Raw genomic sequence first — 60,948 nt, 5'->3', positions numbered from 1 at the left:
TTGGTTACTATATATACAAAAAAGATACAATGTTATAAATTAAGAACATTTTAAAAATTATTTCATAGTTACCTCTCTGTGTAATATAGTTGCTTTTACAATTATGAGTTTTTGGCATAAATTTTTTTTTTTATTTTAGTGAAATCAAAGGTGTAAAGTCCTTCTTATCCTTCTGATTTTCATCCCCTGCTCAATTGATTGGACCAAGTCGCTACCCGAACAAACCATTCTTTGACATAAAAGCTTTGAATAGAACAGGTCAAATGTACGGCTCAGGCCGGCAAGAGGATTTGAACCCCTTAGGCCATAACGTAGTGTCTTTGTCACTTGAATGCGACGACGTTGTTCTAGTCTTTCAAATTTATGCTGAAATTTCACCCTTTCTTCCAAATTTCCTAAAGAACCCAGAAGCAGAGCATACTGTTCAATAATCATGCAAAACCGCCAAGACTTAAAATCAATTATCCCATTTCTACCGCCATTAAAGCTCAAATCTTCAGGCACATTAACATGGTTAAACACCCAAGTCACTGATACCCTTGAATCAATTTCACATGGGTGTCAACTTGACTCGGGTAAAAAACTTTTTGATGCTATTTCAACCATCAGAAATTCTCTCTGTTTACCCTCTGAGGATCGTTTGGCAGAATCTACTGGGAAAGGATTTTCAATCTTCTTTGAGGAGTTGCTGCCTATGGAAGAATCCAAAAATTGGCTTAAACAAGTTATCCCTCGAATGGCTGATTTGATTTTGAGTTTGCCTTCACTTTTGGAAAATCATTATGGAAATTGTGATCATGTAATTGATGGGGTTTCAACTGGTCTTCGAATACTGGAGCCTCAACAACCTGGGGTTGTTTTTCTCAGTCAGGTATATTTGTATGAGTAAAGTTGACTTTTGTAGAAGTATAGTATCATTTTAATATTCACAAATTTTTAAATCACAAAATTATCTCTATTAAACTGATGAATGTATATTTTGTGTTTAAAAAGTCACTAATAATTTTTTAGACGGTCATATTTTTTATGGGGTAGAATTATGGTATACTCCTACATGTATTTAATACTATTTGAGAGCCTCTTGATGTTTTTTCTGATACAAAAATCCAGTCTTTTATCTGTTGCCCCATTGAGAATTGAGATTGTTATTATTTTATGTGCTTTCATGGAGAAAGTAGTTTCTCCTTCTTTTATGTGGTGTCCTGTAGTGTTAAACAACCGACTCAACTAAAAGAAAATATGTCAATTGCCACGTGTGATCCTACATCGGTCATTTGATCTGATGTTGCCTAGAATATAAGCTTGGTGGGCTAACTGCCATTTGATTTTAGGAAGAAACTAGTCAAGTTTGTGTAGTCAACTTTCCTCTCTTTTCCTGAGGGCTTGTCCACGTGAGTCCATGACGGTAGGTCATGTATATTTTCAAGTTTCTATAACGCATCCAAATAGTATTTGAAAAGAATGCATTGTTATGTAATTCACAAATTGTTGTATGAAACGGTCTCACCTAAAGACACACCTCAATAGACCATCACATACATATTATGAGAAAAATTGCCTCCTTATTTGAGGTTATCTCACTAAGAGACGGTCTCTCACAATAGTAGCTCCACGTAATTTTCCAATTCCAGAGGCTAGGACTTTGTCAATGGCTTGAGAAAGTCAGCTTAGATTCCCCTTGTCCAAGAGGGGCTAGTTTATCATACAGTAAAGCTTGAACTTCTGTAACCAGTTATGACCATGATGAATGAGTACTATGGTGATTCACTCGTACGTAGAAATTTGCTTGAAAACTTTCCTGTTGGGTTTTTGGTGTGACTTTGAGTGCACCAATGGTGTATGATGATGTGTGGATGTGTGTGTATGATGATGTGGGAGTCATTATGAGCTTCAGATGAGCCGCTCGACCAAAGTCATGGTGTGCTCGACCGAGCCTGTTGGCTCGACCAGATCAGTGAGCATTCTGATCTGCTGCTCAACTAAAAACCAAGTCGCTCGACCAAGGGGTATTTCGCTCTACCGGTCGAGCGAGGGTCCAGAACACACTCTGTTTTCTTGAGCGCGCGATAAATTTTACGGGAATGTTTTAATGTGGGCCTTTGCCCAATCATTTGTATACGGCTTCTACTATAAATAGGAGTCTCATACACTCACTCCATAGCATTAAAACCCTAGCTAAACACAAACCCATCTTCTTTTATCTTCTCCAAGTGTAATACTTCTTTGTAAGAGTTCTCTAGAACTCCATTGTTTTTTCACATAATCAAGCAAGCTAACCACCACCGAGGACGTAGCCCACGTTCGGGTGAACCTCGTAAATCTTGTGTCTTTGTTTTTGCTTTGTTTCTTATTGTTTCTCATTGCTTTTATTGAAGTGTTGTTTCATTGCATTGAACACCCTTACCATTGGTCTTGGGTGATTCTTAGGGATAAAGATTGAAACTTTAGACCCTAGTGTGATTGTTTTTTTCATTTCCATAGCAAACTTATTATGTGATTCTGTTATTAGATGTTTCACTATATATAAGTATGCTTTGAAAGTGTTTTACTAACAACAATAGTTTCTATTTCTACATAGGAGTTTATAGCTGCATTGCTGTCTTGTTCGTTCTTTTGCTTGTTTCCGACTGTCAATAGAATGGCTAACTGTATGCCATTGATCAACATGGATAGTATATTTGCGTACGTGAAATATTAATCTACTCTCCCGTCTTTTGTTAACCTAGTCTTCTTTCAACAGAAATTTACTTTGAGTGCTTTTTTGGGTGTTCTCAGGAGTATTCATGATCGGTATCATCCAAAACAGGAAAACAAAATCAAGTGCATTATTCATTATTTTGAGAGGATATGTTCATCTATGCCCTCAAATTTTGTTTCGTTCGAAAGGAAGGTTCTTTCTATGAATCATAACCCATCTGTTGTTGCTCTTCCCTCTTACGATTTCTGGACCAACTCTGTGGCTCCCGTCTGTGAGTTTAAGGTACACGTGTGCGGAATTGAATCACATTAATTTACTCCAGCAATTTGCTCTGAGATTCCGATTATGTCTAAATTTTTGTGCAATGATCTGAGCTACGAAAAAGTTCACTGATTGATCCCGTCCTGTCAAAGGTTTTCCCTACAGGCCTAATAGAAGACCATCCTGCTGGGGCACTGGAAGTCGATTTTGCAGACCCAAGTTTTGGAGGAATTGTTATGACTATGGGGTGTCTCCAGGTTTGTCAAAGAGCCAACCGTTTTCTTTAAGTTGGATACTTACCATTATGTATTCGTTTACAGTAACCGTGTGGTTGGTCTCTGATATTGTTGAAATCATGCTCAATTAGCTTTACTATATGAATTCTGCTTGTATTGTTGTCATGGGTAAATTATTTGATTTGCAGCTAACAATTTTTTTGCGTAGGAGGAAATCCGCTTCATGATGAATCCTGAACTGATTGTTGGCATGCTTTTTTTGCCTTCCATGGAAGATAATGAGGCCATAGAAATTGTTGGTGCAGAAAGGTTTTCCAATTATAAAGGGTGAGTGCTGATGGAATCGAATGTTAATGTTTCTAATAGAGTATATAACATATCTTGTGGTTACAACTCTTATCATAATTGTTTATTCGAATAAATGTTTTAGGTTGTTAATATGTTATATAATTAGCGTAGTGATCAACATCGCACTTGCTATATGATGCGTGCAGTATTATTTGCCTGTATTCACCGCACAATCTTTTTATATGGTGTAGGTACAATAGTACGTTCCAATATGATGGTGATCATGTTGATAGAAGGGGATTAGATCGTTTTCATAGGCGCATGTCTAAAATTATTGCTATAGATGCTTTGGCAATGCCTGGCACTAATCAGTATAGGAGTAAATTTCTCTTGAGGTACGTTTCGTTCTGTCTTTCTGTCTTTCTGGCACTAATCAGTATAAGTTGAATGATCGAGGGAATCAAGAACATTACTTTGTTTTAGAGACATTTGAAAAAAAAAAACTTTGTCCTGCCTTTTGTACCTTTGATTTATGACGTTTGAGTTTCTTGGAGGTTTCATGGATCAAAATAATGCAAAAAATAAAAATAAAAATAAAAATTAAGATGGTTTGCTATTACATGTTTAGCCATATGGCGTTAAGGGTTCTTACATCGTGCAATTTCGATGTTGGCAGGGAGGTTAACAAGGCATTTTGTGGCTTCCTGAATCATCCTCATTATCAGACGCAAGAATGCGATAGTAATGCCGGGGTTGCTACTGGAAACTGGGGATGTGGTGTTTTTGGCGGCGATCCTGAAATTAAGTCCATCTTACAGTGGCTTGCTGCATCTCAGGTAAGCTTTACACTACAGTTAGTCTTTAGAGTTCGAATACTAGGATCTTAATCATAGTTTTGTTATTTCGGTAATTGCTTATCGCCCTTTTGTATAAAGATTTTCTATGCGTGATTTTCGATCTTCAACTTTGCCAGGCATCCCGACCTTTTATCTCATACTATACATTTGAACTGGAGACTTTACAAACATTGGATCAGGTACATATTCTGGGTTATCGCGGAAAGTTAATCATATAAGAAACTTCCTTTGTTTCCGAAGTTTATACGCTATTTCTAATCATATAATTTGACGATCTGATGCAGGTAGTTGTGGAGATTGTATCACAGAAATGGACAGTTGGAGACCTTTGGAATAGGTTATCCAATTATTGCTCGAAGCGTCTGGATGGACAAACAAAGTCTGGTTTCTTTAAGTACCTGATTCCTTCGATTGAGCAAGATGATTCGGGCAGCAGTACCTATTACAAGTGCATTGGTGCAAATGAGTCGGAGTTCAGTGGTGTCTTGTGGTCGAGTAGGAATGCAGGTAATCGCGGTGGTGATCATTGACAACAGTTCAATTGAAATTTTCTTGTGAATACTTAACTGATAGAAGCTGTTTGATACTGATGTAAAGAGTAGTATTCTATGTAGAGTTTTCCTTTTGAGAGTACCTTTGAATTCAGATACTGGTTTGAGACTTGAGAGTGAACCTTTGTTTTATGTTTTTGAGTTTTGCTTTGAAAGTCTCTTCGATTTCAAAACTTTGTGTGTTGATAGTTTGATACTAGAGGTGTTTAACGGGGAGGGTCGATCCAGCGGGTCAAGGGTCGGGTCTAGAGATGTGCAACGGGTTGTGGGCCCATCGGGCCTCCAGGTCCGACCCTTTATTAGACGGACTTTTAACGGGTTAAGCCTTCAATGGGTCGGGCTTTTGAAGGGCCAACTTTTACTATATATGGAGTGGGCTTTTCACGGGCCCTACACGGGCTGGAGTTTTACTCTACGTGGTTAATTGAATTAATAGTTAGATGATCCATAATTACTCTTCTGGAATTTCACTTAAACTAGTCAATTATGAAGTATGCTCAACATAGTCTTTTTTTCAATGACATTTTTTCGTCTTTGTATAATTCATTTGGTTGTCCTGGAATCTGCACAATTGTTACTTCAATATTGTAGAATGAACTAAAGCAATCTCTGGACTGACCACAAATTTGTAAAGGTTTGAGGCTCCATGTAGAATCATGCTACTATAAGGCATAATAGATCTCAATCAAAATGGTGATGCAAGAAAAATTAAAGAATTAGGATAAAAGGGTCGGATCGGGTCAGGATGGGCCATTAAGTCCGACCCATTTAAAGCCCGTTCAAAGTAGAGTCCAATCCGGTCCTTATCCGACCCATTGCACAGGTCTAGTCGGGTCACAATTTAACGGATTATTAGCGGGTCAGGTCAATAGTGAGTTGGGCCATTAACGGGCCTTGGTGTCAAGGGTCTGGCCAGGCCGAGTCGAATGATTATAGGTAGGGCTGAACACGATTTGGTCTAAACCGTAAACCAAACCGGACCAAACCGTAAATTTAATATTTGGTCTGGTCTACGGTCTAAATGGTCTGGTCTGGTTTTTTTTTTTCAGACCGTAATCCAAAACGGTCTGGTCCCGGTTTTAAAATTTTCAGACCAGACCGGACCGGAAAACCGTAATAAAATCAAATTTTAGGGGATTAGGGCAACTAGTCGTGATTCCTGCTGGCTGCCTCTCCCATTCCTCGCCTCCTCTCTCATTCCTCGCCTTCTCCCATTCTCCTCTCTTCCTCGACCTCGCCTCCTGCACAGCCTCGCCTCGCTTCCTTCAACTCTTCAAGCTTCAACCCATCGACCTCCTTCAAAGACGCCTCGCTTCCTTCAACTCTTCAAGCTTCAACCCATCGACCTCTCTTCAAAGACGCCAGACGCCTCTGCTTCCTTCAAAGACGCCTCCTTCAAGCTTCAAAGTCGACAGTCCTCCAATCTTCATTCTCCAATCTCACCATTCACCACGGAATCAAGTGTAGAATCTCTTAATGTAAGTATATTGGTTGATTTTTTTGATTTTTAGGGTTTCTTTATCAGTTTTTGATTTTTAGGGTTTTTGTTTGGCATCCTCCATTTCATCCTCCATTGACAATTTGGCATTTTATGTTAATAATTGGTGGCCTGTGTTACAACTTGACTAAGCAATCTTGACTATGTTGGTATTACTGATATTAAATCTAAGCAATCTTGACAATTACTAAGCAATCATACAAGAATATAATTCACATATATTTCACAGTCAATTCCCGTGAACATGATATAGCAACTGATATTAAATCTAACCGTTTGTTGACTTCTGTTTTATGTTTAACATGTGTAATTGCTTAATTTTCAGTTTTAGGGTTTGATTGGAATTTGGAAGAATCACCATTTTGTTTGATTGTAGATTTCTAGTATTGGAAGAATCAACATTCTGAAATTCTGAATGTTAAATTGCTAATTATGTTGAATGTTGAATGTTAATATGTTGGTATTACTCGTTTGATATGTTGAATGTTAATATGTTGGTATTACTCGTTTGATATGTTGAATGTTAATATGTTGATGATGTATTTTGTTTACAGATTATCGTTTATCTTAGATTCTCACTCAATTAAAAAAATACAAAAAAAAAAAAAAAACCGTAGACCAGACCAGACCAGACCGTTCTAGAACGGTCTGGTCTGGTCTGGTCTGGTCTCTTGACTGGTCTGGTCTGGTCTGGAAAATTTCCAGACCGGAATTTCTGGTCTGGTCTGATTTTTCTGTCAAACCAGACCAGACCGGACCGTGTGCAGCCCTAATTATAGGAATCGGTTCCGAAAATATTTTACCAATTTTTTAATGTTTTTATATGATATTATTATTATATACATGGGTAGATCGACCCAACGGGCCATAAAGTAAAATAAAAAATCTATTTGACGAACTTTTTAAACATGGGTCAAAGTGGGTCGGGTTTAAACCAATTTTGACTCGACCCGCACCAACCTGGCCCATTGAACACCTTTATTTGATACTACGATTAGAGATGTCAAAGATTGATTGTAGCATTGAATTGTCTAGAGAGTGAATCTTTATAGAGAAATGAAGGGAATATTTTTTTACATAACTAGTATTCCCCAAATCCTCTCCTTAAGAGATTGTTTCATGCATTCAAAACTTTCGATAGTTTTTCGGGCATGTGAGACAACTCATGGTGAGAGATTGATTAAATACTTCTCTATGAATGAGGAAGAACCTGCTAGGCAAAGCGGTTGATCCACAGATTTAATAACACAAGCTCATTTGGTAGTTGGTATCAAATAGTTGTAATATGAATAGTTTATAGTGTAAATATCATGAAATGTACAATGTCGTTTCACTGATGATGAAACTTTGATCATGAAAAAATGTTTTTGTTCACTATTTTTCCATACCATATAATATCACTTCTCCAAATAGTAATCCATTAGAATTATTTTGTGAAGAAAAGAGATGACTAAAGTAGAACAAATATGACCGTTAAACTTGTTAACAAATTTTTTTTCTTGCTAAAATTACATTTCATAAATGATGCTAATACAATTGTACCATACCCTCAAAACTTGTGAGATGCACAACTTCAAACGAAAACACAACACAAAACAGTGTTATTGTCATAGAGTAAGTGTTCAACATTAAATTTTATAAATTTTGATATCTCTACGGATTTGTTTGGATGGAAGGTAAAGTAAAGAAATGAATTTAAAGAAAAAAAGATCCCTAATTTGGATAATAAATTTTGGGAGGGTTAAATAAATAATCTTTATTGAGGTCTCAATCTGTTCAAAGTTCGAAATATTTGGAGGAAGAACTCTAATATTCCTTCCATTCTGTTAGTGCAAGTGTCAATTTTTCTAGCTTGGTGGATAATTTTAATCGTCTCATAGCCCACTCTATGAATTGTACATTGAAGGAAGAAGTTGTGTGTGTAAGGAAGTATTGGAGGTTGAGGTTTGGATCACTACACAAGAAAAGAGGTGCATAAAAAGTGTCTTGAACAAGGAAAATGTGCCTTGAATAAGGAAAGAAGGTGCACAAGGAGAAGGAGGGTCTTAGTTCATGCCTTGAACAAGACAACCAACACCAACAGGCAGTAAACAAAATGGAGCGGTGATCTGTAACAGACTCAAAACCTTAATTTTAATCTTCCGATTAATTATTCTGAATTTTCAATTAAAATTCCTAATCCTTTGGTTATCCATTTCAAACCATCTTTAATTCCTAAACCTTTTTCCGATTTTGTAATTTCTTTCAAATATTAATTTTTTTTATAAGAACTAGAATATTATTTTATTTATTTATAGTACGAAAAATAAAATTTTATTATTATATTTACGTTTTTGTAAAACATGACGTTTTAAGTTTCCTTCCTTAAACTAACATTACTACTTATTATTTTAACCTTATAACTTTGATTAAATTATTTTATACCTAAAAATGACTTGTATTTTTATTATTAACTTTAAGTATAGTTTTAATTAAAATTTTCTAAGTAAATTATCATATTTTTGTGATCAAACTTACCCATTATTTCAATGTATATTCACTTGTATATATTAGAACAAAAATTTGATAAAATTTGATGAACCAAAATCTTTTCTACCTAACCCACGATGTTCATTACTTACACAAGCTAACCTTCTTCTACACTTCAATCTCTTAAACACCCATTTACACACTCCAACACTTACAAGTTTACTTCCACACTCCAACTCTTACAAGTTTACTTCCACACTCCAACTCTTATACACTTATATACCCTCCTTTCCCATGAGAACACTTCCACATCCATCATCAAATCTTTCTAACATTCTTTATTATATTTTCTCATCACTAAAATCTTACTAACTTAATACCTTTATTAATAGTTGAAGAAATTCATAAAGATGGAGCTTAGAGGACTCTTTATTTAGCTTAAATCATCATCATGTTGGAGCATTATTGGGTTATGACTTTGGCTACTTAATGTATCATTATTTTTGGAGTTTGGATTTATTTATTTTGGGAGCTTATAAGATCATATCGATATTTTGAAATTTTGGATTAATTATCTTTGGAGCATTATTATCTATTTTGGAGACTCTTATTTCTTATTCTTTTCCTAATTAATACTTCGTACCCTATTGTTTTTTGGAATTTTACATTATATTTACTTTATAATATGCAAAGTATGAAATATGTTGATATGTTTTAGTAGGAAATTGGGTGCAAAATTATATTCTAGTGATATTAAGTATAATTTATGTTTAAACTAGTGTTAGTATATTTAGGAGTTACTCGTTACATTAGGAACGTTACTACACTTAAGAATTTTTATGTTAAAATTTTTGTTGATATGTTTATGATAGCCTTTAAACTAGTTTATATATAAGGAAAAATTACCCTGAGTATGCAATCTCTCAACGATTTTTCTATGATAATCCCACCTATTGATTAATCATAAATAATCCCAATTATTGAGGTACTTACCCAAAAATGTTATTCATCAAAATTTTACCTGTTTTTAGAGGTAACCTTGCAAAAAAAAAAATTACAATATTAACAAAAAAGTAACAAAAAAACTCATATAATAACCACCCATCCACCCCACCCCACCCCACCCCGACCACCCAACCTCAGCCGATCCCCTACTCCAGCCGGCCACCACTTTCCCTCCCCACCCTCCCTGCCATCCACCCCTCTCCCTCCCTTATCTCTGCTGCTTCATGTTGTGCATATGTGCACTAGCTTCCATTACCTCCTCCACTTCAGCCACCTTTCCTCCTTCACTCCCCAACTGCTACCAACTCTTCCCCTCCCCCATTTTCGGCGAGTCCCTAACCCTCCCCCTCCCCCTCCCCCTCCTCCCCTTCTCCACTCCCTCTCACCACAGTCACTAATTTCCCTCTCCACCGCTGCCCAATTTCTGAAAATCTTCTCACTTCTACTTCTTCTAACCCGCAAACAACCGGCCATCACCTTCACCTAGCCGTCACTAACCCAACACCTCTCGAACCACCACCTAGCTAAGTCAAATCCTAATTTTTTGATAAAAATCTGAAAATTAGGTGGAGATGTAGATAGAGTTTTGCGATTTTGTGGGTGGGTAAAATTGTGCGGTTGTGTGCCACTAAAACAAAAGGGTTGTGGTGGTGGTGTTGGCGGCTGTGTGATGGTGTCTTCGGTGAGAGGGAGATGGTGGCAGTGGGGCTGGGTTGTTAAGGGGGTTTAATTGCGATTTTTTTGTAATATGTTTGTAATTTATCTTTTTTTATATTCAAAATGACTTGCTACAATAGGTAGCATGTTACCTGAGTGTACCCAAGGCAAAGCCCCTCCTAAGTTCGGATTATTCCTGGTTTATCGGTAGGTGGGATTATTGTAGGAAAATCGCGAAAAGATTGAATTATTTAGGGTAAATTTTCCTATATATAAGGTAGTAAGTTATTTTATGAACATATTTTTTATCAAGTATGGTTATACTAAGAATATTGTTACTATACTTTAGTTTGAGATTAAAATTTATCGTTAAAGTTATAGTAAATTTCTAAGTTATTGCGTAAAATTTTTATTTTTTTTAAGTGGTTATATTAATTATTTAAATCTAGGAATTAGTATGATAAATTATATTAAGTTGTTTTTTTTTATGTTTTATGTGAAAAGGTCCTAAAATTCTCATAGGCCATTCTACCACTATCATATAAAAAAAGAGAGTTTGATTACTATTTTAAATTATTACAAGCTATTTTTGTGATAATAATAAAATAACAATTTAAAAAGATATTTTTGAGGAATTTTTATAAGTTATTAAATATTGAAGTGTTTTTCTTGAATATATGAGATTTCATAATAAAAGTAACTTTTAATCACCATTTAGTACAAAATACTTTATTTGCTAACTATTTAACCTAAAATAATGTTAAAGTATTTTTATTATACTTACCGTTCAAACTATGTGTGAAATATTGACTTTGTGAGATTACAAGTTTTACTTGTTTTATAATTCGAAATATTAACTTTTGTGAAAATTATAAATTTGACTTGTTTCAAAACTAGAAATATTGATTTTTGTGAAATTATAAGTTTTATTTGTTTTATAATCGAAATGTTGATTTTTGTAAACCTAATAAGTTTACTTATTTTTCTAAACATGAAATATTGATTTTTGGTAAACATGTAGAATTTTGGAAACTTATCCAAATGATGAAATTTTAACTTGAATTTTAATTAGAATATTTGATTTTTTTGAAGAGAATAAAGTTTTATTTATTGTAAAGTTAGAAATGATGATTTTGGAAACTTATTTAAAGAGAAATAGATTTTATTAGCTACTTGTGAAAAATATTAATTTGGAGACTATTAATAGAATATTAAGTTATTAGTGTGAATTTAGAAAACTATTAAAAATAAAGTTATGAATAAAATTTAATGTGTAAAAATTTAATAATAAACGTGTATAAAGACATAAAAGTAAATTTTACGTTATAATTAAGAATTTTATTAAATAAAAGAGGTTATCACCTAAGTTGATCAAAGTCAAAGTCAAAGTCAAATTTTAGTAATAAAAATGCATGAATGAATATTGATTGAATGACCCTGATAGTAAGGTGATGTTGAACCATAGACTAGCATGTAAAATTCCGCGCGCCCGTATTGGCCGGCACGTAAAATGTGGTGTAAGACAGGGGATTAGCTACCTATCCTGTAGAGCTCGAGCATAATTGTATTGGAGGGATGATGACTCTCACCACAGTTAGGGTTTAGAACTACGGTCCTCACCTAACCAGACCCTTATATATATCTGGTGTCATATTGTTGTGCTTGTTGATCAGCGATGAACTTGATTAGTGCTGATCCTATGAATCATTGCATGGTTATGAGTATTAACCAAGTGAACTTACTTAATTGTTAAAATTACCGAATTGTATAAGTGACAGTAACGTACTTCTGTCAGGATTGAGAATGGTATTTTAATGACTTAAGTATGGAACAGTAGAAGATTATAGTAAAAGTATACAACGGTGTCAATTAATTATAAGTTCGTACTTAAATTATTATTTTGTAAATGTTGCGTATAATTTTTGTATTTTGAGTTGGATAGGAAATTGTGCTTGGCGTTTAGTGCCAACCGATTCAATCGGCTGTCATCTGTATCATAAATGACAACATTTTGCAGGATTTAGTTTCGATCCAGGCTGCCAACAATTACTATTTATCGAAAACTTAGCTGCTTTTATTGATGACTTGATGATGATGAATTTTTTTTCATTTTGACCAAACCATAATTTTTATCAGATGTAATATTTTACTTTTATTTTAAACAGTTTTAATTTTTATGATTTAAAGTTTTTAACAGTTCGAAATTTTGAGACTTCCGCAATTTTTTTGTATTAAACATTATTATTAAATGTACGTTAATTATATATCGAAATTGTCACACTTCTGTTACATGATCGTTGTGGGCCTTATATAAAGGCCTACATCAACACAGACAATGTTGTATGGAGGATAATACAAGGGAAAAGGAGTTTGGAAAATCTAGAGTGATTTGTATCAGATAGTGTGTAATTTTCATTAAAGGGGAGATCTTTAAGGTTAAGAGGTTGTTCTCAAAACTTGTGAAAATTGTTTCATTAATGTAATATTAATTACACTTCATTAATCATCTTTGTTATCTTGCTATTGTTTTTGTTGCTCCTTTGTTTATGCTCCATTTTTCTCTTATATTTTCTTCTTGCTCATTATCATTGAAAGTTCCTAGGCCTTTCATTTTACACTCTTCTCTTCCATCCTAAATAAACTAGAGCTATTTTCCTTTTATTTTTCTTTCCTTCATTTCTCTTTTTCCATTATTTTCCCTTCTTTTCTTTTCTTTTCTTTTCAAAATTATTATCTAAATAATAAAACTTGCTAATAAGTACATGTTATACCGTGACTAATGCAGCACTTCATAAGTGGGGAGAAAAGGCGTTGCAGTCGTGGAAGAAGGCATAGCATAAGAAATTAAAATTAAATCATTTACAAACTACAGCCTTCAAATTTAGGGCTTTATGAATTACAACATCAAAGTTTTATCTTTGAGAATTAGTAATTACTATCTTCAACTTACTAAAGTGAGCACCATTGCAGCAAAGTGTGGATTTTCCTAAGATACCCTTGACTGGCTTCGTAGTCTCCTTATCTTTGAAGGCTGTAGTTTGCAAATGATTCAATTGAAATTAGACTAGAAGTCAATAATGGGTTCTCCAATGGTGAGGTTTCTCTGTACATTCCATGGTAAGTTAAAGAGTTTGGCCATGATGAACTTGAATATCTTGTTAACATTTATGTTATGTGTAGCACTTGAGAAGAATAGTGTTGCTTCCATTGCCTTTGCATATGCTCTCGCCTGCAAATTTAACATCACATTCGACCATTATTATTTTAGATTCAATCGTAATAATATTAATATCTTAATCTCAGCAATATCGGGACAACTTCTCTTTATATATGTATATATAACAAAAATAATGGCTAGTGAAATTGTGTTGTTATATGTATATATTTGATCCTCCAACTAGCTAGCAACTTTTTTTATGTCAATTTCATATGATCAATTGATCATGTTAATTGGTTTAGAACTTTTTTGAGAGAATCAAGTCTAAAAATCGTAAAGGGTAATCCAAATAAGTGTGTGAATTTTGGATTGATCAATCTCGAGCTCAAAAATTATTTTTTTTAAAAAAAAATTGATAGAGTAAACAATATTAGAGTCTTAATCCCGATATATTGAGGTTGGCTATTTTAGTTCAGGATCATTAGATATGACTAAGCCAATTACCGAGCTAGTTGTCACTAACCTATCGCTCTCTCTCCACCTTTATTCAGGCTTAAGACCGAGAATAAGCAACCTAAATGATTTAAACAAATTTGATATCTCATCCTAAAGGTTGGTTCTGATCTACAGTATTTGAAACATCTTGTTGTATCACGACTTTTTTTAAAGAAACCTATATAAAAGAATTGTATGAGTTGGGTGTACTACGAATATTAGAATATTAGTTAATTTAATTAGTTGAAATATTGATTAATTTGCTAACTTTAGTTAAGTTTGCTCTTTTTAATTTAATTAGTTGAAATATTGATTAATTTGCTAACTTTAGTTAAGTTTGCTCTTTAAATTAGTTATTACTTTTGATGTTGGATGGTTATCAGAGTAAAATTGAATTAAAAAGACACATAACTTAGATTTTGACCTAACTAAAACCCTTGATCTCAGGCTGATCAAATGGCCCACAACACCTCTACTTCAATGTAATAAAACATAAAAAAAAATCACAAATTCTTGTGACACCAGAGATCATCTCTAATTAGACTGACTCAAAAAATAAAATATAGAGTAAGTTTCTCGATAGGCATTAGTTTATAATGAGTAGGCTAGTATGCAAAGTTTCTCGATAGGCATTAAGAATATTATAAATAAACATTTTAAGTACTTTTTTAGTGGACGTTAAGTGTATTTTAAGTAGGCATTAAGGATAATGTAAATAGGCATTAAAAATATAATACATAGACATTAGTTTTATAGGCTGAGCCTAAAACACGTATGTCAAGAAGGCGACCCCTCAGGAGACCGAATGAAAAACAAAAAATAACAAAAAATGAGTAAAATAATGACAGATATGGCAGATGTACGAGTTTTCTCGTAAAACCAACTCACAAGTCACAGCTTCACAGGTGTTCACACCCTGTTTAAGAAGTTTGTAAGGGTGTCACATTGGTTTAATGATTAATAAATTAAGATTATCTAAGTGCATAGTTTAGCATAATCTAAGGTTTAATTTCAAGTGGGCTTTTAAATTAATCAATTACTAGTAAAGCATATGCAAACATGCCAGCTCTCCATCATCAACCACCACCCAACTTTTGATTAACTAATACCAAATTTGAAGAGTGTTTTTTTGATCATCCAACTTACTATTGCAGATAATTTGAAATTCGAAGATTTTTAAGGGAAGAAAACGATAATTGTTTGGGATCCGGCGGCTTTCAATAGGAAAAGAGAGCTCCGGTATCGCTTTGCATTTTAGTGGTCAGCGAGAAGCGATTGGTGTTGCCTGGGGTGGATCCGAGGTGGAGCAGGGTGGTTAAGTGGATGGGTTTTTTTTTTATTTAATTTTTTTTTCTAAATGACCTTTTTATAAGGTTAAAGCCTTAAAGATAACTTCCTATAAATTTAGGTAAATATTATTTGTGCCATTTAGTTTTGACACATTTGTCAATGTACGTTTTCAATCTTAAATATCTCTAATTATGCTTGAGTAAAAATTATAAAAATTGATATTAATAAAATGTACAATAAGACGAAATAAACAAGATCCCACATGACTATGTTGTAACTTATAGATTAAGAAAAAATCACATAGTAAAAATGAGTGTTGAATAGTATTGAAAAACCAAATTAAACAAGTAAAGCGAATGGAAGGGAGTACTATATTGAAAAACATTTTTTAAAGAAATATTTTCAAATAAAATAAAAAAACTTATGAAAAGGATTAAAATGAAAAATATAAAAACCACAATGGAGAAAAGTAGCAATTTATTAAGTGAGTATTTGATAGGTTGTTACCTGAGTGGCAATCGTCCACTGTAAGTCTAGAGGAAGCCTAACAAAATCATCAAACTTGCTGCCTATCAATATTGGAATTGCTGTCTGCACCATCATCAGCAACAACTATTTTCAATGCCTTAATTAATCTTAAAATATAGAGTACGTTTCATACACCAAAAAAATTTCATCATTTTTTTCTCACATTTTTCTATCCTCCACATCAACTAAATAAATAAATAAATAATATTTTCTTAATAACAAACAATATAATTAAATTTCATCATCTTTTCTCACTTATCCTAGTTAAAAAAACTAATTTTTTTATCTATATAAATATTACATAATGGATCTCTATTTGTACAGAAAAATATTTCTAGATTTTGGGTAAATTTCTTTTTTGAAAATAATTTATGAATTTTGAAGAATAATCTAAAAAATATATATGATGAAAAGAAAAAAAAATGTCAATAAACAAATGTATGACATGTGGATCTTTTCTCTAACTTGTTTGTTCAATCAAATGTTGTTGCCACAACCATTTTGGTGAACATCTCACCAAACAAACATAAAAATACCACTATTAAGAGTTTCGAAAAAAATATCAAATAGTGATGAACAAATTTTTCTCCGATGCTCATAAGCATTATTTATTATTTTAATTCGTTTTATTTATTTTATATTGTTTTAATTTTTTGACTAATAACTTATTATCTTTTTTATTTTTAATCTATAAGTTAAAATATATTCAAGTGAAATCCTTTTTAATTCGTCTCAATGTAAGGATTATTAATATCAATTTTTCATAATTTTTAATTATGCACAACTAGAGATATTAATCACCATCATCACTATCTTACCCAGTGTATCCCGCTCATAGAATAACTATGGACTGAGTCTGGAGAGGGAAGAACGGCGACAAACTCATACCCATAAAGGAGAGCGCAACTAAAAGAGTCCCCCGACTCGATAAAATATTAAGGTGTAAAATATTATCCCGACAAGTGTAAAATACGTAAAAGAGATTACTTAGAAGAATAAGAGGAAGTCCATCTAATCCGATTTGCTACTACATCAATGTATTATTATCCCAACGTTATTAAACGACTTTTCTATATTTCCTCCTTTTTTTTGTTCTTTTCATTATTTTTTGCATAGTTTTTAAAGCGATTTTTAAGCATTAATATCTCTAATTAAACATCATAAATAACTATAACAAGTAGATAATAAAGTATAAATTAACACGAATTAAACGAGATCTCAAATGGATATATTATTTCTTCTACATATCTCTCAAAAACTATAGTCAAACTTCTCTCCTTAAAGTGAAATGTTATAAATGAGAAGAACATTAGAAAAGGGAGAAAGTAGTTTCAAAAGCGCATACTACCATATAGAATTATGTTATCTGACATGAAGAGTAATAAATGAAACTATGACAGCGGATATTAGGGTTTTCATTCACTCTTAATTCATGAGTAAACAATCATTTAATTTATACATCAATCCTAGGAAACTAATAAAGGAAATAAGGATATCCCTATGATATTATACATATTTATGAAAATAAAATCATCTAATAATCTTAGAGAATATACAGGAATATATGTAAAAATATTTATTTCCACAATAAACTCAATATAGAAATTTTAAGAATTATCGTAATATAAATAAGTAAAGGAAGAAAAGTAGTGGAGAAGTATGTTATTTTCGATAACAGACTTAAATATGCACAAAGATTATTTAAAAGAAAAACTAAAAATGAATTATTTTTAAAAAGTACAAATAAATTTCGTACATACGGGGCAACTAAATGACTAATAAACACGAAATTTGAAACCATTAAGCGAAAAATTAAAAAATTAAAAAAATAACTAAATAATCTAAGTTTTAAAAATATTCCAAAAGTAAGCTTGAAAATTTCAAATCTGAGATTTGAAGCTGTTTGCAGTTAGTAACTGCAAACAGTCAAATAGGACAAAATAGTTGTTCGCAGTTAGTAACTTCGAATAGCTACTTTGTCCTGTTTGGCTATTCGACCTGCTGCACAAAAACACGCATTAGTTTCTTTTTTCCCATTTTTCCCCGTTTCTCAAAACAGGACAAACAGGACAAAGTAGCTGTTCGCAGTTACTAACTGCGAACAGCTATTTTGTCCTATTTGGCTGTTTGCAGTTACTGACTGCGAACAGCTCCAAACCATAGATTTGAGATTTTCACGCTTACTTTTGAAATATTTTTAAAACTTAGATTATTTTGTTCATTTTTTTTATTTTTCCGCTTATTGATTTCAAATTTTCAATAAAACACGACATTTCAAATAATTTAATTATGAATACTTTTTTTGTTTTGAAATACTCGTTACATTTTAATTATGTGCACTATTTATCGTTTAAGCTAATTTTATATATTGCGACTAATGTGTAAGTAAAAATATGGTCAAGTGAAATCTTATTTGAATCGTCTAATCGCATACTTTTATAATATTAACTTTTTATAATTTTTAAATTTATATAATTTAACATATAAATAAATAAAATAATGCATTAAAATAATGTAACGTAATTGAGTTTAGGGAATTAATATATCCTAGCTAGCCTATATAAACTATAAGTGACGATGACCAAATAGCAATAGAGACCATTCAAGTTTCAAGTGATACATTCCCTTTTGTCTCAATTCTACCTAACAGAGAGAGAAAGCTTACCAGATATTTTCTTATGATGTGTGTCTACGTTGAAGTCTTTAAAATCTATCCAATGAATTATTATTTATTCAATTTATAATTTAATTTGACACTGATCTAATTTAAAAAAATAAATTCAAAATTATCTATAAGATTCAATTTAAAACTAAAAAGATTTTTAATAGTAAATATACCGATAAATTATCTAAAATGTTACATATACTAAAATTTTAAGGTCATATACACAAATTCGGCAATTTAGAGAGGAATAGCGTAAAATGTTACGTATAGCACACCACCTAATAATCTAATATCTATAGACTTCTATTTTGGAACATAAAGAACAATTTAATAGTTATAAAATAAAATCTCTATTTTGAGTAAAGTACCTGATTCCATTTCCTGGCTTGATTGTACCACCCAATTACACTGCAAACACACAAAATTTTATTTAAAATAAGCTTTATTCTTAAATGAACTTTTAAAGAATGAAAAGTAGGAACATAGTAAAAATTAACAAATTTTATAAAAACCCGTACAATTTTAAAAATTATGATTTTTTAAAAATAATTTTGCTTCTTTGAACCCCTAATATATACGAAGTAATTTAATATTTAGGCCTCTAATTTGTTAGAGCTCTATGCAATCGAACATGTTAAACATGCTCAGAACATATTAACAATCCACAAACTATTAAAAATAAAATCAGGGATAAATAAAAGATTAGTTACCTATTAAGAGTACATCTGCTAGTAAGATCAAACATGAACAAGATTGCAACTGCATCTTTACAAGCTATTGGTACATGATCCAAAGAATCTTGATCACCTAACATCCAAATTTTTTTTATAAATAAATAAATAGAGGTCATAAATTAATAATATCCTGAACATCAAATTACTAAGGACTTATTTGGATGTAATTAAAATTATATTTCCGTGGAAATTCATAATTTTAGGAAAGTTATTCCCCATGCTAATTTCCTAACAATTGGACTATATCGTTTGGTAACTTTAGTTGACCATTAAAACACGAGAACTTGTAGTGACCGAGGGGGCAAAATTATTTAATTCCTAAACATTATTGAAAGTTACAAGACATTTTAGAAATCTTAAACTATTATATTTTTAATTATTTTGTAAAAACTATTTGCGAATTTTAGCTTTAAAATTTTGTAATTTTGTGAAATATAATTTTAATTTTTTTTGCATTAAAGTATCAAAATTTACTAGTTGTAGTTCTGTGTTTTTGGTATGAACTTGTAAACTTAAATACTTTGATGATTATAATTTGCAAAAAATAAACATTAAAACTGTAATTCGTAAAAATGATAAATTTTAAGACTATAAATCGCGAATTATTCTTTTATAAACAAACAAAAGTCTAATTTACTCACCGAGAAATTTCACTTTCACCATAAATTTATGAGTTTGATTCTCACCAAAAAATCAATTTCCCTTGTACATGTAGAAATCTTCTAGCCCATCTTGAACTTTTTTTTAAAAAAATATTCTTATGAAACTTACATGCAAATTAATTGACCTACAAATATAATTATTTTTATTTTACATTTTTGAAATGAAATTACAAAATAACTATAATATGTTGAGTTTATATTATGTTTAACAAAAATATAATTAATACAATAAAATGTAATCCTCTCTTTTTTTTATTCTTCTCATTTATTATTTTCAAAGTAAATTTTGAACTTAAATATCTCTAAATATATATAATAAAAATAAAAAATTATAAAAAATACATAATATAAAAGTATACATTAAAAGAAATCTAACAAAATCTCACATTGATATATTTTATCTTCTAAATATCTCTTAAAAATATTAATAAATTTTTTCCCTTATTCTTAAGATAAAATATTTAAACTAAAAAGAATATTAGAAAATGAAGTACTAAATAATAATCATAACAAGAAATAATTACCTGCAACATCCCATATGCTAAAAGCTATACGAGCTCCTTTAACCCTCATTGTTTTATCCATTAAATTCAAACCCTTCATTTGTAAACATCTCCTCTCTTGTTCATCTCCTACATATTTAATCTGCTCCATCACCACCAAAAATAAATGATTTAATTAATCAATTAAATTTAAATCAACCACAAAATTAAAAATATCTAAACATTTAAATTTAAAATAAAAGATAAATCAAGAAAATCATGGATTTAGGCATTTAGCCTAGTAATCATAGTTTCTCTTCTTATTTGAAAACTCTAATTTTCAGATGACAAGAAATTTAATTCTCACCGTCTAAAGAAATAACTTATACAGTTATACCTAAATAAAAATAAAGAATAAAAAATATTATTAAAAATAATTCAATATTTTAATCAATTAGCAATAAATAATCTAATTGATTGATGATTTTCTAACAATTTTTATCTTTAATACTCCATGTATAGCAAAAATATATTTATTTGCAACGGAAAGGTTAATTATTTTGATAATTTAAAAAAAAAAGTAAAGAAAAGAGAGAAAACTTACAACAAAGGTAGTTTTGCCAATTTGACAATCACCCAACAAACTAATCTTAAGATTAACCAAATTGGAATCACTTTCATACCCACTTAGAAAATCAACCACCTCAACTTCATCAACAATTTCAGGTAAAGTGGGCGGGTCAATACGGCGGTAATGAGCCCAAACGGGTTTTTTAAAGATAGTATGACAATGAGAACAAACAAAAATACGATTCCAGATAAACCGGAATAAACGGCGAAATACTATTTTAATGTCGAATCGAACTATTTTGCGACAAATTTTCGTCATCTTTCTTTCCGGCGGCTTCATTGGTGCTGTTCTGTTGTCCCATTAAAACTTTTTTGAGAAAAATAAGAAGATGAAATCAAAGATTTCATGCTAAAAGAGTAGTAAATTAAACAAGAATTTGAATTTTAAGGGGAGATTTAAAAAGAAAAGGAAGTTTGGTCTAATATGCCGGCCACTTGGAGAGAATATGAGATGGTTGGTTCTTTTGGGTAGAGTTTGGGTTTGGCGTATTTATGTCAACCATGGCATGAGAGTATGAGACTAAAGTTGAAATTTCGTTTTTAATCTTTGAACGGAAAAATAGAGGTTTTTTGGTTTAATTGACTTATTTGATCAGTCAGCTTAGTGATTTGGTTTTTATTAGATTTTTTTTAGAGTACAGGGTAGAATGAAGCTTGAGGGTGATAATCAAAATTTATATTCTTATTTGAATAAAACGGTATTTGTTCTAACTTAAATAAGATTTAGTCATATGAGTTAGTTGTTAATAAATATTTTACAAAACTTTGTTCCAAAATAAAAAGTATTTGTGGTTTAATTAATAGAATATATGCATGTTGAGCAGAAAGTTTTGGGTTTGACCCTTACTGGGCATAGATATCAGTAAGGGGGATTTTTTGACTGCACCCATCTCTTTTTACTCCCTTCTTAAGGGAATGGGTATGATTTATCAACATCTTTCTGAAAAAAGAAAAATCTCCCACTCAGTCCCTGCCTTGTACGGGATACTGGGAGTGTCCTTTACCTTTTTCTAAGAGGTGTTTATTTACCTCTTGGTTGGTGGCAATGAATTGATTTGTTTGACAAATTAATAGTATTAAACTTTTTGTTAGATTTTAGTTCTAGTTGTAGCTAGGTGTTAGTGAAGATGTTAAGTAGTATAACTTGTTGATTGTTAGTTGTTTATTGAAAAAAAGTTAATTAACCAATAAAAAAAAAGGCTATTGGAACAGTTTTTCATCTTGACTTAAAAACAAGCAACTTTTTCCGATGATTTGAAATTAATTTAAAAATAAGTTTATGGTTGTTATCCATAAAACAATTACCAAATAAAGCCTATGTTAGTTATTAATTCCTAGATTCCTATGATCTAAAATGCATATAAAAACTACTAAAAATCAAACTCTACTTGTAACTACATTAAAATGACAAAGTTTTGAAATAATGTGTATTGCATCGTAATAGGAGAACTAGATAATTTTACTTAATTAATAATTGTAGACTCATTTGGTTGTTATTGGATTTAAAATCACTGGAAATTTATAATTACAAGGTATTATAGTGATTAAATTCTTATAAGTTGTAGAAATTAATTTCTCTTGAAATTTTAATTTTTTTTTTTATTATTAACCAAACACAATTTATTTTAATATATTCAAAAAAGTTCAAATTTTTATGCTAGTTAGTTTTAACTAAAACAAACTCGAATTAAATGTTTCAGAATTGGAAATATAGAGAGTGTTTGATAAAATAGCTTATTGGGTAATTTTAGTTTCACATAATTAGAGGGTTGGACGGTCAAACCAGTCAATGCTAATGTTTAGTAAATTAACTAGTTAAAACATGTGATTGATATGAATATGTTGTTTTTGAACAAATTTCTCATAGCAGCGGTTAAAATTAGCTGGTCAAACCAGTAAATAAAATCCATTGGTCAAATTAACAGTTATAATCATTAAAGAACTATTAACCGTTTGCCAAACACCCATAATCATCACTTCATTTTAAACAACTTAAGAAAAGTGAATATTCAAAAGAAGGAAGAGTGCAATAAACAAAGGGAAGATACTCCAATAGTGATTGGTAGATCTAGATCAAAAGAATACTCCTACTCTTATTGATTTATAAAAAGCTATGTACCCATTCATTCATTATTTCATTTCAAATAAAGCTAAAAGAAAAGTAAGCTGCAAAACATTGATGAATGATGATAAGTCACGAATTCCCCGATTCTTTAATTTCTAAAGCATTAAAGCATAATCAATAGGGCAAATCGAGCATACACCCTCACTTTCGATGAGTAACAAAGAAAAGAAAAATGTAGTTTTTTTTAACATACATAAATAACACAGAGAATAAATTAATTTGATGAAATTAAAAAAAAATTAAAATATATAAATAAAATTTTAAAAAATTAGTAAACTATTATTTAAAAATAAAAATAATACAAAAATATAATAAAGTAAAATAGCAAATAATGTTAAATGAGCGTGGGACAAAGAGAGTATACTATAACAATGTAAATTTCATATAGGCTAATGAGTTTGTTGAATCACAAATCATATTAAACTTAGATTTAAAAGTCTCAAATTTATTAAGTCTAATAAAAAAAAATTTTAACTAACATATAAAAACTTTTATTTTTATATCATTTATTCATTTAAAGTATTTTTTTGCATTGTTGTTTTACCATTTAATATTAGTTCATGTGACCCTCAAAAATGTAAATACTTGTTCAATAACAAGAAGTTTGGGCATAGAAAAATGAGATTTAGACTTGAGACTTAGTTGTACAGAAAGACCATTCTATTCTTAATGAAATCAAAGGATAAAATAATTAGCAATAATGTATTTATAGAAAATTGAGTTCTTTCTCAATGGGAGCATGTACTATTTTTGTTAGGAATGACATGAGTTGGATTTTTATTGTCCTTAATAAATTGTTTTTGGGCTTTGTAGATAAGACCCACATAAGAGAGGAGTTTACTATTCACTAACCTAATGAGGTTTTATCTTAAAACTAATTTTTATTAGCAGGTTTATCTAATTAAGTTTATTTGTTAATCAATATCTCTCTAGTTCTTCGATGTGAGAATCACATGTAGTTATTTTCCAACACTATCAATTCTTTTTAACTGTGCGGAAACACAATTTTTTTTGAACCCACAAATTGTTTTTGATGGAAGACTAAAAAATTTTTATTTCAGTTGATCGAAAACTTTCAGTTCTAAAATCATGATTAATCTATTACTTTGCTTTGTAAAGAAGATCCACATAAGTGATAGTTGATTGCACACAAACCTAATGATGTTCTATAGTAGAATCCTTTGTCCTATCAAATTTATATTAGTCAACATCTCTCTAATTATTCGATGTAGGATCATATATGAGTAATACCCTTCCCCTACCCTCATCTTCCCTCAAGCCTCAGCTTACCGGCCCTATATATATATATATGATTAAATAAAAAGGATTTTCAAATGAGAAGGATGAGAAGGATTTTTTGTTAGTCACTATATATATATATATATATATATATATATATATATATATATATATATATATATATATATATATATATATATATATATATATATATATTAGGATATTATGTTATAAATTAAGAACATTCTTCAAATTCATGACATAGTATCTTTTCTATGTAAGATAATGATTTTTACTATTAAACGTTTTGGCTCGATCGTGACCTTAGATTTTTTTTATCTTACTCCAACAAGGTTGTACAATGCTTCTCATCCTTTTTATTTTGAACACTCCTCTTAATGGATCTATATATATATATATTCAAGAGTGTGGACGGAGGAGTAGATAAAATCCAAAATGAAATTTGGAAAGAAAAAGATAATTTGGTGTGGTAGGATGTTACCAAACTATGAACAACGAAGATGGGTCCACACTCCACACTAATTTTGCATAGGATAGCTTGTCTTAAATTTGTAAGGAAGCCAACCTCTGAACCGAAGTCTATAAAATTACTTTTGTTTATTTGTTTGTCAAATACTTTACTCTTAGAAAATCTTTAAAACTTTATATAAGTCATTGTAGGTGTGGCCGTTACAAGAAAGTAATATACTTCATAGGTGTCGCGTTTAAACATCAAGCGATCAACTACCATTTACCAAGCAAGTGACTGAGTGTGGGCCATTGAGGTGGTTTATAGTCGTCCGGTTTAGTTTTGGATTTCCAACTAAAAGATAAGAAAAATTTTAAAATATTGAGACGTGATTAATAATACAATATTTTTATTGTTTTTTATTGTATATTTGAATTATTTTATAAAACAAAGCACTAAAAACTCATGCAATTTACTAAAAAATGTTAATTCAAACAGTATCGTTCCTAAAAATTTTTGGGTCCTAGACAACAAATAGAAAAAGATCCTTATATAAGTAAAGTTTCGGTTCGTTTTTCTATGTAGTTCAGTGGTCATGTGATTAATTAAAAAACTCAATGTTATAAGTTCGATCCATGTTAGAAACTATTTATGCAAATACAATTTTTAATAATAAGGATTAACTCAATTTGGGCCCCTTTATAAGTTGGGCCCTAGGTGCTTGCACTTTAAAACTACCCTCAGGAACGGCCCTGAATTCAAGTTAATATCAGGCCCTCTCTTGAGATACCGTCTATAGTATAGGCACCTCTCAAAAGAGCTCAGTCCACATTAGTATATTTAGAAAATATCTTAATTTAAAAAAAAACTGTTGTTTTTAAAAAACCACGCGCGTGTCATTCTCAAGAGAAGAAAACTGCTGTGTTTTTGAAAGATGAAAAGTTTTCTGATTTTTTCATCTCCCTTCTTCAACCATCGAACATACACACTTTCTACAACCTAAAAATATTGTCTAACAATGGAAGAAATGATGCTTGAATTCGATTGTGAGTTTTTTTTTTTAAATAAAGTTTCATCAATGGTGGAAAAAAGTGATGTTGAAGAAAACAATAATATATACTATCTGGGGAAGGTAATAAAAGCTATTGTGATTTTTCTGATTTTTTTTTTTAAAATAAAGGTTTATCAATGGTGAAAAACAATGATGTTGAAGAAGACAACTATGGCTAATTTTTGAAGAATTGTAGTAAAAGCATTTGTGGTTATATATTCATATATTTGGGGATATAACTAAAAATATAATTGGTATTATAACTGTGAACATTTGACATATGGTGATGTAGTTGGGAGTAAACATTGTGTAGTAACAATATATTTTGGTTATAACATAATATATTTGTTGTTATAATATAATATATTTGAGGTTATAACATAGTATATTCGGAGTTACAATAACTTATATTTAGGATTATAATATAATATAATTGGTATTATAACTGTAAACATTCGACATAGGTTGATATAGTTGAGAGTATAACATTGTGTAGTGTGAGTTATATCATTTTTAGTTGGTTTTATAACATAATGTAGTTGGGAGTATAACATTGTTTAATTGGTGTTATAACATAGTTTAATTGGGATTACAACATAGTTTATTAGGGGTTATGACATAGTTTAATTGTGATTATAACATTGTTTAGTTGGGCTATAACATTATTTAGTTGGGATTATAACATTACTTTAAAATTCAAAATATTATAAACTACGCACAATTATAAACACAAATATAATCTATTATAAACCCATATATATAATATTATAAATCCAGATACACACTATTATATTTCCAACATAATCCCAAATATGTATACATAACAATACGACAAATACCACTATTTTAAACCCAAATACACAATATTATGAATCCAAATACATAATATTATAATTCTAGCTACTATAAGCCCTTTGTTTGGGTACTTAATTAGCCATCTTTGATTGTTGAGGATTGTCATTTTGATCCTTAGAAGGAATCTTTTTGATCTTCTTTGTGAATACAGAAGCCAAGACAACACCATCACTTATCTTTCCCAATTTTTAAACCCTAAAATCAAGAACAAGTAAAAGCAAAAAACAATCAAATTTAAAATATTAAAATATTAAACTACAAACTTTAATTAGGTTAAAACACCAACTTACGTTCCTGCTTTAGTCCCAATTTTGTTGTCTTCTTCAACATCATTGTTTTTCACCATTGATGAAGTTTAAAATATTAATCAATAAATAAAATATATTAATGAAAAAACAACTTAAGACACGTGTCACACTGTCATTAAAAATTTTTCCGCCTTTTTTCTATCATTGACAGGGAACTTTTGATATTCGACTTGATATTTAAGGAATAATTAACGCACTAAAACATGTAATATTTATTGATTAACTAAAACTATATGTGATGATCTATTGAAATACTATATTTTCTTATATAAATCAAAAACATGTAAATCTTATTTTAACTTAGATAATAAATTATTATCACATAATAAATAAGCAAACAAATTTGGCTATTTTTTCAACTAAATCCTCCCTCTTATCTATCATGATTGAAGACCTTTGATGTTTATTTGTCTTAATTATCAATAATTACTATGATTATATGTTTTAATATTATTGTATAATAAATTATTTATTCACTTTAATAATGATAAATATCATAACAAATATAGATATTTAATAATTAAATTGAAATTGTAATTAATTAATTTTATAAAATAATATCATTATTTATCATCATCATCATCATCATCATATCCAATGTATCCCGCTCATTAGAAAACTATGATCAGGGTTTGGAGAGGGAAGAAAGACGGCAGCTCATATCCACATAGGAGAGTGCGGTCAAAAAGTCCCTCGACTCGTGAAAGGTCTTCAAAGGGAGAGAAAACCTGCAACTTACAAATAGAATAAATAGAATACGTACAAATAACTAAAAATAAAGATAAAAGTAAAGAAGTAGGTAAAAAGAAATAATTAAAGGCAATGAAAAAATAACAAACAATGGGTAAAAGGGACGGGTTTCGTAATCTAAGACATCGATAAGGTGCCACCAACTGCCCCTATCCTTGGTCAGGTCCTTGGAGAAGTGAAGTTCATGCAGGTCACTTTTAATTTGTTCCTCCCGCGTTCTGCTAGATGTTCCTCGACTTCTCTTGCCCTCTAATATGATGCATTCGATCCTTCTTACTGGGGCGTCATGGATCTTTCTCTGCACATGCCCAAACCATCTCAACCCGTTCTTCCGCATCTTTGCGGAGAAAGGTGCAACCCCTAACTTCTCCCTGAACTCTTGGTTTTTTGTCTTATCTACCATAGTATTACCACACATCCACCTCAGCATACGCATTTCTGTTACATCTATCCTTTGTTCGAAAAACTTCTTACGGGCCAACATTCTGTCCCATACAACAATGCTGGCCTGATTGCAACGCGGTAATATTTACCTTTTGATCTCCTTGGAAACTTTTTATCACAAAGAACCCCGGTTGCTGCTCGCCACTTAATTCAACCCGCTTGGATACGATTAGTAACGTCTCCATCAATCTCTTCATTACTCTGAATCACCGATCCCAAGTATTTGAACTTGGACGTACATGCAACAACTTCTCCCCCTATGGTCACCTTTGGTTCCCCTATCGATCCTGTCCCACTGAAATTGTATCGCAAGTATTCTGTCTTCGTACGGCTTATGCGCAACCCTTACCCTCCAAGGCTTCCCTCCACTCTTCCAATTTACTATTAGCCTTCTCTTTGGTTTTTGCGACCAAAACTATATCGTTGGTGAAAAGCATGCACCATGGTACGATCTCCCAGATGGACTTAGAGATTTCCTCCATAATGGCGGTAAAAATAAAAGGACTTAGTGTTGATCCCTGATGTAGTCCCACTCTAATTGGGAAAGACTCTATCATACCCACCGGTGTATATATATTAGTCGATACTCTATCATACATGTCCTGTAATTACCTCAATGTACCTTCGTGAAATACCTATATTCTTGAGGCTATCCCAAACGAGGCTTTGTGGTATGCTATCGTACGCTTTCTCCAAGTCTATGAACACCAGATGCAAATCCTTCTTTCGCTCCCTATACTTTTCCATCAATCTCCTCAGAAGATGAATTGCCTCGGTGGTTGATCTTCCCGGCATGAATCCGAATTGGTTCTCTCTAACTCGTCTAATTCTTTTCTCAATTACTCTTTCCCACAATTTCATAGTGTGGCTTAGAAGTTTTATCCCTCTATAGTTCCCGCATACTTGCGCATCCTCCTTGTTTTTAAATAGTGGGATAAGTGTGCTAACCCTCCATTAATCTGGCATCTTACTAAACCTCAAGATAACATTAAAGAGGTTAGTAAGCCAATGAATTCCCTCATCTCTTAAAATAATATCATTATTTATATCTGTAAATATTTATGTCAATCACACAATCTACTTTTTCATAAACACTTTATACCAAGTGTCATTGTACAATGCATTTTGAAATTACTTTATGCCAAGTGTCACACTTATAATGTTAGGTTGTTGTTTTGGAATTCATCCCTTTATCTTTCCTAATGCAATCCAAATTATCAATGAATAGTTTTATTCAAAGTGATTTTAATTGTAATAGAATAAATAACAATGACATAGACATAGACTCTACAAATTTATATTAATATTAATATTAATAATATCTTTTTTAGCTTTTTAAGAGAATATAACTCATAAATTAATGTAAGGCTAATCAATGTTAAGTAATTTTTTTTAACCACTCTCTTCACATTCCCTAATGTATGCAATACAAATTGAGAGTACACAAAAAAGAAGGCTAATAAAGTTAAGGTAGTATATATATTGAAAGTAAGTCATACAATCTAATTTTAGCTTATAAATTCACAACAAAAAGAGTCATTTAAAATACTCTTAATATGTATTACACAAACAAAACACACATTTAGCAACATCATGTACGATCGTAGATTTTTCAACTTCTACTATTTTTAATGGTCATAAAAAACATACAAGTTTACTAATTTGCGTATATCTTTCCAAGATATAATTCTAACATCCAATTCAAGAGGTAATATCCAATCATACTACTATTCAACTATATCACTATGCATGATAACATCATCAGCACTTTATTAAATATTATTTTGTATTATGATTACACTTAGAATTAATTTGCTAATGCTTAATTGATAATTATCATGTATTATTAGGAAGTGGTGAAAGATTTGTTGAATTTTATAAAAATTTCTACATATTATTAACCAAAATAATTTATATAAAAAAGAAGTAAACTTCCAATGCAATGAATTCCAATTAGATAGCAGAGCAACTGCAACACGAAAAGTTGATAATAATATAGTGGCTGCCGTTGGACCGGGGGCCGGGCCCCATAACTGTTGGTAATTTGGTATTGGTAGAAGAAAAATTGTGTTTTTATTACAAACTTGTAAATTACTCAAACTTCTCTTGCTTATACACCATCCAACTGGTAGATGCTAATTTACACACCATGATTTTGATTGAACAATAATTTATTAATCATTATTTTTTTTTATATTTGCTATTGATCGTGATAAATTGTGTAGAAAAATTTAATATTTATTGTAAGTATAATTAAACGGATCAAGTATAAATCAAATACAAATTAATGTGTAAAATTATCATTAATAAATACTACTCTTTCGACCCCTTAAAATTAATCCGTTTTAATCTTAAATTGCACTCACAAGTCACAAAAAATGTTCAGAAGAAAGAATCTCAAATGAACCAAGTAGTGTGCTTTATTCACTCCATAGTATACTAATCTACAATCTAGAAAATCAATTTTAATAATTATCTATTATTATATTCTTTTCTTTAAATCAATTTGTCTATTATTATATGTTTATAATTTATTAATACTAATTATTCATATTATTATTCACTCTTTGTTTTTTAAATTATTTTTGAACTACCTATTTGTTCTAAGCTTCTAATTTACTCTTTATGCTTAAAAATAATGAGCCTAATGTTAGAATGTCATTTTCATAGTTGCATAGAAAATAACTCCAATGATATATCTTGATCATGATATTATATAAATAAAAGACAATGACTCATCGCACTCTATGTCTAATGACTAGGATTCTAGAACTACTATTAATATGGTATACTTTCTCTACCCTAAAATTTGTCCCATCTTTTTAATTCGTTTCATCAAATTTGCTATATTTTTATTTTTAATGATCACATATATACTTTTTTTTTAATTTTCATTCTTATATTATTTAACTTTTCTTTTCTTGTCATCTACATAATTATCCCAATTTTCTATAAAATATCTATTTAATAATTTTTCTTTATATTTTCACCAAATATTAGTAAGTTAGGAACAAAGGCAGAATGGGGCCAAGAGAAAATTTAGGTTAAAAGTATTAGTACCAAATAAATGAAATAATGCTAAGTGGGATCGTGATTTGATGTATTTAATTATGGGTTACGATAAAATTTTATATTTTAATAAATTCTAAGGGTTAAATATTTAGTATTCTAAATCAAATGTATGTTACTCGCAATTTATGTAATTTTCAAAAAGCAGTGGTAAAATGCCAGGACATTTTAATTTTTGATAAAATATCAATTTTTTAAAGTTTTATACTAATTGTAATTGTAATGAAAAAAGTGACACAGGGGGAGTACAACAAATAAAGAGGTGAGATATACTTAGAAAAGAGCGGTTAATGATAGTGGTGATGATTAGTTCACAAACTAATATTCCTTTAAAATGAAGATTTTGGAAAAATAAAAAATGTGAAAAGAATATGCATGTCAAAATGTGAATTAATTACTTCTAAGTTAGTCCACTACATTGACAATAATAACGTTTTTGTCACGTACGATACCATTGATTAAATCTCTAATTTTATGATAACAAGGAGAAAATTAGTTATTAGCCATTGTTGAGTAGATTACGATTGACTTTTTCTTCTTAATTATAGATAAGGGTCCCACTTCATGCATTATATTCCCTTTCTTATAACTTATAAGTTATAAAAAGATACGAGAAACCGTGTTTCATCCAACTCTATACTACCAGAAACCAATACTTTTTTATTTGGGTTATCAGATTAATTTTGAGTTATTGAATCAATTTCGGGTTAGATATTTTTAATCGATTTGAAATTAAATTTTGTATTCATTTTGATTTTATACATTACTAAAGTCGAGTCAAATCAAATTTAATTATAATTTCGGACAAATATCAAATTATCGAGTCTGTTTTAAACACTTTTTAGTATAAATTATGGTTGAGTTGTTATTAGTGTTACTATATAAATTTGGTTTATGAATTTTATCAATAAAATTTTCTAATCATATTTTGTTTTTTGATTTTTTTTCTTTTTCATTTGGATAATGAAAAGAAAGTAAGGAGTTTATTGAATGTATAGGTGATTTATTTGATCGTATATAATTGCTATTTAAAGGAAATGGTTGATTGCATTGAAAAAACGAAATTGGAAATCATGATATTGATGAGGTATTAGAAAGGTTTTTATTTAATTAATCAATAAATATAATTAGAAAAATAAAATTATTTTGTCTAATTATTGCATAACCTCGAAATCCCATAAAAACAAGTATAATCATATACCGAATCAAATAAAATGATATATAGAAATCACAACCTTTGATATCTGATTTAATTTGTACTATCAAACACTAAGACGAAGGAAGTAACAATTATTTTTATTTTTTAAACCCTCAACCTTTTAATCTTTCCTTCACCCACATATATAGGAAACTAAAAGACAATCATACTAAGAACCCTTTTCAATAGTAAAACCTTAACATCAAATTATAAGATTAATACAATTATTTATTTAAATATATTTCTCTTGTCAATAATATTTGATTCATTATCTATTTACATAATCCTTTTAGAGTTATACCCTTGATTCTATTTGTTTAAATTTTATTACCTCAAAATTATACGTTATTTTCTTGCAAACAACATCCGTGTGTCAAATGTATAATTTATATCTCCATATATATAAATCCTATAAATATTTAATATGTATTGTTAGATTGATCATCAGACATAATTTTTTAACCATAATGCATGAACATGCTTTATATTTCAATCTTAACTTGTTAGTGCCCTACACATCATTTCTATCAAATAGAATAATCCTTATTAGTAACCCCTATTTGTATCTTTGATTATTTGTATCTTTTATTTTAATCAAAGATACAAATAAATCTTATTTGTATCTTTTAATTAAACAAAAGATACAAATAATGTGTTATTTGTATCGTTTGTTAAAACAAACGATACAAATCAGTATTCCTGAAACGTTTTTGTTATCTCACTCGAAACCATATCTTTAACAACGTTTAATATTAAATCAAGATTAAATATTTAATAATATATTATTGATAAATCTACATGAGTGTGACTTTACAATTAAATAACAATGAAAATATTTTTAAAGTCACTTGCCTTTATGTCTAATCATCATAGGTTAGTATGATGCTCATGCTTAGGTTATGACAGTGGTTTAGTCAAAGAATTTGCAATTTATCATCAATATGAACTCGCAGAGTATCACATCATCTTAAGAAATAGTTTGAAAAACAAAATTTCCCGAGTAAATGCTCAAATATCTAATGTAATAATATTTTTTGCAGTATCACATGCAATAATATTTACTCTAATTCTGCTTTAGAATATTGTATGGTGCGTTGCTCGAACTTTTTTGGATCTATCTCTATAGATCTTGAGCTCAAGGATGTACTTGATCTTTCTTGTGTCTTTCATAGAGAAAAAAAAAATTTAAGCCAATCATCTATCAAACATGGGAATTACCTATGAGTAGTATGTGAACTACATATAAAATAGAGAAGGTGATGTTACTCCCACTTAACTTCTTGTAAACACAAGATTTTTCTTCTTTTATGAGAAAACCAAACTATTTAATCGCCTCATCAAATCTGAGGTTCCAACTCCTAAAGCTTTATCTTAGACCGTAAATAGCCTTTTTAGCTTACACACTCTCATTAAATGATTTGGATTATCAAGACCCTCATGTTGTTTCATATAAACATTGCATGTCATTCAAGAGATCAATTTTGATATCCATTTGCCATATTTCATAGTCATGAAATACGGACAATTATGAGGAGTATCCTGTAAGGCTGTAACACTTCGGCCCCTCGGACTGCTGGAGACTATTCATGGAGACTGTAGACTGGCCTCGCAGACCAACACAAGTGTTTTCAGCGTACTTTGACCTCACTTGTACGTACATGAGAAAATTTCTCAGAAAATTACCCATCCTAAAATTGTTCCCCACTAAACACGTTTAACAGTAAAGTTCTTAGATGATTAACTCCCATAAAAAAATGCTCACACTCATATCATAGTCAATACTATGACTCCGCTTAAAACCTTATGCTACCCGTCTAACTTTATAAACTGTGACTTTATAGTCTTAATCAATATTCAGTATGAAAATCCATCTGTAATCAATAGGATTTACCTCATCAAGCAATTCCACCAAGTCCCATACTGGTTTTCAAACATTGAATTCATTTCAGAGTTTATGGCTCCAAGCCATTTCTCGGAGTTGCTTCCTTTTAAAACTTTTTTAAAAGTAGTAGGATCTTGGTGTTCTAAAAGTGTTTTAAAAGTAGTAGGATCTTGGTGTTCTAAAAGTGTTTAAGGTTATAAGGGTCGATCTAATATTATAAGTAATCATTTTAAGGTTATAACTGATCACTTTCAGAATATAATTGATCAATTTATTAAATTGACCACTATAAAAGTATAAGTAATCACTATAAGGGTAATCACTATAAGGTTATAAGCGACCACTTTAAGATTATAATTAGTCACCTTGAGATTGAAAGTAATCAGTCTAAGATTATAACTGATCAATTTAAGATTATAATTGGTCAAATTGTAAGTGAGTTGGTCTTAACTTAGAAATGTCACAAGTTCTCCAATGATACCGCCACACCTGTGCAACCTCCAACCCAGGCCGTAATTTTTTTGTCTAACAACTCTAAGCCTTAAAATAACTATTTCAAGACTTAAAATGCTCATTCTAAGGCTTAAGTCCCTACTCTCTAAGCCTTAGCCTCCTTCTCCAAGGCTTAATTTTATTTAACTAACTATCCAACCATTACATGGTCATTCCGTGACTTAAATTCTCAACTCTAAGTCTTCAAGGATTAGAGTCTCTACTCCAAATCTTAATCTTCTTTTGCCAAGAGCTCTAATTGCCTACTTCTAGATTTAAAATGACTAACCTTTGGTTTTAAAATTGTAAATTTTAAAGCTTAAAATGTCTATTTAAATATGTAAAGGTCTAAAGTGTCCATTCCATGCCTTCAAGTGTCAACTAATAAATTATATGTGAGGTGGTCTCTTAGTTAAAATTACAAAACCCAAATAAACCTATATAACACATTTAATCAAACAAATTAGTTTTGTCGAGTTAATTTAGATAATCTGAACACACTTTATTTAATATTTTCATATTTTGCTGTAAAGACAATAAAATATTCATATATTAAAAATTTAAAATTAAAACCTAGAAAAATAAAATGTTGTTGATGTTAAAACAATAAAACAAAAACTCACCTTCACAAACCCTAAACAAGTTTAGTTAAAATCAAGTTGACAATATCTGTAATAGATGTTACAGTTGTAAATCTTGTGATCATTAACCAATAAACTAAATGAGTTATATTCCAATTAAGGAATTTTTGAACCTTTATAGATATGGGAACACAAAGCCGACCTGACCAGATCTATTTGTCTTGTCTCGCCTACATGGGACCTAATTTATCGACTAATGGGCATATGGGGTAATTTTTAGGTTTTTAGCAGAAGCAATACATTTCTGTTCAAATGCCCGGTGTTGTCCGCATAAGTTGTCACATTAGAGGTAAATCCAGAGTCTTAAACCGTTTGTTCTTCAACTTAATTTATGTCTATGATTTTTTATATTGATTTTCTCTCATGTTTTTCTTTTGTTTCTCTTAATGAATTTCAACCTGATTATTTTGCACAGTACATGTAATTACTTAATAAAGATTGCATTTTTACAAATTGGGTGATTAAGTTTTTTGGTGCAGATAATTATATAAATGGCATTTGTTGTAAAACTTCCGGTTACTGTGACTATTACTTCACCAAGTAAAGTCGGAGGATTTTCTTGGAGTAAATTTAGAAAATCTGGGTTTCGGTGTTCCTCTAGAACATTGGTTTCAGCAGTAATGTCAAATGGAACTTTCTAGAATGTGGAAAATCTTTCTGTCAAGTCCAAGGATATTGAATTGCCCATTATGGTATTAACCCTTTATCCATTTTGCATTGTATTATTGTTATGTAGCTTTATCTTGTGACTTTTCATCTAAAATCAGGACTGCATGTGATTCTGTTGTGGAATGTTTTCTAATTTTGACTCTAATTGTTTATCTTTACTTGTTAGTAAAATGGTGAAAAATGTATGTCATACTTCTATGAAACTAATTGTTGTATTGATGGAGTAGTATAAGTTTGGTAGGATACTTTGCATTATATGTGTTTGGTTTGAGGGAAACTATTTTCCTTAGAAAATAAATTTGTGTGGAAATTATTATTCCATTGGTAAATGCAAATGATAATTAATTTCCTTTGTTTGATTTGATGGAAAACCTTAATGAAAATGGAAGTTTTGGGGATGGAAGAATGGAGGATTATAGATTTCTTTCTTTTATGGAGGAAAATGTTTACAATGTGAAGGAGAACTCTTTTTAATTTTTTCATTTTAACTCCTTGTCAAACCAAACAACCCCATAATCCAATATAGTAAGTATCATTTGAGAAACTGATAAGCAGAATTATCTAATATCCGAAAATTCAATGTGATATTTTGCTCTGAGAAGAAGGGAGTGTAGCACTAGTTATGTTGGTTTTTCTTGTTGTTCATTTTTTTTTCCTGTTTTTTGATTTATATTAGAAATTACTTGTTTATCTTTGATGTAGAATAGTAGTTCATCAGATAGTGCCCGTGCGATGCACGGCTTTATCAACTTTTCTGACATATTTGTATAAATTAAAAAATTAAAATTTTAAAAATAAATTGTACATTATAGTTTTATTTCGTTTCACTCTGAACAGTTGTATACATTACGTACATTATATCATATTTTGCATTGTTCGTAATGTAATTATATTTATATTTCTATTTTTTTATTTTGAATAAAAGAGCAGATGGTTCGTACCCTAAGTACAATACGAAATTATGAATTTTTTTAATAAAATATTATTACTATTAATAACACAGTTTAAAATCAAATATAAATACATAAAATTATATAAGATTATTTTATTAGTTTAAATGACAAAGATAATTTTTTCTCATAAAAGATATAAGTTACTTGCATAAAAATAGTCACAACCTAAATCATATTAGAATTAATCATTGCATTTAAGTAACCAAGAGTATAAATAACAAAATCAAATCCTAATAAAAGTAAATTATCTTTTAACCATTTCAAAATATCCAATACACTAAATAATATTCATTTAATAAATAAAATTGAAAACATTTTATAAATAATTGCAATAAATGAAATATAATATATAGTTTTCTAATACATTAAATGCGATTTGACCCAAAAAGTAAAAAATAATTAATAAGAATAATAATATACTCAAAATAACAAAGTAGTAAGTCAAAGATAATCATAGTAACAATGACATCATCATTAAATTTTAGAGGGAAAATTTTTAATGAGAAAGCAACATGTAAGCATTTCTAAAAAGTGATGATGTCAGCCGTGTTTTGTTTTAGTAATAGTTATAGATTATAGATTTTACTACATCCGACTATTCTTGTTTTTTTATGGTTCAATTGACTTAGAGATAACTTGTTTCTTTTTAAATCTTCCGTCTATTCTGAGGTTCTTTTTGATGGATTAGCTACCTAAGTCCTGATGTATGTGGCTTGATAACTCAATAGTACCCTGCCCACCAAACTATTCAACTAAAAGAAAATTTAGTTGCTATTATAATGTTTGTTTCTTATTCTTCATCTGTTATTACATTGGGTTTCTTGTATTCAATGACATGTTTTGATAGATTATAGGTGGATAGTGAATGAGAATGGATGCTGAGACTGAAACTGGCTATGGTAGCTCAATACGTTTTGCAAATAGCATCGAGTAATGATGTATAGAAGGTGAGGTGAATTTGTGGTTTTAGGTGTTAGTGGTTGGATGGGTTTGAGTATGGGAGGAAGTAAGGAGCTCACGAGGCGTGGGTGAAAGTAATCATTACTCACTGCCTTCAACTCAAAATTGTAAGTAATTAATTTGTTCTTCTGTTTATCACTCTAGCATTTTCAAAATAGCCAATGAGGGATGGTGTGATAGATTAAACCTGGAATCTGTCACGAAATCAAAAAGAACAGAATATTCTGTCTAAACAAGATTGCCACTGGAATCTGTAAGCAAAGGAAGATTCTGATGTTAAGAAAAACCAAACAGAAATCAGAGTGTTTGTGATGGCAGACTTCGAGTGCTGCTAGACTCCAAAAGTTTTTTATATTTTATTCACAATCTAGCTGCCTTTTTCCAGTAACTGTTTTCCAACTAACTTACTACCATATTAAAATACCCTTACATCTAACGTATCACAGATGGATTCTGAGTATAGCTTGTCATTTCTCACCTTTAAAAATAGCTCTTGTGAATTTGAGTCCTTCATTTATTCGGAGGCTCTAAATGAGGAATAAGCATGAAAGGAGAAAATTAAGATTGATTTGCATGAGCTGCACCTCTCGGAGTAACTGACGAGGGATAAGAGTAATTAGAGGAGGTGAATCCATGTCTTTGATTTTCGATTGTTTTCTTTCACTTATTTCTTTATGTCCTAGTTAGTTATCTAATTTATTTACTTAATTTAATTCTGTTACTTATTTATTTAATTTATACTCTAATGGCTTAGCCCTAGTTCAAATTGTGTTGTGATTTGCATATAGTTTTTCTCATACGGTTTTGTGTCATTGTCATTCATCTCTCTCTTTGCTGGACTCTCTTTATTTGGGAGTTTATTTGACTATTCGCATTTCTATTTGCCCTCTCTTTGGATGGGGTACGAGTATGGTTTTTTTTGTCCGCTACCTGATCCCTCAAGCTCTTACTTTATGTAGGATTTATGAGTTGATGGCCGTGACTATTCATACTAGAGGCCAATTATTGATTTATCCAATGTATAGTTGTGAGAAGCTTTTTCATGTCACAACCTTAATTCCAAAAGATTAGAGTGGCTTACATGAACCATTATATCAGTATCCATGGTCCTCCAAATGGATTATTCTTCTTCATCAGTTCCAATTTTCTACCATCTCAATTTGTAAGTCTAGATCTTTCATATCCTTTCCCACTACTGTCCTCCAAGTCATCTTTAGTTTTATTTGCCCTCTTTTTAAGTCTCTCGAGCTCTAGTATTCTATCTTCCTTACTGGTTCTCTAATACCTTATCTTTGCACGTGTTCAAACCATCTTAAACGATTCTCATTCATCTTTTCCTCAATATTTACTACTCTTAAACCCTTTCTTATATCTTTATTTCGAATTCTATCCCTTAAGGTATGTCTGCTCATCGATCGATGCATTTTGCATTTCTGTTGCTCTCATCTTTCTACTGTTATTCGTTTTAAAATCCTAACAATCTAATCCACATAGTAGCGCTTTCCTGATAGCCGTTTGATAAAACTTGCCTTTTAGTTTTAAGGGCATACCTCGATCACATAATATTCAAATTGTCGCTCTCCAGTTTTGCTACCTACACTTATCGTATGGGTCATATATTGTTGGATGTCCTCACAACTCTAAAATAAGGACCCAAGTAAGCATCTACCGGGTGTGATTTCTTTCTCTTCTAACTTTATAGCATCTTTTATCATCTCGTTTGTGCTAAAGTAACTTCAACTCTTGTCTCTATTGTTCTAACGTAGCATTTGCTTCCATCTTGGTCTTATCGACCAAAATAATGTCATCAGCAAACAACATGAACCATGGTACATATCCTTGTATCGATCAAGTCATCTCATCTAGGACCGCTACAAAAAGAAAGGTACTTAGAGTCGAGCCTCGATGATGGCCAATTGTTATTGGAAAATTCGTTGCTGCCCTTCAACATGTCCTATCATTCGTCTTTACTTCTTGATACATATCTTGCACTATATTAATGTTTTGCTTGCGAATAACTTTGTTTTTTATTGCCCACAAAAACACTTCTTTTAGTACCTTGTCGCATGTTTTTTCTAAGTTAATAAAAATCACGTGCAAGTCTTTTTTTCTAGCCCCATGGTATTCCATCATTTGTCTCATAAGATGAATTGTTTCCCTTATAGATCTTCTTGTCATTAATCCAAATTGGTTAACTTATATGGAGGTATATATTATGTACCTCGATCACTCTTTTCCATAACTTCACAGTGTGGTTCTTGAGTTTATTCCTCAATATTTGGAGCAATCTTGGACATCTCCTTTCAATTTGTAAAGGGGCACTAAAGTATTTCTTCTTCAGTCATTTGGCATCTTGTTTGTCTTCCAAATCTTGTTGAATAGATTAGTATGTCAAGTTACTCTATTCATACTAGACATCTCCATATTTCAATAGGCATACAATCTGGCCTAACTGCTTTCTTTTGCTTTATTTTTTTCAAAACCCCATCCACTTCTGATTTTTGTACTCTTTGCATGAATTCAGTATTTTCATCAAAGGGAATGATTGTTGTGTCCCTTACCATACTTTCATGCTTTTCATTAAATAGATCATCAAAATACTCCCTTCATCAATCCTTGATATTCTCGTTTGGAACTAGTATATATTTATCCTTATCCTTAATACACTTTACTACACCAATGCAATTAGTTTTTGCTTGCCTCGCAAACTTTTGCTTTTGTCTTGATTTTGATTTCCTTATACTTGAAAGTTTTCTCATTTTTGCATTTTCCTAGTGGAAGATAGCGTTTTTTTCTTTTCCTTGATAACAGCCTTGACCTCCTCATTTTATCATGTTAATCCTTCTTTACCATGAAATACCGTATGAATCTCCTAAAATCTCCTTAGCTAATCGAGTGATACACGTTTTCATCTTTTTTCTAAGTATACTCTGTATCCGAAGTCATCTTCCAAATTGTTTCTTCAAAAACCTTCTTGGCGAAAACACTGACATTATCCTCTTTTACTCTCTACCAGTTTATCCTACTTCCTCTTTGGCTTTATTTACCTTAGGTCTTGCTTGAAGGCAAACATTTAGGATAAGGAATTTGTGTTGGGTGGCTAGAATGCTACTGGAATAACGTTACAGTTGAAGCAACTACTTTTATCAATCATCCTCGTCAAAAAGTAGTTTAGAGATGGTTTATCATTTATGATTGCTATTGTATTTCAAAAGCCATTGGAAAGCATGATACGGTTCTATGTTTATTTTGATGAATTACCAAAGTACTCGGCTAATTGTAGAATACAATCATGCATTGCTTTTAACCATGGAAGCTGAAGTTGCAATAGATTGATTCCTTTTTATTTGTGATGTTTGAGTTGTACTAGCCACAAATTAGATAACGTATAATGGTGCACTGTATTTTGTCATCACAATGCTTTGTCTGATCACCGTGTTTATTTCTTTTGCATCTATAAATATCTGTGAAATTTTGTGGCAATGCTTGGATGCAAAAATACATATATTCCCTTTTATAATTAATGGTTAGCCGTTGGCCTTTGAACAAATTTTGAGTTGCTGATACGAGCATGAAAATATAGTTTGCTTTGTTGGCACAGCTCCGTAACTACTGATGTTAATTTGGACTGATGTTTATATATTTCTAATGATTATTTTGCTGTGTTGTCACTTGTCAGCATAGAAAAAATAAGGCCGCTCACTTAAAAGCCACTTTATAACAGATTTTGAGCTTACCGATTTGCAAAATCGTGTTAATTAACCTTTGATTTAAATTATGGAGTAACAGCCATTATAAGCTGTTATTCTAACACATTAGCCATATTAATATTTTTTAATATGTATTGGGTTCTTAAAGGTTTGTTGTGACTTATGAGCCTTAATTTGAATATGTATCTAGAAACATGAATTATGATTTTTTCCAAGTTAAGAATTCGCATTGCGATGTCCCCAAAATACGTTGTAAAACTGTGAGGTATTGTGTCCGTGACATCACGACCGTTACTGCAATTGCGACGACACTGACAATTTTTTCTATGCTTGTCTGAGCTTTCGTAATGATGTGGATGCCATAATTGTAACCTAGTTATAGGATTTGAGTTATGCAGAATGTCTCTTATAGCTTTTGTTCTATGTGGTTTCCTGATTGCATGGGCAAGATGGGAAAGGCAGTCATTGAAGCATCAATTAATGCAGGCCTTTACGTCGTTCTGTATCATTTGGTGCTCAGGAGGAGAGTGGGCAATCTGTCCAAGTGGGTGATAAAGAAATTCAGGTTCATGGTCCATCAGAAAGAGAAGATGTTCTTGCATCTGTTTATGATAAACACCCAAATCTGATTGTGGTGGACTACACGGTGCCTAATGCGGTGAATGGTAAGCAAAACAAATGAAAGCTCAATTATAAACTCATTTACTTTTCAGCTTTCCTTGAAAATATATGAGTCCTACTGTTATCTTGTTGAGACTTTATAGTTTTGTCTTGATATTACAATATCATGTTATCAGATGATATGATATATTAGCACCTTTAATATGGTTGCCGGACAATGACCTGCAATCATACATCATGTCTTCAATTATGTGCGATCTGAATTGTAGGATTTGGATTAGCATTTACTGATTTCATTTATAATTTACTTTCTTTATCATAAATTGAAATTTCTTATATATTTTTCTTTTAACGGATGGGTGTTGAGTTTCCTCCTTTTGCTGAATATACAATCTACTCTGATTATGTGGACTATTTCATTTGTCCTGCAAAAAGTATCTGTACCAAAGTGTTCCATTTACTTTTTTCCTTTTTTTTTTTTGTTTTTTCAATCACAGGCGATGTTTGGGTTATCTCAATCTCATTTTTGAATTTTTTTCCTGGTGAACTTGATATTTAATTAGACATGTGCTCATAGACTATTTCATTGCACCAGAGGCCAGAGTAAAAGTAAAACTAGGCATGGATAAATAGAATGCATAACCACTTAAGTATATGTTACTTAGCATTGAGTATTTAGAGCATATTAGGATTGGTTTCCTAATGGTAGTTGACTTCGTGCATTGGGATAGGATTGCACGAATGTTATGTCTAGTGAAGCATGTACTATTTAGTACAAAATTGTAGGATACATGATAACTTATAAAGCCAAAGGAAAACAAAGGAAACAAATGTCGCAGGACACGTCGATTATAGCCTCAAAGGATTAAGGATTGTCAAGTGCTGGAAATTTATTTTGCTATTTGGCTGTTCAAAGAAAATGAAGACAAGAAATGTCGTAGGCTTGCTCGACGGATTTTCGAGCACGCGCCTTCTGTTTTCTTCATTTACTGATTCTTGCCGTATTTAGAACAAATTAGTGATGTGGTAACCTGATTAATTGCTCCTTAGTCCTAATTACTAAACTTATTAGGAAAGATAAGATAGATTTTGGCCTTTCCTATATGAAGAGGGTTCTAGGGCACATCAAAATCACATTTGATATGATATCTCACTAAAAAACATAAGTTCTCCTTTGCGACTTTGTAAGCCACTGTGGAGTTCAATCATATGTTATTCTTCATCATTCAATGCGTGCGTTTGATCTCTTACCTAGTGCTAAGAATAGAAAATTCTCTTTTTGTATCTCTTGAGCTATTTTGGGTATATTCTAGGCACCCGTATGAAAGAATTAAAGCTTAAGGGAAGACTTAATTGTTACCTAGAGAAGAGTATCAAGTTTCTGAGTAATCTATGTTTTATTTTATTGTTTTTCATTCAATTGTTGATTGTAATCTCAAAGTTTTGAATAAATGCTCTCCATCATACTCGTGATCTTGAAAGTATTCCCCAACACTTAGTCTACCTTAATGCAAATTTGAAAAAAAGTGTTGAATTGCTGCTTAGCTGGGCTTGAGGTTTGTGTTTGTGAATGTATGTAGACAGGTTTTTTTTTATCATCATATTGTTTGAGTACCCCATCATGCTTTGAAATTTAGATTTTTACTCTCTCTAGGGTGGTTGATACTTTTTCCTTAATTAATATGCAGATAATGCAGAGTTGTATTGCAAAATTGGTGTACCTTTTGGATTGGGAACCACTGGTGGAGACAGGGAGAGGCTACATAAAACGGTAGAGGATTAAAACTATGCAGTCATATCACCCCAGATGGGAAAGCAGGTTTTGCATTCAATCCTGTAGTGTAACCCAGTTTCAAAAGCATCTATTACAGTTCTCTTCACCGAATAATAATCAAACTGTTGATCTCTTAAGGTCGTGGCGTTTCTTGCAGCTATGGAAATAATGGCTGAGCAATTCCCTGGAGCTTTTGCTGGCTATTCTTTACAGGTACATCCCTTCTATGATGCCTTACTCGATGTAAAATTATCCCCTTTTTCTGTGTTATAGTATCCAGAGCTGTATGTATTTTGTAGAAAAATCTTAGGATTTATGCAGTATCTTGTGCTACCTTCTAGAAGTAGTCTTGTCTGAGAATTTTTTTCATTCAGTTAATTGCATAATTAAGTTCCGTAGTTGCTAGGCACGTGTGACTGTGTGAGTTGTGATTTTGGTACATTGGTTATCCTCCCGCCCCTGTAGGATCACGTAGATGATACATTTGCTTCTATACTTAATTATATGATACGACATCATCTTACGTTTTTAAGGTAATGGAGTCTCATCAAGCCAACAAGAAGGATGCATCTGGAACTGCTAAGGCTGTTATCTCATGCTTTCACAAACTCAGAGTGGACTTTGATATGGATCAGGTTGGTATTTAGAATGTACACTGGTTCAGAACATTTCAATATCTATGCCTTAGAATTAGTTTCTCTAGAGTTTTTGTGAACTAGCAAACAAAATCAAAATTATTTCTCTGAAATTATATATGCGTAGAAGGAGGGTTGTTTCGGTGCGGTTGAGGGCGGCAAGGGTGGGGGTGTGGTGCACCTAGGGCGGGGAGTGGGTGTTTTGTTTTTATTTTACTTTCTAAATTGTTTCAGTTTGTTAATATTAAAAATTTAACAATGTCAAGCCTTGATCCTAACGATAAGACTTATGAGGTCGGGTGTTTTCCACATAAACCAAAACAAAATATGCATTGGAGATTTTCGCAATAATCAAAAGCTCGCATGTTGAAATAATTTAGACCCTTAAAAAGGAATCGATGCAATGGTAGGTTTTTAAGAAACAAACGAAAAGATGAGCTTTTAGAGTTGGACCACCCAAAGGTTAGATTTTTAGATTCAATTTTTTTCTAAATCGATCTATCTTTAAACTTAAAAGATGATGTTTAGGATACAATACAGTGCATCACGTAAGCGTGCCATGTCATAAAATATAAATAGGAAAGTAATCCATTTTGTATGAATTATAAATTTGTATAGGTATCATGTATTTGACATCACAACAACAATGCGAAAGCCTTAATTCCAAAAGGTTAGGCTCGGCTACATAAGCCAATATATCAGTTTAAATGGTCATCCACTGGATTCTTCTTCTCACTTTATTCCGATTTCCTACCATCTCAATTTATACGTCTAGGTCATTCATATACTTTTCCACGCATGTTCACAAAGTCGTCTTTAGTCTTTCTCGCCCGCTTTTCAAGTCCCCTGAGCTCCCGTTTGGTATCGTCTTAAACAATTCTCGTTCATCTTTTCTTCAATATTTGCAACTCCTTAACTCTTTCTTAGATCATCGTTTTGAATTCTATTCCTCAAGGTATGCCCACTTATCCATTGATGCATATGCATTTTCACTACTCTCATCTTTCTACTATGATCCTTGCTAAAGGCTCAACATTCTGATACACATAATAACACTAGTCTAATGGTCGTTCGATAAAACTTTCCCTATAACTTTAAGGATACACCTCGATCACATAATATTCCAATAGCCACTCTTCATTTTAGTTCTGAAAGTTTTCTGAAACATCATACGGCATGCAGCTGCAACCAGTGCCGTGCAGCTCAACACCATTACTCGTACATTAGCTACAGAACCTTTTTTTTCTTATGTGATTTGAGATTATGTTTTCAGCGTATAAACCCGTACTTCCTTTGCTCATATTCTTGTTAGATACAACTAATAAGGGATCCCAAGCTTCAAGTAGATAGGGTTGGTGTCCTCGAAGAACATATATCAGGGCATGCATTTCACATGTACCACTTGACGTCACCAGATCAAACGTAAATCTGCACCTGTCTAATTCACATTTTATCGAAGTATTTGTTTTATCTATTCCTACGAACGATTTTTACTACTTATTTGGTCCTGATTTCAGGGTATAATTTGAGTTTCAGCATAATGTGTGTGGAAGATCTATATATGCTGAGGGTACTGTGGATGCTGTGCTTTTCCTAGCAAAGAAGGGAGAATTCATTCCGCTTTTGTATAATTATTCCTCCCTCGATGACTACACAAACATATATATTGTGGCAACATTGTTCCAAAGTTAGTTTTGTACATGATAAGGCATGTCGTTGAGAAGGATCAACTCTAGGCCTTTGGGGGTTGGGGTGGGGGTGGGGGGTGTCTAGGTCATTTTGGGTCGTTCTACTCATTCTGTCTCATTTCCTTGTTGAAAAATGGATTCTACCACTTTCTTTTAATCTCGTCCACATATTTTGATCAATGACCTGAGTTTTGATATTATTGTGATTAGTACTAATTATGTTTTTACTGGTTCGATCCAAGGCTGATAAGCGGATCTACAATATGATCGATGTCTTATAAGGCAACATGCGATGATGTCCAAATAGCTCTGCTATGCAAGGAGCGTCGCCTTCTCTGAACAAATTTGAGAAATGTCTATTTGAAAGTATTCGTTACGACTTGATGAATTTAGAGTCACAAGCTTGGATAGGATTTTGTATTCCTGTTATCGAACTGTCTACCGATTATGTTTCTCACTAATGATCATTGAACAGAATAGCTATCTGTATTTTTCGTTAATGCAACTAATAATATTTCTAATTTCTCATACAAAAAGGAAGGGTTAACATCGTATCGTTTGATTTAAAACACAAAATCGCATGACCAAGGTGGAGGAGAAACAACAGTTCTACTGCGATGTTAAGCCTTTTGTGGTTTGAAATTGATGATAAAATCTCGTATCTCATCATTAGCTCTATCGAGGGCGGTTCTTCCATCGGCATCCTTTACATCATATTGCGCTCCGGCTCTTAATAGCTCTTCAATCTTAGGTTTGTCACCTTCTGAGGCAGCCATCAATAGTAGGATATCTACTGGGTGGATGTCCTGGTTTAAGAGTGCTTCCATCTTGTCATATGAACCCTCTACTGCAAGCATTCCCATGTAATTGAAATACTGCAACATCAAGGAAACAATGCCAGAATTACAAACAAAAATACTGCAAATCATATGGAGTGTTAAGCTAAGTTTGGGCTGTTTTTGACCTTAGTCAAAGTTAGCATTTGCCTAAAGTCCAGAGCTATAAAGGGTCTAATATTTGAAATTTTGGTTAATGAAGTAGACACTTAAAAAATTTGCAATTTATAATTAGTTCTTTTATTGATTAAGTTGTATATCACACCTAAACTACATTTATAGTGACAATTATAATATATTCGGTTTGTCTTTGTTATTTTACCAAACACCCATTAAAGTTCATAATTGACTTTCTATGGAGATGACCTATTTCATTTAGTTTGCCTAGGGCCCATAAAATGCCAGGGAACGACAATGAGTTAAGCACATGCATAGAATAGCATCTATCAGGGCTATACACTACCACTTTCTTTGTTAGTTTTATCATTAATAAGGGTAAGATACCGTACATCTAATCCTTCAAAACCCCATCCTAAGTGAGCCATTTCATGGCATCGGGTAATGCAATGTATGTTGTATAATTAAGCAAAATTGTTTCTTTAGGATGATGCAGCCAAAATTGTTCTGAGACAGCTGCGGAAGTTGCAAAATGCAAAGAATTTACAATTGACAAATGCATAAAACTACTGTCAGCAAAATGAACTACATTCTGACAGCTTACAACCCAATAGAGTACAGCATCAGAGTGCAACAACCACAATAAAACATTTATACAAAAGCCTTAATCTAAAACGACCACAATAGAATCAAGATATCTTAGCTGAAGATCAAATACCACTTCCTAGAAAAGGTCCGGGGTTCAATTAACTGTTAAATTCTGTATTGTCCCCGATTCAAGTGATTTTCAAATCTCGTTTACAGCTCATTTCTAGTTGAATATCAAGAGCTACATCTAGACTTCTAACCAAATGCTTTTGTACGAGGGTGGGTGATAGACTAACTTATCATGTGCTTCAACCATCGGCTTCTGATTAAGTTGGTTCCTAAACCGAGTAGGTAGGTCATAAACTAACTGTTCTATCACAATTCACACATCATAGTCCACTCAAGTCTAGCATTTCCTTGAAACCATTACCTCAGCAAGGCAAATTTATCATATAAAAAGCTCAATACGGTTACGTATATTTGATCCTCCTGAAACCCATCTTAGATGAGAGCCATTTAATGGCATTGGCCCGTTGGGTAATGAAATGGAGAAAAGCTAAAACCAAAACAAAAGCATTAGAAAAGTAATGGAAGCATAAAGCAAAATAAAAGATGTAAACCTGTTCAACATCATCTCTATCAAAGTCATCACGGGATTGGCTACCATAAACACCAGCACTTTCAGCATTAAACCTAAACCAGCACTTGGCTCTTCCACCATTGCTGGGTCCCAGTTTGGTGGTGCTGCTGTATTTTTTAATGGGCCCACATGAGTTTCTGGGGATGCCCAGAAACCCATTTGGCAAATTCAACATAGGGTGAATAGAGGTTGGATGAGAGGATGAAGATGATCTTGAATTTATTGTTAGTTGGATAGAGCATGAGATGGAAGCCATGGCTAAGTGTGTGTGTGTCTCTTCAGATGAACAAGATTGGCGCTTTCTCTTTATCCTTTCTCTCTCTCTCTCTCTCTAAATTCTGGCCACAGCTTACGAGTGAAATAAGTTGGACAACACTACATAAAAAAAAACCTCCATTTCGTTAATTTTAAAGATAATCCTAAAATAATACTCATTTGACTTTTCACTATTTTTTAGGTGGTTAAATGGGATCACATGTGAAAGAAAAATGTATAGTGTTTTTAAATTTTTATAGGGGTAAAGTAGGGTTAGTAGATGAAAAGGTGTGATAAAGCTAAGTTTAGTAGTGGTAAATTAGTAAAGATAACATACCCAAAATAGAAATGAGACATTTAGGGTGACTTGACCAAATAAGGAAATGAGACAATGAATAGGAGGAAGTAGTTATTTGAGCTGTTCAAATGTGACCCGAGCCGAAAATCTAATCCGAAACCGAAAGTTAACCGACCCGAATATATGTTTCTTTTTTAGGTTTATCGAACCGACATTATCCGAACCGAAGTTGCGCCCAAACCGATTTACGACCAAAAATCGTAAAATTGAACCCGAACTGCGATCGATTTTTATAATCGACACATAACCGTTAACCGATATTACCCAAACCTAATAGTGACCGACCCGAGTCATGCTCAAAACCGAACTTGATCCGGCTAAAACCGACTTAACCCGAACGAATTTTCCTTACTTACACGGTACTAAAATTTCCCTGCAAGAAGACACCACTGAGTTGAATACTGAATTAAAAAGTACATTACCAATAGAAGACCAACAACTACAATTTACAATGAATTCCAAAAAGATCAAATAAACAAAATCTTTCATAACAAAATCAGTTTATAGGCAATCTAAATAATGTTTCGTTTAGCTTACCAGTTTTACTAAAAACGTCAATAAATCCAGTGTTAGCCATCCTCTCCAGATAATTCTTGCCCAAGCGACCTTCAATGCCTTTCTTTAGATCAAAACAACCAAAAATATTAACAACTCTATGAACACCGTGGTATTTAGCAGCACTACATTCCCTCCTACACGAACCTTTTCAACACCCGAGTTATTTCGCTAGAGTTTTGAGCTTGCTAGTAAGCTGCCTAATGCAGTCAAACAAAAAGGCATAACTTTGGCCACTCGAAAACTGAAGTAAAACACACAAAGCTTGTCAAAACAGATTCTTAGGCTGTTAATGCTATTTTTATTATGGATTGGTTAATTCCTAGAGTTGTTTGAACTCGAGTATGTATGAATGAATAGTTATAAGCCATCGATTTAGCTTACATAGAATATATGAAACTACTTTTTAGAAGCCTTGATATTCACGAATTACTCTATCAGTTTTTGTGAATATATATGATATTGAATTCTATCAGTTAAGCTAAGCTAGATGCATAACGTTAGTGAATTGAGTCTTACTTTTTGTCATATAATAATGTGATATGGTTTACTTTTGTTATATAATAATGTGATATAGTTTAAATGTACTTTTAAATTTAAAAAATTAGTCGTTAATTAGTTGAGTCTTACTTTAATTATTTATTTATTTATTATTATCCTTTCTATTTTTAGGTTGTTGTTTTGAAATATAAAAATTTAAAATAGTTTAAATGTAAGTTTAAGTTCAAACAGCTAAATTTATGTTACATTTATTTTCTGGTATATTGTATCTCCTAGGCCGTAGGCTATATAATAGGAGTGTAAGTTGACAATTGTAGTTAGTCACTTTTAATCACACTTGTCGTTAATTTGTTTAGTTTTACAATCCAATTATTTCTCCCACGGATTTTGGACCTTTTCTTATATGATGCGAAACGTTTTTAGATTAAATTTGTTGAGAATTACTTTTAGTTTTTAAATTTTTTATTAAGCTTTCTATTTTTAGTTTTTTTTTATTATTATTTTGTAATATATTAACTATTTTAGGGTTGTTTTTTTAGAGTGATTAGATATTTAAATGTTCAAATTTTACCAAATAGCACATTTGATCTATTTGTGTCAAAATAATTTGAAATTATTCGATACATTATTTAGCCAGAATACTACTTAAAAAGTACGAGATTTCTAATTGAATAATGTTGCTTCTAATATTGCTCCACTAACATAGTTATTTAAAATGACTTATTGTAAGTTATTCGATATATTAGTTGCTAAATACAAAATTATATAAGGAAAAATTCCTACTAGTTTTTACTGAATTGTTATGATTTCAATATTGACTACTATGTACTAATATTACTCCTAATAACTTTTAAATTAAAAGCTAAATACAAAATAAAAGTAAAATGTAAATAGTATCTAAAAAGCGAATGGTACGTATATTAATTCTTAATTAGAGGGAGAAAAAACATACTTCATATTAATGCATATTAGTGTATGGTAGTGAATAATAGTTTTTACGTTATGTAACAACTAAATAAAATAGGAGTAGAAAATATTAAAATACACAAAAATTAAGGAAAAACCAATAAAAATTAAACAATTAAAAAATTAAACAAATTTATTAGGTAAAAATAAAAGTAGAATTTTATTGATAGCTAGTACCATTGCATAACCTTTTGATACATCTAATCTACAAAAAATTAAGAAAATATCCTAAACTAGAGATAAAATCATCCATCAACAAACCCGAAAATGAAACCATCATACATTGATTACATTCAACGACCTCATAAACCCTAAATTAATCATATCACCGGCCATTAAGCGGCGTCTTTGAAGGAGGAGCAATGGGACCCGCAGTGGTTCGAAAATCCCGAACAACGACGTCGTTTGTACAGAAATAAAACGGCATCGTTTAAGCTCCATTGATAGCATTGTTGAAGCAAATATCACATCGCCGTCTTCCATTATTATTGCCCGAAGAAGAAGAAGAAGCATGAATATTATCATGACTAAGCCTAAAGCTTTAACTCAATTTTATATATAAATGACTAAATCTCTAATTTTTTCAACAAAACAAACAATAAACGTAGACTTGAATAAGTAGTACTTAATAACTTTGATAATATATAAATATCAAAGTTTCTAAAACGACATGGTTACATATATTAAAAATTCATTTTGGATTTATCTATTTAATTTTGAGTTTAATACTTATAATAATGTATCTTGGAGATATATTAATGTTATTTTTTGACTATGCTTGATTGCGCTTCATCAAATTAGGTAAATATTAAGTGTAGGTTAATCATCATCCTACCCAGTGTATCCCGCTCATAGAATAATTATGGACAGGGTTTGGGGAGAGAAGGACGGTGGCAGCTTATACCCATAAAGGAGAGCGCACGATCAAAAGAGTCCCTCGGCTCGAGAAAGATAAGGAGACGTAGCTACACGGAAAATGTAAATTAAATGCATTAGTTAAGGCAAAATAGTTAAAATGCAAATCAGTTAATGATTTTTACTTTGTTACTTTTACTTGTTTAACTGTAATATAAAATTAAAGTTTTATCATTTTTCATCTAAATTGATTAAAAATAGTTAAATAAACATTGACCATTGATTATTAACTCTAAATATATGAAACCATTTATGTATAAAATTTAATTTATTAAAATTTCTATTACTTTATTAGATTAATTAATAAGATGATTGAATATTAGTCGATCATACCTCTACGTTAAAAATTGGTTCAGGTTTATGGCATTTCGATTAAAACTTCGTTCGGATTAAGTCGGTTTTAGCCGGATCAAGTTCGGTTTTGAGCATGATTCGGGTTGACTCGGGTCAGTCACTATTAGTTTCGGGTAATCTCGATTAACGGTTATATGCCGATTATAAAATCTGTCGCAGTTCGGGTTCAGTTTTACGATTTTCGGTCGTAAATCGGTTCGGGCACAACTTCGGTTCGGATAATATTGGTTCGATAAACCTAAAAAAGAAACATATTTTCGGGTCGGTTAACTTTCGATTTTGATTCGAATTTTCGGGTCGGGTCACATTTGAACAACTCTAGGCTTACATAGTTAACACGTATAATTTTATATTTATTTATAAACGTGTTTTTTATAAAGATTATCTTATATAGAAAATGTTGAAATACATAGAGCTCAGTTGCAAAGGAGTGGGGCGACTAACTAGTCTATAACTGATTGACTTGTTAAAGTTTTCAACAAAACAAAGAATTAAATGATGAGTTGGATTAGTATTTTTTATCAATTGAATATTTTGTAGGTATTTTAAAGTTATTAAGTTTATATATAATGAGACGTTAATTTAGCTACGTTGAGTGACATTTATGTTTATTTTAGAGACCAGTAAACCATTGAATTGTTATTTTATAAAGATCGAGTTTAATATTACTAAACCTATTGAAATACGTAGTCAAAAACAATATATAAAAAATTAGCGAAATTCCATATGATGTCCCTAAATTTTTGGCTTTTCTACGTGTTCGACAAATGTTTTTGTAATTCGTGTGGTGACCCTAAGCTTTAGCTTTTCCACTTGCTAATCAAAAGGTTAAAATTTTTGTTAAATTTACGTTATTAATAATATAATGAACACTTTTTTTAATTTTATTTTTTTAAAATTTTTTTGTTTTATAAAAACAGATGTCACCATTTTCGTTTTGGAAATACTTTTTCAAAAATTATTTAAAATAAGTATTTAATTTATCCAAGAATTTGGTCTTTAGTCTATAAATGGAAAAAATGTTATTCCACGATTGTTGTCTTCCACAATTTGAACGTTTGAAAAAACTTGGGCACTACAACACAAACAATTTGTGTAAATAAACAAGATAGATTTGGTAAGACAAAGAATGAATAATAGGCTGAGATTAATTAGACTTCTAATTAATTAGGAGTAGCATAACAACGTCTATAATTTGTATGCGTGCATGTGACATTTCTAATTTGGTAAATTGAATTTCAACTTTAAATTTTAAAAAATAAATAATTGAAAATACTATTATTTTTTGGGTAAAATTTATGGGTAATACACTATAGGAACGATAAGGTAATTTTAGCTAGTCTAAAACTTGAACAAGTTTATCTTAAATTAATTATAATGAAAACGACGATGTATTAGAGTTCGAACAATGTGTTTCAAACTCCAATATTGCCAAGATCGAGTGTATGAGGTTTTGTGACAAACAAATTACGCTATCAATAATATCGATGTTTGTAGGAGAAAATAAAGCAATAAAATGACACAAAGATTTAACGAGGTTCACCCAACTAAGGCTATGTCCTCCGGTGTGTAGTATCTCTTATATTATCAAAAGGAGTTCAAAGAACTCACAAATATGGAGAATTACAATAGAGAAGAGATATAGGCTAGTGTTTGGCTTGGGGTGTATTTTTGTGGATGTCACAATGTGATTGAGAGCTTTCTATTTATAGGAGAGATCACACTAAGTTACATTAAGTATATTAAAGCTATGAATAAATGATAATAAAACATCTCCAAAAACTTGAAGAGTCAAAAACAGCATCTTAGGAGCATCAGAAACATCGCTCGACCAAAGAGCGGCCTGGTCGAGCGGGATACAGAAAGTGTCTGTCTGCTCGCTCGACCCATCCTGAAGCTCGCTCGATCGAGCGACACTTCAGAAGGCTTCTGTCAGTAGTTGCTTCGACCTTACATTGTAGAGCATCTTGAACTAAACCTTTGCACTTCTTCATTAAGTCTCATAACTCCCTTGATTAACTCATACTTCATTACCTCATTAATCCATACTTTAATCATCATAAACCTCAATAATCAACTTAATACACCAACTTAACACATTCATGGGATTCCATTCCAAAGGTCACACATGAATGCACCTCATCAAATGTGCACTCAAGTCACACTAATCACAACATATAAAAATTAATACTTAATATTTTATACTATTATTTTATCTCATTAACGGCAATTTGACTTTGATCTTCCAACAATTAAAACATACTCTGTAAGTAAAGAACGGTTGGAAGTGAACCGAATGAAAACATGAAACCGAATTGAATTTCACTCGAACTAATTTTTTACTCATTTGAAACCGATTAAAATAATTTCCGTTTGGACACCTCTATTTACACTAATTGTTATTACTCCATAAGAAGTGAAATTAAATTAAGCTTTCACCATATCTTTTTTAAATGATTACATGGTCGTTTTGATGCTACAAATTTTTAGGGTAGGGTTAATCCTTGTCATACCCTTTTTATGGTCGTTATGATTTTATGTAGTTATAAGTCATTGATTTAGCTTACATAATATATATGGAACCACTTTTTAGAAACCTTGATATTAGCGAATGACTCTAGCTATCAGTTTATGTGAATGTATATGATTTTGAATTCTATTTCGCAAAGTTTTTTAACGTTAATTTACTTTGGATAAAGTGATCAACAATATCTTAATAAATTAATATAGATTCAAATACTTAAAATGGTCTCACTCATTAGCGTGATCTAATTAAATCCAGCAAGAAATAGACCAAAAAAAGGAAATCAAAGAAAAACCTGTAAAGATTATAATTCCTAAGGTGTTGGAATGAGGGCGGCACAAATTATTGATGGATCTAAGAAAAAGAACTACGAACAGCAACAAATTGGGCATGCACTTTAAATGTAAGTTAAGGTAGATGTATAACGTTAACGAGTCTTAGTTTTTGTTATATAATAATGTGGTACAGTTTAAATATACAGTTAAATTAAAAAAAACTAGTCGTTAATTGTTTTTTTAGTCTTATTTTAACTTTTTAAATTTATTTTTATCCTTTCTATTTTTAGGTTATTGTTTTTGAAATATAAAAATTTGAAATAGTTTAAATGTAAGTTTAAGTTCAATCAACTAAATTTTTTTATATATATATATATATATATATATATATATATATATATATATATATATATATATATATATATATATATATATATATATATATATATATATATATATATATATATATATATATATATATATATATATATATATATATGTTAGGAATGGTACGTGTGACTTGAGTGCACAAGTTAAAGTGTGTAATCATGTGTGTAACTCTTGGTTTGTGGAATGCAAATGGATGTAATTATGTGGAGAGTATTCATGATGACTTATGGGTGTTAATGAAGAAGAAGAAGGGACTTGATTTATGGTAGCTCGATCAGAATTCTGACAGAAGGATCAGAAAGGTCGCTCGACCTACCCGCTCGACCGAGCGAGTCATACTGGTAGGTCGAGCGGTCAGACAGAATGCTCCAGAAAGTAGCTCATGTTCGCTCAATCGAGCCGCTCGACCGAGCGAGCTTCCTGTTTCGGTCGAGTGGATCTTCTGATATGCATGGGATGCGTATTTTCGACTTTTCAAGTTATTGGAGTTATTTCGTATTATTCATTACTTAATATTAACTATGTATTTAAGTGAGCTATTGATATTCTAGTACCTAATACTATATATAGGGCTCTCATACTCACACATCAAACACATCAGACACAACCCCTAAACCAAACACATAGCCTTTTGTTTTTATCTCTTACTCAATTGTAATTCTTCATTTGTAAGTGTTGTTTATACATTCTTGAGATAATATAAACAGAAACTACACACCACGGAGGACGTAGCCATAATTGGGTGAACCTTCTTAAATCCTTGTGTCCTTTTTTGCTTAGTATACATTGTCAAACATTGTTTTGTTCATTGTTGTTTGTATCATTCTTAAACATCATAACAGTTTTGGCAAACATTTTCAATTGTTATCAGAGCCAGGTTGATTTTACGGTGTCTTAAGAAGTTGTTATTTGAGAATCATGACTACAATGAAGCTTGACATAGAGAAGTTTGATAGAAATGTAAATTTTGGCTTATGGCAAGTCAAAATGAGAGCCATTTTAATCCAAAATGGTGTGCATAAGGCCATTGATGGTGTAGATAAGATGCCGGAAGGAATGACCACATCAGGTGGGAAGAGATAGCTCAAAGGCGTTGTCGGCAATTCAATTATGACTTTCCAACGAAGTTCTAAGAGAGGTTGTTAAAGAAACAACAACCAAGGGTATATGGGAGAAGTTGGAATCACTCTATATGGCCAAGAGTGTTACCAATAGGCTACTTTTGAAAAGTAGACTCTACGATCTACGCTTGGAGGAAGGTAAATACTTGAAACCTCACTTAGATGAATTTTATTCCATTTTTATGGATTTGCAAAACACGGATGTCAAGCTTGATGATGAAGACTTGGCAATTTACCTCTTATGTTCTCTACCCCCTTCTTATAAAAATTTTAGAGAAACTCTACTCTATGGTAGAGATAATTTGAGTAGTGATGATGTGACGAGTGCCTTGACACAAAGGGATCTTATCGATTCACAATTATCACAAAAGTCACAAAGCAATGCTAGTGATGGTTTGTTTGTGAGAGGGAGGTCACAAGAGAAAGGTTCCACTAGTGGGAGTGGAAACAAGGGTAAAGGGAGGTCCAAGTCTATTAGACCAAATAAAAATAAAACTTGTAATTATTGCAAGCTTAAGGGCCACATCAAGAAGGATTGTTGGAAGTTGAAAAAGAAAAATGAGGAGGCTAGGGAAGGAACTAGTAATGCAAATGCTAGTTATGTGAATGATAGTGATGATGGTGATGTGTTAGTTGCCACACATGAGTACAAAGATAATGATGAGTGGATTCTTGACTCGGGGTGCACATTTCACATGACTCCCAACAAAACTTTCTTCCATACATTTGAAAGTGTTGATGGGGGAAATGTTACCATGGGGAACAACATGATTTGTGAGGTTGTTGGGATTGGGAGCATTAGAGTGAACATGTTTGATGGAATTGTGAGGACCTTAACCGATGTTAGGTATGTTCCAGGTTTAAAAAAGAATCTTTTCTTTTTGGGTACTCTTGATAAGATCGGGTGTAGAATCACTTGTGAAGGTGGAGTTATGAAGGTTGCTAGAGGTTCACTAGTTGTGATGAAGGGTAAGTTGAATGGGAGTTTGTATGCTCTTCAAGGTTCAACCATCCTTGGCTCGGAAGTGAATCGTATGAAAACATAAAACCGAATCGAATTTCACTCGAACTGATTTTTTACTCATCTGAAACCGATTCAAATAATTTTCGTTTGGACACCTCTATTTACACTCCTAATTGTTATTTACTCCATAAGAAGTGAAATTAAATTAAGATTTCACCATATCCTTTTTAAATGATTACATGGTCGTTCTAATACTACAAATTTTTAGGGTAGGGTTAATCCTTGTCATACCCTTTTTATGGTCATTATGATTTTATGTAGTTATAAGTCATTGATTTAGCTTACATAATATATATGGAACCACTTTTTAGAAACCTTGATATTAGCGAATGACTATCAGTTTATGTGAATGTATATGATATTGAATTCTATTTCGCAAAGTTTTTTAATGTTTGTTTACTTTGGATAAAGTGATCAACAATATCTTAATAGATTAATATAGATTCAAATACTTAAAATGGTCTCACTCATTAGCGTGATCTAATTAAATCCAGCAAGAAATAAACCAAAAAAAGGAAATCAAAGAAAAACATGTAAAGATTATAATTCCTAAGGTGTTGGAATGAGGGCGGCACAAATTATTGATGGATCTGAGAAAAAGAACTACAAACAGCAACAAATTGGGCATGCACTTTAAATGTAAGTTAAGTTAAGGTAGATGTATAACGTTAATGAGTCTTACTTTTTGTTATATAATAATGTGGTACAGTTTAAATATACAGTTAAATTAAAAAAACTAGTCGTTAATTGTTTTTTTAGTCTTATTTTAACTTTTTTAATTTGTTTTTATCCTTTTTACACTACAAAAAGCTATTGAATTAGCGATGAAAAAATAGCGAGGGGGAGTGTTCGTCGCCCATGGCGACGGCAAGGCGAGAGCACAGTTGGTCGCCAACAGAGAAAGTACTATGGCGACGGGAAAGGTCAACGCCAACTGCCATTTTTCTTTATTTTATTTTATTTTACTACATGGCGACTGGTGCTGTTTGTCGCCCCTTGGTCTCCAGTAAAAACCGTGAATTTGGTTTTATTTTTTTTTTAAATGTAGGCGACAGTTCTGTTGGTAGCCTTTTGGTCGCTATGTTTTTGAATTTGAATTTGAATTCTAAAGTGGCGATGGTTTTGTAATCGCCGTGTTGTCACCATGTTTTCTATATATAAGCTGTGAATTGTTGTGCATCATGTATTTTGGAAACTAAAGAATTAGAATAGGTTAGTGAGTTTTTTGTTTTTTCTCTTTATATGAGTTATTTTTATTTATTTTTATTATTTATATTTAATTTCTATTGTCATTAATTTGATTTAATTTTATTATTTAATTAGTACATTTTTTATTTTCTTTGTTATTTACTTGAGTTTTATATTTACTTGATTTAATTTTATTATTTAATTTCTATTGTTATTTACTTGAGTTTTTTATATTTTTTATTATTTTATATTTTATTTTTAATGACATTTGTTTGCTTTAATAATTTTATTAGAATAATTATATTATTATTATCATATAATGTTATTTTCATTAACTTACTTTACTAATCAGTTGAATAATTATGTTATTATATTATATATAGGTGTTAAAAATGAATTTTAGGCAAGAAAGAAGTTGGATGTACAACCGACGAAAAAATAGAAAGTTTAGTTTAAGATTTATGAGAGGGTTGGAAGAGTTTTCAGATTTTGCTCGTACAAAAAGCATGAGTTCTGAGATTAGATGTCCTTGTAAAAAGTGTAAAAAATTGTTGTTATAAGGAAGTAGATGAAATAAGAGAACATCTAATGAGAAGGGGGTTTGTCGAAAATTACTATGAGTGGGAATATCATCAAAATACAAAGATAGGAACAACATCTGATGTTGTAGAGGTAGTGGGAGAGCAATCGTCAAACAATCCAAATCCATACTCACAGATGGTGCATGATGCAGTAGCTAGTGTATTTCCAGACACTTACCATCAGTTTGTTCCCTCCCAGTATGATGTAGTGTCAGTAGATAATGAACCACCGGCACACGTTATTTGAAGGTTTTAAAAATCACACCAAGATGTCTATTATTGGTCGACTTACAAACATGAAGACAGACCATCGTCTCACTGAGAGGTGTTACGACGATATTTTTGCTATTGTGAACGAAGTCTTACCAGAACAGAATACGATGGTAAACAACTTCTATGAAACGAAAAAACAAGTAGCTGCCCTTGGATTACCCGTTGAGAAGATAGATTGTTGTCCTAACGGATGTATGATATATTGGGGGAATAATGCGAATGCAACTTGCTGTTATATTTGTGAAACTTCTAGATGGAGAAGAAACAGTAAAGGCGATAAGGTTTCGCAGAAGCAATTTCATTATTTCCCCCTGGGCCCCAAATTACAAAGATTGTATGCTTCAGAGGCAACAGCTAGGCATATGAGGTGGCATATAGAGCACCGCACTAAAGATGGAGAGATGATACATCCGTCCGATGCTGAAGCGTGGTTGACATTTAACGACATGCATCCATGCTTTGCAATGGAGACTCGAAACATGCGGCTTGGTCTGTGCACAGATGGTTTTAACCCCTTTGGAAGTTCCGGTCAACAGTATTCATCGTGGCCTGTCATTTTAACACCATACAATCTTCCGCCATGGATGTGCATGAAGAAGCCGTATATGTTCTTGACCGTGATTGTCCCTGGGCCGAGTAATCCAAAGCACAACATTGACTTATATCTTCAAGCACTAATACAAGAGCTGAATATGTTGTGGGAGGAGGGTATTTGTACATTTGATGTGTCAAGAAAGGAGAATTTCCAACTACGAGCAGCTTTAATGTGGACGATCAATGACTTTCCAGCT

General features: G+C 31.5%; 4 protein-coding genes and 1 pseudogene across 5 annotated transcripts; 2 read left to right on the top strand and 3 right to left on the bottom strand.

Annotated features, from left to right (window-relative positions):
* Positions 1-247: 247 nt before the first annotated feature.
* Positions 248-7,296, top strand: LOC130808881 (poly(ADP-ribose) glycohydrolase 1-like). 2 transcript variants are annotated; one of them, XR_009040747.1, is made up of 10 exons: positions 248-871; positions 2,579-2,682; positions 2,776-2,980; positions 3,112-3,216; positions 3,404-3,522; positions 3,735-3,878; positions 4,160-4,319; positions 4,457-4,519; positions 4,625-5,827; positions 7,169-7,296. XR_009040747.1 is itself a non-coding variant. In XM_057674420.1 (9 exons), the coding sequence occupies exons 1-9, from the start codon at positions 434-436 to the stop codon at positions 4,868-4,870; spliced, it is 1,584 nt and encodes a 527-aa protein (XP_057530403.1). In that variant the 5' UTR covers positions 248-433; the 3' UTR covers positions 4,871-5,852. The 2 variants fall into 2 exon arrangements, 1 of the variants encoding a protein (XP_057530403.1); XM_057674420.1 differs by lacking the exon at positions 7,169-7,296 and having other exon boundaries at positions 4,625-5,852.
* Positions 7,297-13,337: 6,041 nt separating this feature from the next.
* On the bottom strand, positions 13,338-21,806 carry LOC130808645 (septum-promoting GTP-binding protein 1-like). The gene is given in 7 exon segments (XM_057674098.1): positions 13,338-13,749; positions 15,970-16,053; positions 19,024-19,063; positions 19,366-19,462; positions 20,576-20,696; positions 21,138-21,428; positions 21,430-21,806. Coding segments are annotated over 7 exon segments (834 nt in total). The 5' UTR covers positions 21,466-21,806; the 3' UTR covers positions 13,338-13,584.
* Positions 21,807-26,973: 5,167 nt separating this feature from the next.
* On the bottom strand, positions 26,974-29,199 carry LOC130808259 (uncharacterized). Its single transcript, XM_057673741.1, has 6 exons — positions 29,017-29,199; positions 28,754-28,922; positions 28,582-28,691; positions 28,275-28,468; positions 27,878-27,938; positions 26,974-27,078 (listed from the first exon to the last, which is right to left on the bottom strand). Exons 1-6 carry the CDS (start codon positions 29,197-29,199, stop codon positions 26,974-26,976), a joined length of 822 nt encoding a protein of 273 aa, XP_057529724.1.
* Positions 29,200-35,757: 6,558 nt separating this feature from the next.
* On the top strand, positions 35,758-47,014 carry LOC130808150 (4-hydroxy-tetrahydrodipicolinate reductase 2, chloroplastic-like; annotated as a pseudogene).
* Positions 47,015-47,185: 171 nt separating this feature from the next.
* LOC130808149 (protein LHCP TRANSLOCATION DEFECT) lies at positions 47,186-49,248 on the bottom strand. The gene is made up of 2 exons (XM_057673611.1): positions 48,858-49,248; positions 47,186-47,571 (listed from the first exon to the last, which is right to left on the bottom strand). The coding sequence occupies exons 1-2, from the start codon at positions 49,131-49,133 to the stop codon at positions 47,317-47,319; spliced, it is 531 nt and encodes a 176-aa protein (XP_057529594.1). The 5' UTR covers positions 49,134-49,248; the 3' UTR covers positions 47,186-47,316.
* Positions 49,249-60,948: the final 11,700 nt, after the last annotated feature.

The sequence above is a fragment of the Amaranthus tricolor genome, chromosome 3, assembly GCF_026212465.1.
Source record: "Amaranthus tricolor cultivar Red isolate AtriRed21 chromosome 3, ASM2621246v1, whole genome shotgun sequence".
In the NCBI taxonomy this organism is placed as follows: domain Eukaryota; kingdom Viridiplantae; phylum Streptophyta; class Magnoliopsida; order Caryophyllales; family Amaranthaceae; genus Amaranthus; species Amaranthus tricolor.
This window is presented reverse-complemented; position numbering and strand designations above follow the sequence as displayed.

Bases quoted from the DNA above. Each gene is read 5' to 3' on its own strand.
- LOC130808259 (XM_057673741.1), bottom strand. From the start codon at position 29,199: ATGCCGGGAAGATCAACCACCGAGGCAATTCATCTTCTGAGGAGATTG. The intron at 28,923-29,016 runs GTAATTACAGGA...GGACTACATCAG, and splicing joins TTTCACGAAGGTACATTGAG to GGATCAACACTAAGTCCTTT. The intron at 28,469-28,581 runs GTTACTAATCGT...CGTTGCAATCAG, and splicing joins ATGAAGAGATTGATGGAGAC to GCCAGCATTGTTGTATGGGA.
- LOC130808881 (XM_057674420.1), top strand. From the start codon at position 434: ATGCAAAACCGCCAAGACTTAAAATCAATTATCCCATTTCTACCGCCA. The intron at 2,981-3,111 runs GTACACGTGTGC...GTCCTGTCAAAG, and splicing joins CTCCCGTCTGTGAGTTTAAG to GTTTTCCCTACAGGCCTAAT. The intron at 3,879-4,159 runs GTACGTTTCGTT...CGATGTTGGCAG, and splicing joins AGGAGTAAATTTCTCTTGAG to GGAGGTTAACAAGGCATTTT.
- LOC130808149 (XM_057673611.1), bottom strand. From the start codon at position 49,133: ATGGCTTCCATCTCATGCTCTATCCAACTAACAATAAATTCAAGATCA. The intron at 47,572-48,857 runs GTTTACATCTTT...TTGATGTTGCAG, and splicing joins ATAGAGATGATGTTGAACAG to TATTTCAATTACATGGGAAT.